Source organism: Mytilus galloprovincialis, chromosome 12 (genome assembly GCF_965363235.1).
Source record: "Mytilus galloprovincialis chromosome 12, xbMytGall1.hap1.1, whole genome shotgun sequence".
In the NCBI taxonomy this organism is placed as follows: domain Eukaryota; kingdom Metazoa; phylum Mollusca; class Bivalvia; order Mytilida; family Mytilidae; genus Mytilus; species Mytilus galloprovincialis.
Genome location: NC_134849.1, coordinates 18,515,954 through 18,588,042, shown reverse-complemented (window position 1 = coordinate 18,588,042; position 72,089 = coordinate 18,515,954). Strand labels below are relative to the sequence as shown.

The 72,089-nt window shown below is 32.3% G+C and overlaps 1 protein-coding gene across 2 annotated transcripts; it reads left to right on the top strand.

Annotated features, from left to right (window-relative positions):
* The first annotated feature begins 19,230 nt into the window (after window positions 1–19,230).
* Window positions 19,231–51,339, top strand: LOC143053824 (uncharacterized). 2 transcript variants are annotated; one of them, XM_076226621.1, is made up of 4 exons: window positions 19,231–19,362; window positions 23,057–23,556; window positions 24,106–24,258; window positions 50,812–51,339. In XM_076226621.1, exons 1-4 carry the CDS (start codon window positions 19,254–19,256, stop codon window positions 51,157–51,159), a joined length of 1,110 nt encoding a protein of 369 aa, XP_076082736.1. In that variant the 5' UTR covers window positions 19,231–19,253; the 3' UTR covers window positions 51,160–51,339. The 2 variants fall into 2 exon arrangements, with proteins under 2 accessions (XP_076082736.1, XP_076082735.1); XM_076226620.1 differs by lacking the exons at window positions 19,231–19,362; window positions 23,057–23,556; window positions 24,106–24,258 and adding exons at window positions 41,353–41,464; window positions 45,113–45,732; window positions 47,220–47,372.
* Window positions 51,340–72,089: the final 20,750 nt, after the last annotated feature.

Below are 72,089 nucleotides of genomic sequence, written 5' to 3'. Positions count from 1 at the left end.
TTGGCTTACGTATATCATTTTTGTATGGTACAAGTTTCTATCATATTAATCAAGATGTGCGCTTTGCCTGAAAATATCATCATAGAACAAAGGCGATGAGTAATGAATGTCAATGAGGCAACAAATAAAGTAAGGTGTGAGTATAAGCAATTTTATCCTTTCTAGACTATTTTGCGGCTATTTAATTTCGGAACTTTCTAATTTACTTGATCCTGTTTAATAAGGAAAGATTTATTCGCGTTAGTTTTCTACTCGCAAAATTCGCGAAAAACATTGCTCGGGAAATGAAGTTGGTTTACAGTACTCGTTTTTGGTAGACATACCATTCAATCAATAATAATTATATCAAGTTATTATTGGGTCAATTGAATCCTGTTCAGTTAAACATCAGTCAAAAATGGTATGGTACTTTAAGAATCGTGTCCACGGTAACTTGTAACACATTTATCTTACAATAACAGCCAGACATGGTACTTTTATGTAGGGATATCATAATAACGACCAAGATTGCGTGTTACCCTGATTGACCAGTTTGGAAAGGGAAAGGGGAAAGGGGGTGGGGCTAGTGCAAGCTCTATATATAAGCTAACAAACTGTATGTATATACCAAAAAACTTAGAAAATGTGATTTTCTATATAAAACAATATTTTGTTTCACTTATTGATTTCTTCTCTCGAAATATTTGCATCAAGATGATTATGGTTTAAGCTTATTAAATAAGTTATACATTCAATTTTGTATCTATAATTCATGACAAAATATTGCTTCAAGAATGGATTAATCCAATGTAAGCATGTAAGTAGGTGTCTAAAAAAGTTCTGATGGAATATTGCGTGATTTACACTTACATCAAATTGTGGCTATGTTCACTGAACTATCATGGGTAATATATTGTATTTTTGCATTCGTCACACAGTTGGAGATACGAACCATGAAATGGAACTATTCTAAATGGGATGTCCTCAGGGTTACTTTTGAGAATTATCAATGACACGACTGAATTATATGTCATACTTTTGACACCAAAGAGGGCGTAGGAGTCCATCAGTTTTATCATGTCTTTCAAAAGAGGGACGAAATATACCAGAGGGACAGTCAAACTCCTAAATCGTAAATAAACTGACAACGCCATGGCTGAAAAAGAAAAAAAAGACAAATAGACAAACAATATTACGCATTACACAACATAGAAAACTAAAGAATAACATACACGAACACCATTAAACATTAGGGGTGATCTCAAATGCTCCGGAAGGGTTAGCAGATCCTGCTCCACATATGGCACCCATCGTGTCAAAGTCATCGATAAGGCCAACATTCGGTAAGGTAGTCAAATTTGAAATGCTATCACTTAACATATTTTTGAAATAGAAATAGAAATTTAACACTATTTATTTCAGGTGTCGTATAATATTACGATAATGTCATGATAATTAGAATACTAGAACATGTAATTTCCTAAAATAAATTGATACACCTAGGTAAATTCAGTTCGCTACCTTATCGTATGCCTTTAAATACTTAATTCAAGGATATGTTCGAAATTCTAACATGACGTCCTTCAAACGCTTTGAGTACACACCCGTAGTAAAATATGATATATTGTATGAGCTGTTCCGATCGTACTCCCACGTCATATGCTTTTTTATGATTGAGCTTCCCGACGTCATAAAACGCTGATGTAAGAATATAATCATTTTACGGGGAAATACACGCGTGTGAGACCGTAAATCATCAAAACTAGGACACGTAAACAAACAATGCTAAAATGTGATATAAGCAATTTTTTAAAACATATAAGACATTAAAGTAAATTATCATTTAAAACTATCTTAATACGTTATTGTAAATAGTTTAAGTATGTCACTAATTCAGTTTGCTCCGTTCTTTTACGGCAATTTAATAGTGCGTTTAATTATGGGAACGGCAAATATTTGCCCCCACCTAGAGCGCTTCGATTCAAGATACTTGCCGTATTTGTCCTATTAGAATCGAAATAATTCATGGGGACTTGAATATATCGTGATGTTACAACGGGTTGTCCCTTTATGCCGATATTTTACCCCTTGATATCGCTCAGGGTAAAATATTTGTCATAAAGGGCCAACCCGTGGTAAAATCACGATATATTCAAGCCCCCCATGAGTTATTTCTTAAATAAAAAAAAGTCTAAATATACCAAAGAGTTTGTAAAACTCATAGGTGGAATAGAAGCTGACAATTAAATGATAAAAAAACCAATTATTTTCTATACGGTGAATTCACATTACTATAAGACGTGTCACGGTACTTTTCTATCCAAAATTCATGTATTTGGTTTTGATGTTATATTTGTTATTCTAATCGGATTTTGTCTAATGCTTAGTCCGTTGCTGTGTGTGTTACATTTTAATGTTGTGTCGTTGTTCTCCTCTTATATTTAATGCGTTTCCCTCGGTTTTAGTTTGTTACCCCGATTTTGTTTTTTGTCCTTAGATTTACGAGTTTTGAACAGCAGTATACTACTGTTGCCTTTATTTATATGGTACTAACATGAAACCTCCAACGAGGTTATATAACCGAAACAAAGCGACTGGAATTGACATTACACAAGATTAAGGGTAATCAGCACACACTGTAGGACCGATACAAAATTACTGTGTATCACGATAAACATATTTTCGCGGTTTTAAATGTTATAAAATGTCTCTAGTCTAATATTTAGACCAAAATATAAGAAACGAAAATTTGTTTTTTCAAACTTAAAAAAAACTTCTTTCCTTAGCGGATTTTAACCAATGCTTCTGTTATATCGTGACAATACTTATTCCACTAGGTAGTAGAGGTGCCATATACCTATCGTATCAATACTTTTAAGGTCATGTTTTTTTTTAGTTTCTTGTATATAATTCGGAGTTTAGTATGACGTCCATTGTCACTGAACTAGTATACATATTTGTTTAGGGGCCAGCTGAAAGACGCTTCCAGCTTCTGGAGTTTCTTGCTGCATTGAAGACCCATTGGTGGCCTTCGGCGGTTGTCTGATCTGTGGTCGGGTTGTTGTCTCGTTGATACATTCCCCATTTCCATTCTCAATTTGATTCTAAGTTAAAATATTGAAAATATTTTGGATAATATTTGTACTTGATGATTTTTCAAAAATGTGTGCCCCTGTATGACATGTTTTAAATTTAAAAATAATGTGTTTTGCTGTATTGAGAAATAAAATGTATGCATTAGAAGCAATTTGAAATGAGTTCTTCATTAATAAAGGCAACATCAGTACTATTGTTTATCGCTGTTCAGAAGTCATAAATCGATTAAGAGAAAACAAATCCAATTTACAAACTGAAACCGAGGGAAACGCATTAACCATAAGAAGAATACAACGGAACAAAAACGACAATTCAACACACAGAGAAATGACCTATAAGAAAACAAGTGCTATATTCCTAATTTGGTACAGGATATTTTAAAAAAAACATGGTGACTTGAACTTGGTTTTGTGGCAAGCCAAACCTCGTGCTTTATCATGTTTATGTCAATGTTTAATATACCCCTAAATGACAACATAACATGACAGGAATACAGTACAAATAAATGACAAGAACGCTCATGACAGAGAAATACATAAAAGAATAATATTATTGTACACTTTGACATGCTGGACACAGAATAACAACGAATAAATTAAATGATTAAGGACAGTATACAAAAACAGAATAACAGAATTACGAACTACGCGTCCTTGAAACCAATCATAAATATTGCAATAGTTTTTAATTTGTATTCATTTAAATGCAATAAAATAACACTAAAAGGTTTTGATACAGAAATGCAGCATAAATAATATTATCCATTGACTGCATATTGAAATATATGGGAAAAGCTTTAACGTCGGAAATTATCCTTGGAGACATATGGTGTAATTTCCTACATGCAACAGTAATTTCGACAGATTTACCTAACCTACATCTGTCGAGAAGGATCGAAGTTCAGACAAGGACAAGATAAAATTATAATTAATAACCAAGTACAAAAGCCTTAAGACTCTGAGGGTAGACAAAAATATAAAATTTTATCACAATTTTTCATTTTTTATGTTGTAATAGTTTCATGTAACGTCACTTGTAATTGAATTCGTTATCACGATTTTAAATCGTGCGTGTCTGGCGTATTAAATTATAATCCTGTTACCTTTGATAACTAGTATCATGCATTGTATAATTCGTTATAAGAGATTAAATTTGTGATAACAAATTGATGAAAGTCGTAATAACAGATTTTGTAATGCGTAATTACGAATTAAATTTGTCATCATATGCTTTGGCAAATTCTGATAAAGTTTTAAAATCGTGATAACGAATTGTATAATTTGTTAAAACGGATTATATTTGTGATAACAAATTTGTGGAATTATTTAACACAGTTTTTTTGTTATTTGTAATTTCGGATTAGAATTCATGATCACAGATTTATAGCTCACCTGACCCACAGGGTAAATTGAGCTTTTATCTTCACTATGCACTGTCGCTGTTTATGAAGAAAATCTTCTACACTTCTTCTTTGGCCGAAGTGAAACAATCATGACCACAAGTAATATAATTTTAACGAATTTTATTTGCAAAATTATCAAAGAGGTTGGACATTTTTAAGATAAGAGATATTATGTTTGTTTTTTGACCGAAGATGACATGAGATGCCATACCTGTCAACATCGTCTTTATTAACACGTGAAAATTAACAATCTAGCACAGCGTCTCGGTCTTGTAGAAAGCAGGATATATATTTATACCGTACAAACATGTTCTCTTCCTAAATATACATTTATTTTGCTACTTGAAATAGAACAGCCATTCATTACTTTGACTTATCCCGAGACAGTCAGTTATTGTTATTACTTCATTAAAAATCTATCTTAGAGGAGGAGTAGCAAATAGTTATTTTCAAAGTCTGTAAATTTCTTCCATTCGGGTACCGAACCAACTACCTACCACATTCGTGACAAACCTGGTACCACGAGACGGTAGAAGTAAATCACACATTTAAAGAAATGAATAAAACAACAAATACACAGTCTTCCAAGTCGTTATATTCCTTGTCGAGTTCTAAATCGCCCTTCGACAACTCAAGCTGTAGACAGTTAAAAAACAACAAGACTTCGCAATAAATATAAAATTATATGTTCATTTTTGTGTATATACATGGCATCTTTATTGAGTAATACCTTCTTTTTTGACGCCTTATGTGAATTAAATTCTGCAAATCTCAATGATAATCCTTGTTACATTAACGACATTCAGTATATGCTCCAGAGGGTCTCTTGTTTTTTATATACTATTTTACGATTCTTTGTGATGACTATTGTCCATTGACCAGATACAGATTGTTGTCATTATCATATGTCAACCGTCCACAGAGAGTACCAAAACAAATGAACTGGAATCATGGTTTTAATAACTTTCGCCATTCTGTGATTTAGTCCTGCTATAAACGACTATTTTATCTATTGCAAACATCGCAGTCTTACTATGTAGTCTGGGTGAACATGATTTATTTACTTATTGTGATTAGTTTTAAAGTAGTTTTTATAAACTAAGAGTACATTTTGACTCTGGTGGATCGTAGTATCACAAATGTATCATTGGCATTCATATTTATTTTCATATCGATCAATTCAACTTAAAAATTATATAAAAAATATTTTTTCTTGGTCACTGTTAACTTTTCAAATATAACTCTATAATCATGATAATATAATCTTTACTAGTACACACCCGCGTAGTTGCAGGCATTTATAGCAGGTATACTGATAAGATATCAAAAGCTCTCTCCCTTTTTCCAAAGTCTGTTATGTGTTTCTTTTCTGTTAGATTCCATTATTTTTGCGTTTCTGGCCTCAGACTGAAATTATTCTTCCCCTTAGCTACAATGCATATTTTGGTAAAAGTCAAATTAAATTCAAATACTGCACTGCTTCAAAAAGACATTTTCATACATTAATCTTAAAGACATCATTTAAATCAACCGGTATTCAAATGAAAATAGGATGCGAACGGACCCAACGGGCGAACGTGTAAGATTAGAATGTGTTTTTGGGAGAGAACGTACCAGCTACCGTCGACGTCGTACATGTAAGTATTTATTTATATTTTTTAATGTTATGCTTTACTCATGTATATTTCTGTCGTTTTAAACTTTTATGTGAAAAATAAAGAAAGCACACCGAATTTCTGACCTACTTATTTCCTGTTTTGTAGAAAGTTCTGCGTCACTTGTTTACATTGTGAAGGGTGCTCTCATACACGACCGCGTTCCAATGTCGTTTAAGCTATTTTTGAGAAGACTCCCAAAAGCGACCGTTTTCAAGGTATTCGTCGTAAGAAACATGCGTTAAGATATGCGCACTGCTAAATGGCGAAGCCACCTTAAATAGTAAACATTTAAAAGAAAACTAAGACAGAATACTTAGGAAGCATGACCCCATATAATGATTGGGAACTATATTCCAAGACCACGAACAAAGGAAATTAATTGTGGTCTAAAGCCTTCTGTACGATCATTGCTATAATTATATAAAGAGTCTCTACATATTATGATAGTGTATTCATAGTATACATGTAGATTAACGTGAAAATAATTGTCCTCTCTCCGAGTATTTATGAAAATCATGTGCAAGTTAAAACCGGAATGTATCTATATATCTATGACTAAAAGTCGGTCTGATGACGAAATAAAATCCAGACGCCCTTTTTTTCGTTTTTCATCCAAAATAACTCTGAATAATCATGAAAAGGGATGACAGTTTTCAAGATCACAATGTATCGTCATGTGTCTGTCCGTATATACACACGGTTTTAACATGTCATTTTTGTGGACTTTATAGCCTGATGTTCGGTGTGAGCCAAGGCTCTGTGTTGAAGACCATAAGTTGACATATAATGGTTTACTTTTAAAATTTGTTACTTTAATTAGAAAGTTGTCTCATTGGCATTCATACCACATCTTCTGATGTCCTTGTTTGGTCAACATTGTGATCTAAACCATAAACATAATTGTCACTTCCCATGATTCACTATCGAAGTTTTATTTTAAATATCTTATTAAGTAATGCGAGTTTTTTGCGTTACAATGATTATTATAACAAAATGTTAGATGTTTCTTTTTTTTATTTCGGTTTTTTTTTTCTATTTTACTTTTTAATTTAAAACTGCATGAGCATGATGAGTTCAGTTAGTAAATTGATATGATCATTTTTTTAAGACGCAATCTCTAATTAAAAAAGATGTTACCTACATGTAAATGTGAGATATGTTTGTTAATAATCGGATGAAATCTATTAAAATTCTTCCTGAATCAAAAGTGAACTGGTATTCAAAGGTCATGATTTGTATATGGTTATCATCCAGATTGTATTCATAATATAGGATTTATTATCAATTGATAATTTCATTAATTAGTTCCACGCTTTGCACTTTTATTATAAAAAGATAATTAGTTAGATTAAAACTAAAAAAGACTATCTAATTTTGCTGATGCTGTTGTTGTTTTTTTTGTCAATATAAATTATGAAAATGTTAACATCTAAAACATAATACAGATTGGAAATTCTTATTGGCTATATATTATGGTGTTCTGATCTGAACAAGTTAATACTTTAGGTAATTTAGTTTGGTTTCAGTACAACACTCGGTATAAAAAATCACGGAAGATACCAAAGAGCCAATTAAAAATCATAAGCGATCATAAGTCGAATACAAAAACATTATAATTGGTCATTTGTGATGGAAACTGTTTCAAACATACAATTAACCCTGTTTTGATAATTGAACTCTGCTTGATCAAAGTAACTCTAAGCCTATATAAAAGCAGTGGTCAATGAAATAGGTATAAAACATGGTAAAAATATAGGATCAAAGCGATAAGTTATCATTTTCTGCGTTTCATTTCATGTAAATAAAAAAAACTTTTCGAAAGAAATATAATGTCATTACCAATGAGACTGCTTTTAACTAGAGTTCAATCGACTTAATATGTTATTAACAAACGGTCACCGTACATCAATAATGAGAAATCTCGTGTTGCATAGTAAGTCAAAAATCCCTGACATGATGTGAAAAATTCAAAGGGGGAAATTAACATTTACGCCAAATTTGACATATGTACGATCAAGCTGCCATATACATGTACATATAAGCGTGGATACAACCTCATGGCGTTTTCATTTCAAATGCCTATTCAAATTTAGACATATACATTTCAGTTGTATTTGTTTTCGTTGAAATTGTATTTTCTAGCATCATCTGTTCAATACAATATAGTGTATATCTTTGTTCTGTGTTGAAAAATAGGCTGCATTTTGGATTTATTTTCCATTTAAAATAAAATTATGAAAAATGTATCGTGTTCAAAAAACGTGACATCGTCTTCTTAAAAATTGACATAGGTGTTATTAATGTCAATTTAATGCCTTACCTTATTTGTAAGTTAAATACAATAAAGATAAATTTGATATGACAACTTTGCAGTCTGACATATAATTTCTCAGGGGATCGTATGATATACATTTGTACATAAAGTTCAATAACCTGATTGTTTCTCTATGAATGAGAAAGAAAACCATATATCTAATCTTAAATGTATTACTTTTTGGCTTTCCAAACTTTTGATGTCGATCATGATTGTTTAAAAAAAAATACAATTTAAAAAAAAAACTCAAATCATACTGCAATTGCAATATTAAGTTAATATCAGCCACTTTAAACATTTTTGTAACAATTTTACCAGGAAAAAAATCTGTTTCCGTACAACTTAGATTTTTTAATTTATTTTTTATTTGTTGTGGTGAGATACAAAAATGAATGTCAAAATCTGTACAAATTGCGATTTGTTAGATGTCTTTATGCATTTACAAATTGAACATATTTGAATAAGCCAACATATAATAAAAAACAAAGATATAGGTCTGGTGTACTGTAAATTAAGAAAAGATAGAAAAACTTTTAAAAAAAATTGTCATGGTAAAATTGTTCTTTTATCTCTTTAAAAACACAAGTAAGTAAAGCTTATTATAGAACAAAATCGATACGATGACTCCAGTCTAATAAACCAAATACATTGACCCTACACCATTATTTGAAAAAAGTAAAATCACAAAAAATACTGAATTCCTAGGAAAATTCAAAACGGAAAGTCCGTTAATCAAATGACAAAATCAAAAGATCAAACAAATTAAACGAATAGATAAGAACAGTCATATTCCTGACTTGGTGCAGGCATTTTCTCATATATAAAATAGTTGATTTAACCTCGTTTTATAGCTAGCTAAACTATTAACTAAATGACAGTTGCATCAAATTGTAGCTTTTCCCATCAGTTTATTCATTACATGTATACGGCGCCAGCCATTCACCTTTAATGGGAAATTTTTGTTCTTCTTCATATGACAAAAATTTTAATTTTGACCTTTTTTTCAATATACAGGAACACTTTATTTAATTTGTTCGGTTACATTTTTCCTTTTGAAATTGTTACACTATGATGACTGTTTGACTCTTTTATTTATTATGTCTGTTTAGTTCACGTATTATTGAAAATATTACGAAATTTGATGAGACTGTCAACAAATTGAGAGGTTTAGCGCTATAAAACCAAGTTTAATCCACCATTTTCTAAATTTGAAAATGCCTGTACCAAGTCAGAAATATAACAGTTCTTGTCAATTCGTTTTTAATATGTGTTTTGTCGTTTGATTTTGCCATGTGATCATAGTCTTTCCGATTGGATTTTCCTCTTAGTACAGTATTTTTGTGATTTTACTTTTTGTTAAATATACAGCTAATTTTCAAAGGAAAAACAAACTATTTTTTCATTTCTCTTCTTTAACTATTGTTTACTCAATATATTTTGAATCAAACAATTAATTTAAACAAACATGCCCAACAAATTCACTGACACAGTTCATGACCAATAAAATCAAGTGTATTTTGTATTTCAAAAAGACATCAAAATAATTAGATTGCAAGTTATACATGAAGAATGTCAACATGAATGATTTTTTATAGGTTGATATCAACGATGACATATGAATAGTGAAACCAAATGCATAAAAACCATTAAAAATAATAAAGAATTCACATACTAACGATTTTTAAAACACACAGGAAACTGCATTTAAAGTAAATATCAAATGGAAAGAAAGAGAATGCAAGAATGTTTATGGAAAAACGACAAAGATATAGTAGAATTAAAGAATAAGGTGAATGTAATCGACTCTTCCGAATCACCCAAATCCCAATGCTCAGTCTTAAGGATGTACTTAGGTGAAATTTAAAAAATCAAGAAATCAAAATTGATACTACATTTTGAAAGAGTACCATTTAAGGAACAAAATAAGCTAAAAATATTGATAGGTCATGGACCTCCTTTTCGAGATATTTGAGTTTTTCAAAAAAGCGGGAAAAGGCTGACTCGGACTTTTACCTTACAATTGCATTGGTATTATTTGGGTCTCAAATCCAAAGAACAAAAATTAAGAAATTGCTCAAATTTTGGGCCTTTTATGAGCTATTGAAGTCTTTTATACAAAGAAAAAGGGGTGTTATGGGGCAAAATATTTTACCCTGTATTGATGGGAAAATACCAAGGAGTCCGAACATTTGACACTAATTTCCAAAACCTCACCTAAGTACATCCTTAAGTTTTCTATGTTGTATTTTGTATTCAGTTTTTTGTTTAACTGTACTTGGATTTTTTATTTTTTCCCACGGCGTTTTATAAGTTTCAATGTACCTGTAGTATCTCTCGTGTTTTTTTAAACAGCATACAATGTAAAAAGTAAATACTTTAGCCTGCTAAACAGTTCGAAGACAAGATTTAAACAAGGGTTGCAACATGAACATGATGAAGTTAAATTCAGTTGTGCTTTTCAAAAACATCACATAAATAAATAGTAAATAATAAATGTACATGCTCTTGGTCTTTATTTTCAGTTTTATGCTACATTTGCATCTGTGTTTACAAATGTACCTCTTTTATTTCTTTTTAAACTAAAATTTTTAAATCTACGCAGGATGGTTCCCTAAATTTTTATTTATTTTAATTCGGATCCAACCTTTCACATCGTTTAAATCCATATGTTCTTTGTGAACTTATTACTGTTTAAAAACGAATCGATTTTTCTGATACATAATTTGTAAATTAATTTAACAAATTGTACGACCTTTAGAAAAGTAAGCGATATTACTTTGTTTTATCAATGACATTTCCTCATGAAATGACACAATCCAAATGAATGAAATTTTTATAGCTGTGTGTCATGGCCTTATGATCGTTAGTCAAAATAATTATGACAAAGCCTTTTAAGAAGTCATAATTATTTGGATCATATGAACATGAACTTGCAGGTAAAATGAACAGAAGTATTTCAAGCCCACAAAAGCTTTCGAAAATATTGAACACGTTTGAATAAGTCGGTTGATCATGAGGAATCCTGAGTGCCAAAAATAAACCGCTGCCCATCAAAAAGCAAAAGCTGATATCGTCTTCTCAAATATTCTGTTTTTGTTAATTTGAATTTGAGAGAAGTTGCATATACTGCACTTCCTGACCCTAGTGTGTTGTCAATGGATATATTGGTATTTTGTTTGAGTGCGATATATCTCGGATCTAACAATATTCATTAATAACAACCAATATGATCTAAATTAAATATTGAGTATTGAAAAAATAACTGACATGTATACATTTTAATGTGTTGCCCGGATTTGTTTTCGCTTGATCAATGTTTTACTTTTGATCACCGGTATACTAGTGTTGCCTTTACATGTTTATAAATGAGTGATACCTATGCTTGAGTTTTACTACGGTCCTGGCTTTGATAGTATTTTTTCAACTTTTTGATTATCACTTGGTATCGTTTCATTTATTAAAAACTTAAGCGTCGAACACTGTACTTGATTACCTTCCACTTTTGTCAAAGGACATAAATGTATGTCTTAGGACGACACATCTTGAATGCAATACAATTTATTTATGTCAAAGAATACAAATCTAATAAAGTATTTGTCGAATAACTGACAAACATTCTGCGATGGATAATACCCATTGGGATCATCATAAATATTTTAGATGTGTAATATAATTGCACATTATTTCATTCAGATTACAATTTTATTTTTATTTGTTTAAAATGCTGTTGTGTGTCTCTAAGCTGTACCTTGATCGCGTACACCTGAATAGTGCATGCAACTTTTAAAAACATTATAAATCGTAATTAGGTATAACAATTCACATCTTTTTTTTCTAGATCTACATGTTTGAAGATTAAGATCTTCAGACGAAACTTCATTATATATTATATGTACATAAACCTGGCTGAAAAATGTTATGTTATTTTTTTATTTATACACGATTGATATTTCTGAAGACTGATGTAAAATCACTTATTAGAGAAATTTGTTGATAAAAGAGGGGCGAAAGATACCAGAAGGACATTCAAACTCGTAAATTAAAACTTTAACCTTACAATGCCTTGGCTAAAAAAGAAAATGAAAAACAGCAGAACAAAAGTACACAAAACATAACTTAGACTAAGCAACACGTACCCCACAAAACACCGGGGTGATCTCAGATAGATAAAATTAACTCCGGCTACACATGTTGCGATCCGTCGTGTTGTTCATGTTATCACAAACCCGGTAGATAGTCTACTTCGGTAAGTCGCAATATAAATTGTCTAATCTTACATGGGTTTTTTCACACTATAGCAAAAACTGTTAGTAAACAGTACGAATACATGTATGTTCGTCGTTTTATCAAATAGCAGTCTGACGTAATAATTCCTTTTTAATATTTGATTTATATAATTGGTTTATATTCATGACAAATATAAACTGGTCATTATCGACACCGATATCATCTTAAGGTGGTACCCAACAACTAAAATTAATTTGGTTCGTTTAATTTTCTTAAAATTTTGACTTTGACCCTTTGACAAAAATATAAAAATTTCAAAAAATTTGAACCAACCGTTTTATCAGAAAAATTACATTAGTTATATAGCAGTTTGACAAAAACTTATTTTGATCTTTGAAAAGCTTAATTTTCCCTTAACAACACAACATAATTGAAACGTTTAGCTGATTTTACAGAGTTATCTCCCTGTAGTGTTAGGTACCACATTACGTTAATTATTTTTATTATACACGTGTTCACACTTTAGAAAAAGCTGTTGTTAAATAGTATGTACATGTATGCTTGTCCTTTTATCATTTACCAGTCTGATAGAATGATGCCTTTTTAATGTTTGATTTATACAATTGTGTTATATATAAGATAATGGAATACAGTGATTTTCGGAATCAATAGAGCCTCTATGGATTAATAAGTTGACTTATAGATAAATAATACAGGTATTCAACACTAAATTGGTTATCTATATCGTTGAATAGTACGTACGTACATGTATATTCGTCCTTTTGTCATATATAAGTTTGACAGAACGATGCCTTTTAAATATCTGATTGATACAATTGGTTGATATATATGATAATGGAATACAATGATTTTCGAAATCGATAGAAGCTCTATGGTTAATAATTTGCCTTATATATGTAGTACTTGTTTTTCATACTTTCGCAAAAACTGTTGTTGATTGGTACGTCATGTATGTTCGTCCTTTTATCATATATCAGTCTAATAAATTAATGCAAATTGATTGACATTAAAAACAAATATAATACGATTATTATTAAACTCAGTTACCTCTATGGGTTTATAAATTGCATAATCATACAGCTACGTGTTTTTCACACTTTAGAAAATATTGTTGAATATTCCTTATATTGGTCTTTTTATCAATGATCAGCATCAATAGAAATTTTTGTTCTCTTTGTTGAATACTTAATGTCGTACTTGTTTGTGTATAATCCATTAGGGTTAGAACTCCCAACAATGAGTGCATAACAGAAACACGTCATTCAAGCATGATCATGGTAGATCGTCTTTTTAAGTTAAAAGCAAAGTTTCTACGTCACTCACGAACTGCTAAATTTTCTTTACACTTTGTTTCGTTTTTCCTTTGTATTATTTTTTATTTTTATTTGTGGAAAAATTATGAAACGAATTAATACGAATGATATGAAAGGATATAATATTTACCGAATCCCTTCAATCAAAATGAATACACGTTTGAATGCTATGTTTTCTTTTTCAGCAACATCGAACAAATTGATGTCCATTATTGTCTATCGATAATTTGACTGTTCATGTATGGCAGTAGTTTCCAGCGTAATCTTTTAAATAAACTGTTATCATAGAGATATTCTCGCCTTCTTGTAATTTTGATTATGCAAATGTTGACATCAAAATAGCAATACTTTTTAAAACATCTTACACAAGTTATGCAATTATTCAATGAACCATGTTACATGGTTAAACAATCTCCATGTAAATGGGATGTGCCAATGCTTATACAACTGCATACCAAATACCATTGACTTATTATAAGTCGTTCCCAAACCTAAATACAAACATTAACTTGTAAACTATGTAAATGAACCATGAAGAGGCGGTGGGGCTATACAATCTCCATGGAAACGATAAGTTTCAAAGTCATTAGACTGTGACTGAGGGGCGAGGCCAAATATTTTCCATGAATATGAGATGCGCCAATGCTTATACAACTGAATACTAATTAGCATTTGCCTACCACTTATGGTTCCCCTTCAACTGACCTAATCACAAACTAATACATGATAACTTAGAAAAATTTTCAAAGTCAATAGACCATGACTAAGGGGGCGGAGCCAAATTTTCATGGAAATGTGATATGCCAGTACTTATACAACTGCATACCAAATATCATTGACCTAACACGTGTGGTTCCCCATAAACTGACTTATTAACAAACTAATACATGTAAAATAAGAAAAGGTTTTCGAAGTCAATCGATCATGACCGAGGGGCAGGGCTACAAAATCTCCATGGAAATGAGATGTGCCAATGCTTATACAACTACATAACAACTATGATTGATCTACCACTTGTGGTTCACCATAAACTAGACCTAATCACAAACTAGTACATTGCTGACGCCATCGCCGCCGACGCCGGGAACAGCATACCTATGTCTCGCTTTTTGACTCCGTCCAGGCGAGACAAAAAGGTACTTGCATATATTAAAAATATGGGCAGCTGTGTCTGTACTGTAGCAAGAGATTAGAAATAGCATAGTTTATCTTCGAACGATATCGAAGTGTACCACAACACAATCTGAAGTTTTGACCAAGGAAACCCAAAAGATGATTTAAAATATAGATTTTAAATCATACAAAGAAAGCCTCAAACGTTATAAGTTGACAGCACACGTATCAGCTCTTCTGTGTTGACATGATATCATTGATATGGTCATATTTATAAATGAACTGCTTTTACAAAACGTTTAACAAAAACGCTGAATTTGTGAAATACCAACGCTTTTCTACCTAAGAAATTGATCACCTTAGCTGTATTTGGCAAACATTTTAGGAAATAGCTGGTCATCAGTGCTCTTCGACTTCGTACTTTATTTTGTCTTTTATTGTTGTTTTTTTTATTCGAACGTCATTAATGAGTCTGATGTAGACGAAACGTGCGTCTGACGCAAATAAAAAAAAATCGATCCGTGTTTCTATGATGAGTTTATATATGTACTACTATAGAGCTGGTTGATTCCAATACATCAGAGAATATATTTTAAAAACACCATAGAAGATAACTGTTTGAAAATTTAGCAATGTTGCAAAACATCTGTACATTATTTAAGGTTTTATTATGAAATACGAAGCATTATTTTGCACCTATTTATAATACTAACTTTACACCAGAAGTAATGAAAAGAATTGATTTCCTGAAAACACTTTGCATGACTGTTAAGAAATATTCATCGAAATTACATTTGTAAAAATTATACTAATCATTCACTATAGTTATTCAATTTTTCATATTTACTTATCTATACCAAAACATATAAAATGAATTGGGGTAACTCTTTTTCTTTAATCTGTTGAAGTTTATATAGCGTCGTATTCCATTTTATAAAATACAAAGGAAAGAGAAGGTTAAATCATTATATTTATTTTCTTATTAATGTATTTACATATCTACAGTGAAGTAACGCACAATGTAGTTATAAAGGAACTACTAACACTGAATTATCTACAGTTTCGAACTAATTATTTACTATTTTAGTGTAAAAGGTTAATTCCTGTAACAAAAAGCTAAGTTCTCCCAATCAATTAGTGTCAACCCAATTTTGAACTTGTCTTTGTTTTCGGAAACAAATATCAATTATCTAGTTAGATGGCGTCATGGTTATAATTACTAGAGTAAGACAGAAATGCAAATGAACTATCTTGAACGTGAAAACTGAAACTAATTCTTACAACATATTGTGTGTGTATCAATTTGTTAAAACCTTTGAAGCATTTTAAGAAAAATGTATATATAAAACTAATTTACTGTTAAGGAAATGTGATGTTTGCCATTAGTTTGTACTATACAGATGCTTTAGTCAGATATAAACCATTCCTTTGTGAGTGGGTAGTACGTTGTAGGTGGAAAATGGTGAAAATGTCGAGTAGCAATAGAAAACATATATAACAAATTAGAGCAAACATGAATAAACAATACAAAAACAACTGGGAATTTTTTTTAACAGTTATACACTTTAACCACGGGCCACTGATGGATACAGCGAAAACATATTTTGGTAAAAAATACACAACGTTTAAAAGAGCATACGACCGAGAGTAAATCAATTACATGTTCTCTGGAAGGTCAGGTTATAACCTGTGTTGCAACCGTATATATATGGATTTATCTTATAACCTTTGGGTCGTTTCATGGGGTAAAAGAGGGACGAAAGATACCAGACGGACAGTCAAACTCATAGATCGAAAATAAACTGACAACGCCATGGCTAAATATGAAAAAGACGAACAGACAAATAATAGTACACAAGACATAACATAGAAAACTAAAGACTAAGCATCACGAACCCCACCAAAACCAAAAACAGGGGTGATCTCAGGTGCTCCGGAAGGGTAAACAGATACTTCTCCACATATTGCACCCGTCAAAATATTTTGAAATTTTTTATCAAATGGTATATATGCACTAAATAATGTTATAAGTGACCGTTAACAATTCTGAGGTTGTGGTAAAATTTTAATCCAGCATCGTTTATTTAGCTACTTAAGGTCCAAACTTGAAGGCATTTGTCAAATGAAGGTTATAATGACGAATTAGTTTACATGATGGTGAAAAATCTTCGTTGTGAAAAATCGAAGGTACTTAATAACTTTAAGTAGGTGCGTCTTATCTAAATCTCAAAGTAAATTGAATCTCTGGTTGCCGATTGTCATAATTGCATACTTGTTTTATTTCAAACAATCTTGGTCGACTTGTTGTTTATACTGGTGCATGTTTGTTGAGTCTTTCATAGCTGACTATGCGGTATAGGCTTTGCTTATTGTTAAAGACCATACTGTAACCTGCAGTTGTTAAGTTTTATGCTATTTGGTCTCTATTGGAGAGTTGTTCCACATGCAATCATTCCTGATTTTTGTAGTTTATATTTATAATATACTAAATTGAAACTACTAGACCAATTATAACATTATGTCCACGTTCAATGACTAGATGAATAGCGATTGTTTATTCAATTCATGTCAAATGCTATTATCCATATGAGTTACATTATTAGGATTTCAATCAGTTCCAGGAAATGCAAAACACGATCTCTTTTGGAAATACACCATGGTATATATGATCATATTTGATAACCAATTGTAATAAACCGACAGGAAATGGTCAGATTATTACCAATATCAAACTATAAGAATCGATGATACGTTTAGAATTTAATTATTTTGAAAACAAGTAAATATTTATCAAAAGGCAGAAATCTGCGCAGTGTAAAAGTATTATGAATGTAACCTTGAAGTCTGGTGATTATTGCACATATATATATGTATGAATAATGACAAAACAATAATTTGTCCCAAGTACACGCTCCCAACTCGTCCTCTCATTTTCTATGTTCAGTGACCATAATTCAGGATCAAAACTCTAATTTGGAATAAAATCAGAGGGAACATTTGTACTAGGTTTCAAGTTAATTGAACTTCAACTTCATTAAAAACTACCTTGACCAAAAACTTTAACCTGAAGCGGGACAGACGGACGAACGAACGAACACGGACGAACGAACGAACGAACTGATCCACAGACCAGAAAACACAATTGCCCTCTACTATCGTAGGTGGGGCATAAAGATATCTCGTGTTTGCGTAGGAAGTTACTACTTGTTAAGGACAAATAAAGGAAATGTGGAACATATACATCTATGAAACAGTAACCAGAATACATATACCAATCCTGCGAGGTCAACAATGTCTGCAATAATATTTGCAGCATTACAATATCATTCTGTATTTTTTTTAACAAAATTTCGGCATTTTTTGTCAAGAAAATATACGTCTTTTAGTTTTTGAACAGAAAGTTTTATAAATGGTGAAAATATGATTAAAAATGTCAACGTTATGAAATTTTAAACCTGACAGCTTCATTGTCTGAGGGGCAGCCCAATATATGGCAACATTCGTGGTACTTTGCTAATTTACATAGCGGCTATTTTTCCTTATTATGAAAGCAGCTATTACAGTAGGATTATACATGCCCCTTAAATACAATTGCCATTATGCTAATTCCTATGTCGAATCAACGATTCTGCTGGTATACAAATAAACATTGTCTGTCTTGAAAACTTACGGCCTTTTTTAATTTGAAAACACGTTTATTTTTCAAATAAAGAGACACAACTACTTACAAAGATTCCTATGCATGACGGTTGGCGGGCGACTAGAAACAGCTAACGTGAGGGTACCTAAATTACACCTACCTGTTTTTGACAGTTGTTTCACCTACGTTTATTTATGATCCTAACAAAAGTTTCTATTCTGTTTTTATTTTTGTTTCCTTCCGAAGACCAAAGATAAAAAATTACAAAGTTATGACATGACATATCCTCTACCCAGGTTTACAGTATTTTCTGTACTTTGATTTTTTTAATTGATACACAATATGATGATATTTGGAAAAAATGATAATTCTAGTGTTATATAAATAAAAATAAATCATTTCGTATTTCCTTCCATTCATTTGGATAAGAATAGAACTATTTATAGATATAAGATAAAGTGCTTACGGTGAATATCAAAACGGAAACAACATGGAGGCAAAAAAGAAAACAAATACGACTTCTTCCTTGAGATACTTAATATTATGTTCTAGTACAGTTTTGGTGATTACAATATGTGTATATACGTGGTCATTATATGGTAAGCACAAAAGATCTTATGAAAAAATAATATTAATTTCAATAATTAGATGACAGTGATGTCATGTCAGTGATTTTGTTCCTGATCTTGACATAAGGGGATCGAGATTCTATTTTTTACGTCATGAATGTGGCATATATCTTCAAACAGTATTGGAGTTTTAAACAGTTGTCTTTCTAAGAGTTTCATAACGTAGGTATAGAAATTAAATTTGCTCTTATGACCATATCATATGCCTACTTTCATTTTCATTTTTAATTTCATTTTATAAATACACCTTATCCGTTTATCGCTATTTATAGTCTAGTCAATTTGTTCTAAATAAGGGTAAACCTCAAAACTAATTGAAACCATTAGATATCAATTTAATGGTAAAAACTAAAGTTTATGTAGATATACATAATATATAAAAAAATATACAATAATACTTTTTGCGAAAAGGGGTCCTTTTGTGGCGAAAATGAGATTTTCAATAGATTTGTCTATTTATTATCATGATTATAGAGGAAAACATCATTAAATTCTGATAAAATTGGGGTGGAAAATCTATTTTTGAAATGTTATTTATTTGTTTTTTTTGTTTTTTTTTGTTTTTATATGAAGGCTGAATATTAACGGTTGTCATATTGAAACATGATTTTACTTCTAAAACTGTATTTTTAACACATTATATCTTTCTTGTCAACAATCCAAGTCTGTGTGTTGTTCATTAAACAATTATAGTCTTTGTATGAGGACGATACAAGAATATATTGACCTGAAAGTAGTATATTGACTGAGGACGAAGTCCGAATTCGATATACTTTTTTGGGTCGATACATCCTGCATTAGCCTCTTATATTATTAATTTCCGACTGCATTTGTATCAAAATCGTCGTTGCATTATATTCTCTTTTTTGGATCATTTAATTTTGTTAGAATTCTATAGATATCATATGGTCATAATCGATCTGACATATACACAAAAGAGGGACTAAAGATACCAGAGGGACAGTCAAACTCATACAGAAAACTAAAGAATAAACAGCACGAACCCCACCAAAACTTAGGGGTGATCTCAGGTGATCCGGAAGGGTAAGCAGATCTTGCTCCACATGTGGCGCCGGTCGTGTTGCTTATGTGATTACAAATCTGGTTAATAGTCTAATTCGATAGGTCACATTCATGAAAGGGAAGGGGATTGTAGTCACGACGTAAGGAACATATTCGATATCATTTGTGAAACGGTTATTTCATAAAGGTCAACCAACTCGTGATGGCGTCCGTAAAAATTTTCTATCTACCTTAATTCAAAAAAGATGTTAATAAATTGAACATCCCTAAACGAATCAAATACAGTAGAAGATACGAATGAATTATATCAATGTTTATTGTTTTTATTTTTTAATCAATTTGGTTATCTAAAAATATAATCTTGAAAAAACTATCAATTTGATATTTTTTTAATTCTCTACTGAGAACAGTTTAGTGATTGTGTTATTATTAGTCAATGAATGATTAAATTTGAGCAATACCAAAATTACTCAGACTCATAGTGGTCCTGTGTCCTCATTTTCTTCGACCTCAGGGTAATTTAGTTCAAGTTTTTAGTTCGAACACTGAATCAAGATAGTCTATTCTAGCGACAGGTAAATTTACGATTGTCACAATCAGTCTTGCCGTTGCAGTTAGAGTAAATCATGTCCAGGAGGAATTCGGGTGCTGTCTGCTTTGTCATTTCAATCATGACAGGAGATTCTCACTTTTGATAGGCCAATCCACTTAATGGGGGTCCATTTCCTCGGTAGTTTTTCCGCTCCAGTAATGTCACTGAAGAAAAACTCACATAGAATGAAACTTCAAGTATGTGAAGTTGGTGGGAGAGTCTGAACTTGCAAGACAGAAGATCTATTTAATGTCATGAGTTTTGTTGTGAAACTGCTTCAACAAAGTATATCCAGTCCTTATCAGGGCATGCCACCAGACAAGTTAACGAGTGCTTCTTCGCCTTCCCTGCAAACGTCATATTTTCCATTGGATTTTCTAGAATAACTTCTCCTCAAGTCTGAAGATCATGGTCTGGCTTTCTTTTCTTTATTGTGGCAGATTTGCTTTTTGAATGCAGTCATCTTATCATGTTACAACCAGAAAAGTCACGAAACAACGCGAGTTGAAGGCACACATATTTACCAATAACTGGTTTATATCCAAAACCTTTATTTTTTTCTCAGAACTTTGCTTGTCAGTGGTAAAGAATAATTAACAATAAATCAGCAACAGCTGTCTTAACGATAGGTAAATCTACATCTTCCTTGACATGTATAGCCTCCATAATACCGTATAGCGGGTTATTTTCGCGGGTGTACAATTTCGCGATTTTCATTGATTCAGAATAAGATATACGTAATATTTTGCCGGTTATTATTTTGGCTGATCAAAACTTTTGTCAATACCTTTGCTTTTGAATTGACGGAATTTATTTTAGAGATTGGGACTATCTGCGAAAATAAGCGAAAATTTCAAAAATTGGAACAACAAAACAGCATGTTGCTTAGTGCAATTTTGTATCTAAGAACCTTCAAATACTGCCATACTTTCAGGAATGTGTTTTAATGTGATATCGTGGTTACGCGGATACAAATTATTGTCCATCAGTAAAAATCTAATTTCGGTTTAAATGCGTGCTGCTGCTGTTGTGAGAAAGAAAATCTTGTTGTCTTCGACTGATTTCTTTAGTTACTTAAGATTCTTTCCAGAAATTGTGTAAAATAGTACCCGCATTTTGTTGTTTTGTATTTACACTTTCTTTTCCATTGAGCTCTATAATTTAAATGAATATCTCATAATGTTCTTGTACCTTCCGTGTCATGAATGGTTCACTATACCATACTTATCTTTCATTCGATTCATTAGGTTAATTGTTCATCGTCATTTCCTTCTTAAAGATCAAACTACATAAGCAGGGGTTTTTGTTTTTATTTCTGTTGGTATAACCCCAATTAACTCATTTGTCAATCTTTATTTTGGCATGCATTGAGAGACCCTGCACATGAATCCAATCAACATGGTCTACAAGATGGGTTACTCTGTGTCACTTATATTCATTTGCCAGTCTTTGTAATATATGTATATATATAAAAAAGAAGATGTGGTATGATTGCCAGTGAGACAACTATCCACAAAAGACCAAAATGACACAGACATTAACAACTATAGGTCACCTTACGGCCTTCAACAATGACTAAAGCTCATACCGCATAGTCGGCTATAAAAGCATGTCTTATCCTGCTCATTTTTATCAAATGATGTGTACTAAACACTCAAGTAGTTTACTTAGCCATGAGTAAAACAGGTTACAAATTGTATTATATGCAGCCCCTACATTTATAACAGATGCTTCCTTTAAAACTTAGATAAGAAATGGTATGCATTATTTTGCATAGGAGGCGTTCTAACGAATATTTAAAAACAAATGTGCGACGCAAATTCGATTCTGCACAAGTGTACAATTAGTTCTATCTTATTTTAATGCGTTCTTTTGTGATGTTATCTGTTTTATTTTTCTATTTTTAGCTTTGAACAATTAAACATCATGCTGTGTATTTTATTTACGGATAGTTTTCTTAAACAAAGTATCAACTATCATAAGGATATAACAAAATACGCTTTGCTAAATAATCACTAACGGGATGCCTTCATTTTGATATCTTTTCAGATAGATTATCTAAAAGACAACAGACCAACACATCTTCAGTATGGATTTTGTCGAGCCTGCCATGGATGTCAAAAGATACAAACAATTTAAAAAGTGTACTTGAGTTAGTTAAAGAAGATCTACATACAATTTATTTCGTACTTCGTTCAGCTGTTTGTTTACTAATACCAAGAGAGACAACTTCAATCATATCAGCAGTTTTTTTGACATTAGCCATTGTGACATTCTTTTATACAAAACCAATAGCAAAAGAAGATATTGACATTGAAAACGATTTTATTATAATTAAGGAAGAAACCAATGTCCTTAAAAGTACCAGAACTGAAGTTACAAATGTGACAAGAATATCTAACAGATATCCTACAACATTATATAGCTTATTATCATTTAAGAAAATTTTCTTTTTGATAATATTTGTAATGTTTTTAATAAGTATTCCAATTGAATATGTTCGACTGTTCAAAATGGAAGCAGCTAAAAGAATGGCAGTAATGGGGAAGGTAGATAAGTTTAGATACTAGTACGTGTGCAAATAGTTATCAAAGACCTATAATGTGATAATTGTCCATTCTACAAAATATCATGATTAAGGAATTTAATGTGAATGTTTTTTTCCAATTTTAGATTTATCATAGCCAAATTGACAAATTCAAGAACTAATCTGAGAAAAACTTTTGATTTGAACCTTGCAATGAAGAAATATGTCTAAATTAGAAGTTATCTGCAATGTTGGATATCTCATATAAAAATGTTATAAAATCACAAAATTACTGAACTCCGTGGAAAATTCAAAAAGGAAATTCCCCAAACAAATGACAAAATCAAAATCTAAACATATAAAACGAATAGATATCAACTGTCATATTCTTGACTTGGTAAGACATTTTCTTATTTAGAAAATGGTGGTTTAAATCTGGTTTTATATATAGCTAGCTAAACCTCTCCCTTGTATAACAGTCGCATCAAGAAATTATTCATTCAAATGGTTTTTATGATAATAAGTCAAATAAATAGAATACCACATCAAATATGTTTTTAATTTACTGCAGGGCGTTCCCAGTGAGTGTTATCCAGAACAAATGACGATCACAGAAAGTGTTAGGTATTGGATGGTGTCACAGTTGTCATGGCAACATGATCCTTGTGAGAAATATCATACAGCTATATTAGTGGATCCATTATGGGAGATAACTCCGTTAATGGTAAGATATCCATATAAATGTTATATTTATAATGACTGCAATTCATTAAATATTTGGACGAATCTTTATTTTTAAAGATACATGCCTTTCATAAACCTTCAAATCTAAAGAGGTATTACAGTGACTTGACTGATAGTGTTGCTATCCAACAATTGCAATTCATTCAAAATTTTGACCAAATTGCAATTTGTTTTATTAAACCAAATTGTTCAACTGGTCAGAAATTTGAACAAATTGTTCAGTCAAAATGTGAAAGTGCAAGGTGATAAAATAAATCATACTTACAATCCTATAAGACTTTAACTCCACTGTGTTGATGTTATTTTTAAATTAGTTTATCAATCTGTATAGTTATATATAGCTATTACCATACTAAAGGTGAACTGTTTTATTTGTAATTGCTATAAAAATGTCCAAACTAAGCTTTTATATAGTTTTTCTTTCAAAATGTATTCTATATTCATAAGAATCACACAGTATATGAATAAAAACATCATATTCAGTAAAATAATTTGTAAAATTGCAATATATTTGTAGGAAGGGGAGATAATCTTTTTTGGTTTCAAAAAGTCTTTATTCAAAAGAATAGTATTTTAGGTTATTTCCCAAAGGAAACTTATCAATAGCATATTGTTATTTCACATATAGTTTACTGAATATATGATGTATTATTTTAAATGATATATGATTCTTATAAATATAAAATCCTTTTCGAAAGAAAAACTATATAAAAGCTTAGTTTGGACATTTTTATAGCAATTCAAAATAAAATAGTTGACCTTTAGTATGGTAATGGCTATAATATAACATATATGATATAATATAATTATACCAATTGCAACTCATTCAAAATTTTGACCAAATTGCAATTTGTTTTATTAATCCAAATTGTTCAGCTGGTCAAAAATTTGAACAAATTGTTCAGTCAAAATGTGAAAGTGCAAGGTGATAAAATAAAATATACTTACAATCCTATAAGCCTTTAACTCCACTGTATTGATATATTATATCATATATGTTATATTATAGCCATTACCATACTAAAGGTCAACTATTTTATTTTGAATTGCTATAAAAATGTCCAAACTAAGCTTTTATATAGTTTTTCTTTCGAAAAGGATTTTATATTTATAAGAATCATATATCATTTAAAATAATACATCATATATTCAGTAAACTATATGTGAAATAACAATATGCTATTGATAAGTTTCCTTGGGGAAATAACCTAAAATACTATTCTTTTGAATAAAGACTTTTTGAAACCAAAAAAGATTATCTCCCCTTCCTACAAATATATTGCAATTTTACAAATTATTTTACTGAATATGATGTTTTTATTCATATACTGTGTGATTCTTATGAATATAGAATACATTTTGAAAGAAAAACTATATAAAAGCTTAGTTTGGACATTTTTATAGCAATTACAAATAAAACAGTTCACCTTTAGTATGGTAATAGCTATATATACCTATACAGATTGATAAACTAATTTAAAAATAACATCAACACAGTGGAGTTAAAGTCTTATAGGATTGTAAGTATGATTTATTTTATCACCTTGCACTTTCACATTTTGACTGAACAATTTGTTCAAATTTCTGACCAGTTGAACAATTTGGTTTAATAAAACAAATTGCAATTTGGTCAAAATTTTGAATGAATTGCAATTGTTGGATAGCAACACTATCAGTCAAGTCACTGTAGTTTAATTGGTTGAAAGTTTAGGTATTAGAACAGAAACTAAAAAAGAAAGATTGTCAGAATCTTGTAAAAAATTAAATAAAAAAAATACCGAGCTCCGAGGAAAACGGAAAGTCCACAATCAAATGGTAAAATCAATTGCTCAAACACATCAAACGAATGGACAACAAATGTCATATGCCTGACTTGCATTGGTACAATTATTTTCTAATGTCACAAATGGTGGATCAAACCTGATTTTATGGCTAGCTAAACCTTGTACATGGCAGTCGCATCAAATTCCATTATATTGACAACGATGTGTGAACAAAACAAACAGACATGATAGTAGGTATAAATGTCAAAAATATGGGTAGAGCAGTCAACATTTAGTCATAATTTTAATCACTATAACAACATACAAATATGAAACAAAGAAGCACAGAAAGGCGTATGGACAAAGCACATTATCAAAAATATAAATGAAGCATAGACACATGATGTATATTTTTATGAAATTAAGACATAACATTTATATTCTTTTACTTTCAGGTTCTTTCGTCGGTTATAACAAGATCTCTCCTGCATCCACTACAACTTTTCTTTGAAGGGATTGGTAAAAGTTTAAGACTTTTCTTCAACGAAATACCAGCCCAGTGGCAGCCCGTAATGCTAATTTTTATTGTTTTAGTGTCTTTATTGACAATAGTGATGAAGTGTGGGTACAAAATAATACTACCTTTTATATTACATATAGAACCAAATACTCCGTGCAAGACAAAAAGTAAAAACGGTCATGATTCTATAGATGGCCATTCAAAGACAAAATAATACTAACAGAATAGATAAAAAAAAAGAGAATACTAGTATCCAAAGTTATAAAAATACAGAACATTGCTTTCGACCAGATTACCGACGGAAAAATATTGGTTTTTTTTGGGGTTTTTTTTGTGATGTAAGACAAGCGGTTGGGCAGCTGCAAAATAATGTCCGTGCAATAATTTTAAAATGTTTTGACGACATCTTTTTAAATATAGATATGAATCATGCTGTTTCCTATGACGTAATGGAGGTCAAGTTCGGTAATAACGATTTTAGCTTTTATTGTTGCTAATTTTAAGACTTTAAGTGACAAGAAATGATACTTAGATTGATGATGACATTAATAGATTTACATGTTATAAATTTCAATATTAAAATTTTATTTATAGTTGTCTTTATATATTGCTGTATAGTCATGATAGTGGAAGTAAATACTAGTAATAAAAAAATGTATGTGTCTGATGACCCTGACTGTTAACGGACACAGCCGAAATTATTAATAGATTTACATATCATTTATTCCCAATACTCCAATTCTATTTCATATTTGTGTGTATATATTGCTGTACCAAGTCAGGAATATGACAGTTGTTTTCCATTCGTTTGATGTGTTTTGGTATATGATTTTGCTATTTGATTACGGAAAGTCCGTATGGAATTTTCCTCTGAGTTCGGTATTTTTGTTATTTCACTCTTTTTTGGAAGTAAATAATTAAAAAGGTATGTGTCTGCATGGTGACCATCAGAACTGACTGTTAACAAACACGGACGAAATAACGAAAATTAAAAACATGACATATAAATGAAATCATAGTATACTGCAGTTCACTAGTCATAAACCGATTTTGCAAAAACTAATCCGGGTCACAAACCAAGCACAAAGGAAACAAATCAACTTTAAGGGGAAAAGAACGGAATAACAGAAACTAAAACCTGGTATGGTGTCCATAAAATTTTCGGAGTGTCATTTTTAATCATTCCTCTTCATAACTCTGTTCGAGAAGTTTTTGTGTTTTTTAAATGAGTGTCGTAACATCATCAACAACTCATTCCGCACTTGCTGCTAGACATGGATAAAACGAGAAAAAGCTGACAAAAATCCTAAGATTCTTTTTCTTAATTCAGTACTGAACATAGTTCATATTCGTATTAAACATTTAAATAGATATAAAAAGATGTGGTATCAGTGCCAATGAAAATACTCTCCACCAAAGTCACAATTTGTAAAATAAAAACCATTTTAGGTCAAAGTACGGTCTTCAACGTGGATATTTGACTTACATCGAACAGCAAGCTATAAAGGGTCCCAGACATGACTAATGTAAAACCTTTCAAACGGGAAAACCGACGGTCTAATTAATATAAAAAACGAGAAACGAGAAACACTTATGAACCACTTAACTACAATACCCTTCTCTTTTCACGTATGTGACCTACCGAATTAGACTATTTACCTGAGTGGAATTAACATAACAACACGCCGGGTGCCACATGTGCATGATCTGCTTACAATTCCGGAGCACCTGAGATCCCAAGTTTTTGGTGGGATTCGTGTTGTCTAGTCTTTAATTTTCTATGTTGTGTCTTCTGTACTGTTATTTGTCTGTTTGTCTTTTTATTTTTAGCCATGATGTCAGTTTATTTTTAATCTATGAGTTTGACTGTCCCTCTGGGATCTTTCGTCCCTCTTTTTTAAACACTTAAAGAATATTTTACTCCTACCAACAATCATAAAAGCCCTATTTTTCGTATTAAACATAGGCCAAAAAAACTAGATAAGGAAATTGTTCCGTCACAGCTGACAAAGCCGCCAATTATATCATTATTGTTGATGTAAATTTTATATTGAGGTTCTGTATAGCACGGCCGACACTCGGCTAACCGAGAGATTGGTCTGTTAATCTATATTGAGTATGCGGCTATATCGGCGGTTGGTCTGTTAATCGGGTTGGCTAAAGTCTGTTAATCAGGTGTTATCGAGAAAATCATTGAAAGTTCAGCATGTTTCATTGTATAACTTTCTAAATATATTTTCATCATAAAAAGTATTCATGTCTAACAAAACAATTCAATGTACTGAATTCAGTGGTGTAATTATTATTTTTCTAGCTTCGATGTACGATCTATAAAATGAAAAGGCGGGTTACTCATCAATAAATTTATACACATTTTACACACATAAAATGTACACAAAATGATGACACATTGGTTAAATTTACTTGCATTCAATATTTTGAACATCGAAAAAAGAAAGGCATTATGTTTGTTAACCATATTGATATCATTGTGTGAAAAATCTACACGAAAATCTGTATTTTGGTGACATAAATCAATCTTTATTTAAAACCTGGTCTGTTAATGGGTCGGATGTATAAAACCCGGTCAGTTAATTGGTCTGTTCAGAGTTATGAATGGCAATACAATTATAATAATTTTATTGTTATATGGGGTGTTATCGGATGAAATGAGTAGGCTCAAGACGAGCGGCTAAAATATACGAAAACAACACATGAGCAATGAAACATAACATGTACGGAAACAACACATGAAATTGAAAATTGATGAAAATGGTTTCAAAAAGTGTAATATTAAACTAATATTAATTTCATCCAAGAATGATCGTATACATCATGTTGAATCTGTTTAATTGTCATGAATGACACAAATTTGTCATCTACATTTGTAACCAGTATATAAATAAAAGATTAGATAAACGTCGTAATGTAACTAAAAATCAGTAAGTAAAATATATTAGGATGACAAAATATGAAAAATAAAGAAAGAATAATGAGTAAGATAAATAAAATGTAGAAAAAAATGACATAACAATTTAAAGAATACAGAAATAAACAATACCCCCAATCCGGACTCTCATGGTATACACGAGAATCTGGATGGAAACGCAGAATATAGAATAATATATAAGGACAGTAGAGAGTGATACATTGCTAAAAACAAGAGAAAAATAATACTTGTTTAAGAATATACACATGAAACACCGATGGCTGTTGAAACAGTAACGGATTGCGATGTACTTATATTGGTGACAAATTCTAGAAGTTTACATGCGGACTGCAACTATGGTGGCAGGTTAATACCATTTTGCGTTTTAGCTCTTTATCGTTTGCGCCTTACATATTCTATATGGCGAAAACGCGAAAACGCGAAACCGATTTCTCGTTTTCGACTTCGCGATTTCGCCTTTTCGCGATTTCGTGTTTTCGCCCTATAGAAATTGAAAGTCGAAAGTCGAAATCGCGAAAACGCGAAATGGACTTCACCAGCCAACATAGACAACTGTATTCTCCTCTGCACTTATGTAGAAAGGAACTAAACGGAATAAAATGATTTGAAACTTAAAATAACCAAATGTAGCTGCATTCGCTCCTTTCCGTTTACTTCTTTAGAGTGATTTGTAAACAATATATAATTAAGTAATAGAAGAAAAGAACCAATTGGATGATGCTGACGAATTAGGGTTTAACGTCCAGTGACAAATATCATGTTCATATGTGAACGAGAACACGTTATACATGTTATATGTACCCTGTGTTGTATTAAAAAGACATTTTCAGTCGGAATTGAGAACGTGCTACTTCGAACAGACACAAAAATTAAGGCTGATTGAAAACGTCAATAAAAAAATTCATGCATATTCCATATCAAGCTATATTGAAGTGACACACCCTTCAATAAAATGCTGAGAAAGTCAAAATAAAAATGCTCTTTCTAGGATACTGTTGCACCGTATTGTCATTTTTGTTTACTCAGGAACATCTCATTCTTAAATTTTTCAAGGGTAAAATATAAAGGTAGCAAAATTATTGTCGTGGCTAAATAACTCTAAACTGACACAATTTCAATTGTCCAACCCATTAACAGACTCTTTCCCCATAATTTTCACTAAAACATGGTATTATTCACGTTATTTTACAATTATGAAATATTTACTAATGTCGATTTATTTTTTAGAACCACAGTACTATTTTTGGTCCTTTAAATGATATCTAAATTTGTTTGTTTCGCCTTTTATTAAAAAATTGCTATGCGTATAAGCATAAATACTACTTACTTGCGCGACGCCTTTTAGTTTTACTGAAAACTGCGCAAACTAAAAAATGTTTTTACAAGTGCAAATTGTTTTATGAAAGATATCATTTTGTCAGACGCTTTTCTTTTTTTGATTTGGTGCTTATAACATGCCAAAAATCTGTATATTTAATAGAGTTTAACATTAAATTAAGCGTTTTACTCTTAACAGACGTATAACCAACCCGATTAACAGACCAATCGCCCATATAGCCGCATACTCAATATAGATTAACCGACCAATCTCTCAGTTAGCCGAGTGTCGGCCGTGTATAGGGAAATAACGAATTCACCAACATTCCAACTGAGTCTTTTTTTTCGGATAATGACTCCTGTCACACATAAATAAAGGCAACAGTAGTATACCGCTGTTCAAAACTCATAAATCCATGGACAAAAAACAAAATCGGGATAACAAACTAAAACCGAGGGAAACGCATTAAATATAAGAGGAGAACAACGACATAACACTAAAATGTAACACACATAGACAAAATCCCACGAGAATAACAAATATAACATATATATATAACATCAAAACCAAATACATGAATTTGGGATAGACAAGTACCGTGACACGTCTTATCGCAATGTGAATTTACACTCAAAAATAAGAGAAAACAAACGACACAACGTTATAATGTAATACACACAGAAACGAACTATAATATAACAATGACCATATTCCTGACTTGGTACAGGGCATTTTTAAAGGAAAAAATGGTGGGTTGAACCTGGTTTTGTGGCATGCCAAACCTCGCACTTTTATGGCCATATGAAATATAACATCAAAATGACAACACAGGACTACAATATAAATAAATTGGAGAACACAATTGACAAAGAATCACACGAACAACAGCCAACAAAAGGCAACAAGTTCAAAATTTTTATACGCCAGAAGTGTATTTTGTCCACACAAGACCTATGTGTGACGCACAGATACAAAAGTTTGAAAGCCGAAACGAGTACAAAGTTGAACAGCATCGAGGACCAAAAGATCAAAAAGGTGTGCCAAAAACGGCAAGGGTTTTCTGTTAAGTTACCAGAAAATCCCTATAATTTAGAGTAATTTATACTTTTGCAAACAGTAAATTTAATAAAATGAATATACAAAAGATGTACATGATAAAGCTGAAGTATTAACTTATTACAGGAAACAACTGAAATACATTTACATAACCAGACATTTGAAACACAAAAGTAGACACATCCGAATACGTTTCAACCTCTACGCCAAGTGACGTCCTATTTGAAACTGAAAAATGACGAAAAAATGACGTCATTTGAATTAGTAAAACAGAGCATCAAAAAATTAAAAATGACGTCACATAAGAATGAATAAGATAGAATTAGGATTAATTTAAGATTATATATTTGAACTAAATACTGATATTGCATTTAATAACAAAGCACATTTTAATTCTTATTAATATAAAACTGAGGTAGCAATTAACTATATTATAAAACTATGTCAGGTATGTTATGAATCTAACTTCAAACGTAAAATATCGTACTGATTACTTTGAACGAAATCAAATCTGATAAATGAAGGCGGTGATTAATTTTCTTTACCATAACACATAAATATAATAGAAAAGACGTCAACACATTTGACAAAATCCGATGAGAATTACAAATATAACATTAAACATTTAAACTAAATACATGAATTTGGGATGGATAAGTACCGTACCACGTCTTATAGTAATGCGAGTTCACACTCGGCAAAACAGTCACAATCGGGAATAAGTCACGTTTGGTAATTAAAAGATTAGACGACATTATGACAAAACACAATCTACCATGTGGTAAAAATGTCCTTAGCTAGTTTGGTCAACGAAACATCGTATGGATCCACCAAATCGTGATGGTGTCCATAAAATTTACGGAGTGTCAATTTTAATCTGTCCTCCTCATAACTTTGTTGGAGCAGTTTCTGCGTAAGGAGCACACTCCTGTATATGAAGTCCGTATAGTGTGAACAAGCACGAGAATAACGTATCAATTGTGATATGTAAACACCATACGAAGGGGCAGAGGGTATGTTACTGCTGAGAAATGGGAAATTGATAATTGGGAAGTTGAAATCGTCCCGTTTATCATAGATTTTCGTGTGAAGTCGTCCATCTACGTCAATATTGAGGAAAAGATCAAGGTATGAAGCAGTCCTTCTAGTATCAGTGGTATCCTTAATTTCAAGTTCACTTGGATATATGAGATGTAAGTATTGGCTGAAATATGGGTTATTCAATGACAGAACATCATCAATATATCGGAAAGTAAAATTAAAGAATTTCGCAAGGTGCTTTTTCTTTTTGTCTTTTAGAAGGTTCTGAATGAATTCTGCTTCATACGAGTACAAAAACAAATCAGCCAGCAGGGGTGCACAATTAGTACCCATTGGAATACCGACTGTCTGTTGAAATATAAATCCTCCAAACTCAACAAATATATTGTCGATCAAAAAGTCCAGCATTTTGATAATATCATCTTCTGTATATTTTCTGGGAGATTCAGTGTGATTTTTCACAAAATATGAATTATTGTAACCCAAAACAAGAAATTTGTATCTACGATTTCCATTTTTATAGAAAAAGCTCTGTTTTATGAGATGGTGTAGTCGATCTTTCAACTGAGCATGGGGAATAGTAGTATATAGCGTAGAAAAATCAAAAGTTTTTATGTTGCTGCAAAATTGCAAAGATTGTGATTGAAGGTTAAGCAGTAGATCTTTCGAATTTTTGAGAATCCACATCTGGTTAACACCACTGGTAGAATATATCTCCTCACAATATTTTTGAAGCCCATCTTTAACTGTCGAAAGAATAGTAGTCAGTACTTTAGAAAGATGTTTGGTTGAACATTTTGAAGACCCAGCTATGTATCGTTCTTTATATGGAGTTTTGTGTAATTTGGGTATCCAGTATAATGAAGGCAAGTTTTCTTCGTTTTCTTTGATGTTGATACCAAAAGAAAGAAGGACAGATTTATGATTTTGTAAAATTTCGTCCTTGGTAAACATAAACTTTTAGTAACGCTTTTCAAGCAGAACCGAATAATTGTAATATGAATGTTCCAATTACGTACTGGCTTCCGAGGCTGCACAAAACACCTTCAAAGTATAGAATTATTTCGTTTCCAAGCAATTGCTCCATTACTGCACTGCAATCAAAAACCTGGTAAAAAATGTGCAAAAAAATGCCTTTAAAAATATAGTTGAATAGTTACTTTTGGAGGGTCAAAAATTCGTTGGAAGTACTTTATAAATCGCATGCTCAAATTGGTGATTTCGATCGAATCAGTTCACAGTACTGGTGTTTCTATCCTATGCTTCCTCATAATCTTATGAAGCAAATTCACTAACCTAATTAAATGGGCATTTAAAAAATCAGAAAGCGAATATGTATGTTCAAAATCTGTTAGGTAATTTGCTAGTAACAACAAACAAAAGTACTATTTAGATTGGATCTGCTTTGGTACGATAACTGCACTTGATTTAATTTTTTTTATACTAGATAACATTTCTGTTCGCTATGGAGATTCCGTATATCGTCCACAGGGACTCGGTTAGCAGATTAAAATTTTGTAAATCAATGTTTTTAATTTATTTTTTATTATTTCCTGTCTATTTGCATTACTTTATTAACGTATTTAACGTTGTCATAACTATTTCTTAGTTTTCTGGCAATGTGCAGTTTACTATCCATATCCGTATACTGAAAAATCCTAGATTTACAAAATTTTAATCTGCTAACCGAGTCCCTGTGATATCGTCAAGTTATTTAAATGTCACTGGGGATTAGCAGTGTACAACGTATTGTGGACCTGTTACTGTATTGTTACGAGTTACACTTTATAATAGAATCAGCAAAGACCCATCAAAACAAAATATGATACTTTCAGATATTTGGAGGATATATTGGCTCTCAATAATGACGACTTCAGTAAGTACACAAAAGCGATTTATCCTGCTGAACTGACCTTTTCAAATCCAATCTTTAATGGTAACATTCTATACAAAGCACAAAAATGTCGTCATTCACCTTATACACTTTCCAAACCTTTAAACAGACTTATTCAAATGGGGTATAGTTACGAATTTACGATACGGCTGTCATGCCACTAAAGATGATATTTTAAAAATTAAAATTGATTTAATCCTAGGGTTTTTACATCGGAATTAAATATAATTGTTTTAAAACCAGTTGTAAGCATGATGCATCAACTACTAAATTGTCTATTCTTCTTACCAGCACACTTGGTACAATTAAAAACCTGATAATAAATTGTTCAAATAAGGCCTTCGAAAATAGTGGAATAAATTACTTTTGGAGTGTAAAGAACTCGTTGGAAGTACTTGATAAATTGCATGCTTATATTGGTGATTTTGAATCTGTTCAAAGTTTTGATTTTTCTACCCTGTATACCACATTGCCTCACATTCTCATTAAGAAAAAATTCACACACCTAATTAAATGGGCATTCAAAAAATCAGAATGTGAATATATATGTTCAAACTCTTTTACGTCATTTTTTAGTAGCAATAAACAAAAAAAACTATGTTAATTGGACATGCTTTGATACTATATGGGTCATTTTCAAAAAATGTCGAATTTTCAGTACACCCATGCTAAAAATTTTATTTCTAATGGAAATTTCAGTTGTAATGGTTTAAATGAAAGCTTGTCGGATTTGTGATTCAGAACATTAATAATAAACCCACCTAACATCTATTTTGATAAGATTAAACTGCATTTAAGGCCGATTTTGGGGGTATTTGTGTGCGTACATTGTCAGAAAAACACATTTCAAATGATTTTTTTCCGATTTTCTGATCGCCTTGATATCTGCTAAAGGGACTTTCTAAGAACGTTAATTATAATTCTAACGAAAAATTGTAGCTTCTTTATCATTGTATGTAACAGATTATCTACAAACTAAATTCAATCAGCGTACAGGAGGTTCATGTCTATCCTGTTACCGCTACTTAAATCAGTCGTTAAATTATTCTCCCTATGAATATTGAATCAGTCAGTGTTGATTTCAAAAATGCAAAGTAATCTTTACATTTAAAACGCCTTGTTTCTTGAACGACAGTGTAGAGAAAAAAAATTTCAAGACATTTAGTGAAAAAAAATAGAGCGTACTTTTTTTCATGTCTATGCTGTTACCAACCATTTTGATTAATTACACTAACAGAATGGTTGTAAAAAGTGCAATAATGTGTTGGAAACCAAAGTCACAATAGAAAACCATAATCACTTCACCAAAGGGAGTAGTTATTTCACAACAGCAATCAAAAACGAAGAAATTTGTCTATCCTGTTATGTCTATCCTGTTACTATGGTTGCTATGGTTACAGTAACAGGATAGACAATTATAGACAAAAACGTCGTTATTTTTTTTATCTTAACATCTAGGTGGAAAACGAATGAAATATTTCATTGTTTGAACTCATCTTAAGGTTATAACGTCTTAATCTTCCCAATTAAGCATTTGCAGGAGCAATACTGATATCGGTAACAGGATAGACAAAAAGGTAACAGGATAGACTTTTATATAGTGATATATCAGAAACGTACGTTCCTGTTACCAACGAAATAAAGAGAAAAGTAAATTAACTTATAAGAGATTTACTTGATGTTGGGTTTATTTGAAAGGGTGGAAAAGGCCGAACAATATAAATTGCTATCTTAGACTTGCATTACTGGTGGTAATTTTTACAACCTTTGAAAACCAATTTTTAGATCCATTTTTCAGTACAACCTAGAAAATTGGCAAATAATCTATTATTTTACAGAATGAATATATATAGAAGTTTATTCTCTTGAAAACCATCTAATTGGTAACGTAAAACAAGCTTAACATTTTATCTAAACCTTTTCTTAATAACCCAAAATTTCTTTTGAAAATGGTAACAGGATAGACAAAATATTGTACCACCGATCAAAAAATGTTTCAAGATATTCTTGTATGACATCATTAAGATTGCATCTTTTAAGATGTTGTTCTTAAAGTACTGTTTGTTTTGATTTGCTTATGTAGAGGAATGTTTGAATAAGTAACTTTTAATAAATTTTTCAATTTCAAAATTCGACATTTTTTGAAAATGACCCATATATGCCCTTGAATTTTTACTAGATAACATTTTTGTTCGCTTTGGGGATTCCGTATATCGTCAGATTATCGGAATTCCAATGGGGACTAACTGTGCACCACTTATTGCGGACCTGTTTTTGTATTGTTATAAGTTACAATTTATGACAAAAATAAGCAAAGACCCATCGAAACAACATCTGATAAACAAATTTAATAATACTTTTAGATATTTGGATGATATTTTGGCTCTCAATAATGACGACTTCAGTATGTATATTAATGAAATTTATCCTGTTGAACTTACTTTAAATAAAGCTAATACTAACAATGACCACTGCCCTTTTCTCGATCTTGATATCTATATCACTAATGGAAAGCTGAATACTAAAACTTATGATAAAAGGGATGATTTTTTATTTCCTATCGTTAATTATCCGTTTTTAGATGGTGACGTTCCCTTGTCACCATCTTACGGTGTTTATATATCTCAACTTGTACGATTCGCTCGTGCATGTAACAATGTTTTAGATTTTAACGAGAGAAATTTATGTATTACTGAAAAATTATTACACCAGGGTTTTCGATATCACAAACTAGTCAAAACATTTACTAAATTTTATCATCGGTATAAAGACATCATTCGTAAATATAGCTCAACATGCAGACTTCTAATACGTTCAGGTATTTCACATCCAATTTTTTATGGTAAAATTCTTTATAAAGCACAAAGGTGTCAGTATTCACCTCAGAAACTTACAAAACCTTTGAATAGACTTATTAAGAAGGGATATAATTACGATACTGTTGTCAAGTCATTAAAGATTGCATATTTTGGCGTTAATATTGAGTCACTGGTAAGGTCTTTGCATCGGAACTAAACACATTTATTCTAAAAACAGTTGTTGGCATGACACGGGTTATGTTCTTCTCATATATGTTATGATGGTATGATACTAAACCCCTAACGGGAAGGATTGTGCCTGATGTTCATATGATGAAATCATAATCTTTCAGTCAGTTTAATTGAAGTCTGGAGCTGGCATGTCAGTTAACTGCTAGTAGTCTGTTGTTATTTATGTATTATTGTCATTTTGTTTTTTTTTCTTTGGTTACTTCTTCTGACATCAGACTCGGATTTCTCTTGAACTGAATTTTAATGTGCGTATTGTTATGCGTTTACTTTACTACATTGGTTAGAGGTATAGGGGGAGGGTTGAGATCTCACAAACATGTTTAACCCCGCCGCATTTTTGCGCCTGTCCCAAGTCAGGAGCCTCTGGCCTTTGTTAGTCTTGTATTATTTTAATTTTAGTTTCTTGTGTACAATTTGGAAATTAGTATGGCGTTCATTATCACTGGACTAGTATATATTTGTTTAGGGGCCAGCTGAAGGACGCCTCCGGGTGCGGGAATTTCTCGCTACATTGAAGACCTGTTGGTGACCCTCTGCTGTTGTTTTTTATTTGGTCGGGTTGTTGTCTCTTTGACACATTCCCCATTTCCATTCTCAATTTTATTTGTATGATGCATGTTATATTCTCCTCTTATTTTTAGGATGGTCGATACTAAACCCCTCACTTGATTTGTGCTTGATTTTCATATGATGAAGATATAATCTTTCAATCAGTTTAATTGAGGTCTGGAGCTGGCATGTTAGTAACTGCTACAAGAGTCCTTTGTTTATTTATGTATCATAGTCATTTTCTTCACCTTAGTTTCTTCTGTATCATATTCTAACATCAGACTCGGACTTGTTTTAACTGAGTTTTATTGTATGTATTGCTGTGTGTGTGTTTTTTTTTTCTATATTGGCCTTATGTATTAAGGGGGGTTAGATCTCATTTTTGCGCCTGTCCTAAGTGATCAGCCTCTAAATTTCTCACTGAACAAGTACACATTTTTTTAAGGGCCAGGTGAAGTACGCCTTCGGGTGCTGGATATTTTTCGCAGTGTTGAAGACCCATTGGTGACCATTGGTTGTGTTTTGCTTTTTGGTCGGGTAGTTGTCTCTTTGACACATTTCCCATTTCCATACTCAATTTTATCTATTTGAGCTTTAATATGTATGTTCATGATTAAAGTCTGGTTTGTTCTGTATATAATAGATTTATTCTTTTTAATCTATTTTTATTGATGGGTCTGTCTTCCCATTTTGTCAATTTCATGTTCTCCTTTCTTGTTAGTGTTTTACAAACACATAGGCATGTCTTATATATATATGTTCATAAGATTATTAATTACATAAGTATGCTTGTTTTAGTTTATACACATGATCAAAATAAAGTGTCAATCTTTTGTCTGTCCTCTCGGGTTGTTCCTGTCAAGGTTTTTTGGTATGGAGCTTATTAAAGGCGATTGTCTTTATAACAATAATACAATACAGTGTTGTTTAACATGTTAAAGGAATTTTTATTTTTTATTCTGAACATAAACAACACTGTGTCGGAATATCATTTTACTGAACAAAAATTGTTATTTTAGAATTTGGCCGAGGAATACAGTTACCTTTCAAATAATATTACATTAAAGTAATTATTGTCCCATACCAAGAAAAAAATTAATGCCATATCAAGTACGAAGTTGCAGAGCATTGTCAAATCCCACAATGTCCGAAAAAGTTTTGCCAAATACCGGTATAATTTATGTATCATAACAAAAAATACAAGATTTCTTTACATTTAAAAGAGGGGCGAAATTAAGATACGAGAGGGACATCAGTCAAACTCGTATATCGGCAATAAACAATCTAATTAAAATATTGATCTCTGATTTCGTATATGTAGTATAACGAAATCAGAGATCAATATTTTAATTAGATTGGGCAATAAACTGACAACGCCATGGCATAAAAAGAAAAAGACAAACAGACAGATAATAGTACACAAGAAACACTAAAGAAAACTAAGGACTTATTAACATGAACCGGCCAAACCCCACCAAAAACGAGGGGTGATCGTATGTGCTCCGGAAGGGTAGGCAGATCCTGCTCAAAATGTGGCACTCATCGTGTTGCTCATGTTATTACAATCCCGGTAAATGGTATAATTCGGAAAGTCACATTAAACATTGCAAACATTATTAAATTTAAAAATGTATTCTCATCTGAAAATGTTGTAGAACTAGAAAAATTGTGTAGATTTATACGATATATATCATTGAAAGTCTGTCCTCCTGGTTAGAGAACTGTAATATATTATTATAATGTTATTTATTTTCACACATGCGAAACAAAGATATGTATTATATATGAACTGTTATTATCTCTGTAGCTATGTACTAGTTTATGAGAATAAAATCATTCATTCATTCATTCATTCATTCATTCATTCATTCATTCATTCATTCATTCATTCATTCATTCATTCATTCATTCATTCATTCATTCATTCATTCATTCATTCATTCATTCATTCATTCATTCATTCATTCATTCATTCATTCATTCAATCATTCATTCATTCATTCATTCATTCGTGTAAAGGGAACGTGATTGTTATTATTACATTAGTAATTCTGTGCATGGTAAATAAATTATCGCTTGCCACACACGTCTGTGATAATAGAGTTATCGTGTTAATCAATTGTCATTGCAATAAATATGTACACCTCTGACACTCATGCCTGAGGAGCCAAAAAAATTCTAGAATTAAACTTTTTTTTTAACCCGATTTTTTTTGGTTTATATGACTGCGAAAATAATTGGTAAAGAACAAATCATATTTTGGAACGCTTCTTTTTTAAAGTGCCCAATTTTGATGATTGTCCCATTTTTCACCAATTTTTACCCTTTTTGAGAAGAAGAGGAAGAAGAAAAAAACATTTCCACAACTAGACTTTTTTCATACTTTCACTAAGATGAAGTGGACCAATCTGAATAAATTTAACTAAAAAAACTATAGGTATAGGTGTAAATAAAAGAAAGTTTAATAACAAAAAAAGACACTTACTTGATTGGTTAGCCTATAAAATTTGAAATTTTTAATTTATTACTCAAATCTACTTATTTTAAATACACACAATTTTTTCAGAGTTAAGTTTGATTATAATATCTTTAAAACTTTTCACTTGTATCAAATGTTTTGGAAATAATAAATTATTCCAGAATGAGATTGTATTGAGACTGAAACGTCTTTCTTTCATGTAATCTAAAACGTACTCGCGTATTGTGATGTCTCGAATAAAAGCACATCCGTACAGTATGTTCAGTACTTTGATATATGATTGATATACATTACGACAATATTTGAAAAAAAATACAATAACAATTATACCATAAAAATAACTTGCATAGTTTTATATTGTGATATTTTTTGATTTTTAGTGTAGAATAAAATAGATTTTATTTTATTTGTAATTTTTAAAATAAAATATTTACGCTAAATATCAAAACAAGACATCATGGCGGCAGAAAAGAAAACAAACAAATCCTCTTCCTTGAAATACTTTATTTTTAGTATTAGTGTCATCCTGATGGTGACAATGAGTATATACGCATGGTTTTTATATGGTAAACACTATATATTTCATAAAGAAATGATGACACATTGACAGTTAATCTTGCGACACTCATATACAGTGTATGCATCTGTGTGATGTTGTTCCCTAAGGCTAATCTCTACATTATGAGTACACTATATCAGCTGATGTTGAGATGGGACGCAAGACAACTAGCCTCACTGTCAAATCGCCCCACTATTCACCAATTCGACCCCCTTTATGAAAAATCGCACTTCTTCTGTTAACCAGCTCTCCCCACTTTCCAAAAATGATTATAGTCGCCGTCAGCTAAAATTCGTAGCGGTTATCAGTAAAAATAATCTAAACTATCAATAGCGTTCACTCGAGATATGGTTTTTCACATTCCATTCATAAATCGCAAAAAGAAAAACCACTACTGACCTACCTTTTAAGTGATCGCACTGTATACGTAATAATCCTGACCTTCACTTTTTCATAGACGATTTTGAATGGTGGAATCAGCCATTGTTTTGACCGGAAGTGTTTCCGTGGAGTTCAATTTCATAAAATTTGCATAAAGCGCGGGAAACCTTATCACATCAATGAAAGGAACATTTCAGGAAACTGCGTACAGTGACGAATGTCATATGTAAACAAATGATCCTCATAGAAACGAAGATGGCGGAATTACAATGGAAAATATTCTGGAAAATGTGAAGGTCAGGATTATTACAGTGCGATCACTTAAAAGGTAGGTCAGTAGTGGTTTTTCTTTTTGCGATTTATGAATGGAATGTGAAAAACTATATCTCGAGTGAACGCGATTGATAGTTTAGATTATTTTTACCGATAACCGCTACGAATTTCAGCTGACGGCGACTATAAATCTCATTTAATTTCTTCCTGCCAACTAGGCCCACTTATGAAAATGAGTAAAAACATGATAAATATCTGCCAACCTGCCTCACTTATGAAAACTTATCTACAGTTGAGTCCCTGGTTGTCTGTGCTGCTGTTGATATCGTGTTTCTACTTCTACTTCTACCGGATAGGCCTAAAAAAATAATGTTGTGTTTCCGATCACCCCCTAAAAATTTTGAACTCAATTTCCAGTTACCAGACAAAAGTTTGGGATTTAATAGAAAGAGATTGATTACCCACTTTAAAAATCTCCCTGAGATAACTTTTAGTTTACCCCTTTTAAAATCCCCCTGAAATAACTTTTATTTTACCCCCTTTTAAAATACCCCTGAAAAAAAAAACTAAAAAATAATTTGGGCAGCACTTCCCCTAGGAAATTAGCTTTTTAAACCCAATTCCCCTATTTCAGGGCCAAAAGTTTGGGATTGTCAGAGAAAGAAATTGAGAAGATGTGCATGGGGCAGATTCATTTATAGGACATGTAGGAACATGAACCAAACATCATCCCAAACCTACAGATAGACAAATATATTTGTACCTGGCAGGACACTTTCTTTTGGCAAAGCATCTGCTGCTTTTCATCAGAATGTCTAAAGCGTTGATTGGCTGACCAGTTTCAGATGGATTAATATCAGGTTCATTTTGAAGAAGGGTCTGGCATGAAAATTTAATAAATTTAATTCCAAAAGATTCCATGTTTCCAACAGTTGTGTTATTGTCATCAATCTCGGTCTAGTCATTTTTGCAGGTGGCCGAGCACAAAATTTGTGTTGTGTATTTTTTTTCATCGATGTTAGACATTGGATGAATTTCATTGCTAATGTCAAAAAAGGTGTTACTTTCTGTAAAATTTAGAAATATTTTTTTCTACGCGAAATGGTCACACTTTCGGCGTTGAACATTGAATAGGACGCGTTGTGTTGCCATGTTCAAACACTGACAAACAAAAATAACTACTGTGCATGCTCCCGCATATATAATTAGCCAAGAAGATTCCACTTTCCAGTACATTCTAAAAATAAGCCTCGAGTTTAAAATTAGCGTTGTTTTCTTTTGGGGCGATAAAAAGATTGAGGGACTTAGAATTTTTTATTTTCTTTCAGAAAAAACAGTCGTTAGGTATACAAATTATTTTTTTTCCCACATCAGCTTTAAAAACTTTTGAGTCGGGGGTCTGAAGGACGGTCGGTTGGGTGACCGGAAACACAACATTTTTTTTTTAGGCCTTAGTGACCACCGTCATCATGTTGACTATTCTGTCACTTTTGGGTGTGCGCAAAAATAATTTGATTAAGATATCAAACAAAAACAAAAAGGTGCTATACAAATATTTAACAGTGGGGATTACATTTGTAAAAACAAGTGCATTAGCTGATTTCGTCATATCAACACAGAAGCATAAATATAATCGTTTCTTGTTATTGTTTTACCATTAAAGGGTTAAAAAAAAAATTTTAAAATTGATAAGTTCATGAGTTAATTGATAACTGTAATCCTGTGATTTTCAATATTTAGACAATTTCCATTAAAAAAATTACATCATCAGATAAAATTTCAAAGTTCGCGAAAAAGTTGATGTCCTAAGGATTTGACCACCAAAATTTTGCAAAGGACCGACAAAATTTTAGGATTTGGCAAAAGAAATAATAGTATTAAAGGACCAGCATATTTTCTTCAAGGACCACGAGTGAAAAAAAGATTTCACAAACTCTGAAATTTGTTTTATTTAAGTCATTTAAGTCAAATTTATATCAGATTAAAATAATTTTTGCTAGATGCATCCTTGGCAGTACATGTGTTTGGTTCAAATTCAGCTATATTTCGTAGTATAAAGCCTTTCCTTTAATCAAAATAAGCTATTTTTGGAAGGCATGCGCGAAATCACCGGACATTGGAGGAACTCTCAGAACAGGGGGTTCCCTATAGCTAATTTGGATACATACATGTATTACACAAAATCTTGAGGGTGAAACCATACAAACAGAAGATTTTATGAAATAAAAGTATGTTATGAATGTGTTCACACAATAGTATCCAATTATTGGTTTTGTCAGTTGAACGAAGTGAAGGCATAAGTCTTAGGTGCGCTGATACACCAGACTGCACCGTATATATATTTGTGCGTTTATCTTGTTTCTAGTGTTAACATTTCACCTAGTACAATGTAGTACTTCATTTTGTGTAACCATGCCAGTAATTGCCATAATCATGATAATTGACTTATTGAGCAAACATATTGTATGAGAATAAAATTATGTAAACATTCATATGATTCTTGACTGAGTGATCTTTTTAGTTGACAATATAGGTAGAAAATGTTTTAGTTGACAATATAGGTAAAAAAACTAAAGTCAATTTCTTTTACGTTCAGACAAACCCTAAAACAGTTTGGCAAAGATTTTTGGCCGATTTATTTCTGATAGACAGTGCTGCTGCATACTTAAAATATTTTATAGTATTCAAATTTGTTATAGAAAATTTGTCAATGGAATAACACATAACAAATACAATATAAGCTAAATATTCAGAGTTGGAATGGTATGCAAAACACACAAGACATTTATTCAAGAACACAAATACTAATAATTTTATTCCCTTATCACAGTGCCCATATTCATGATATTAGGGCAGAATAATTACAGTTTAATTATGACTATATGTACAAGACAAAACATACAATACTTAAAACATGATTTGAATGATTTAGTTGATTAAAACATTGAGCAAATATTATACATTTATTTACAGTAAATATATGTTCTCTTTATCTTTTCAGAAAGATTCAATAAAAGACAGCATACCAATCAATCTTCAGAATGGAGCTGGTCAAGCCTATCCTGGACATCTAAAGATACAGACAATCTCAACATTTTACTTCAAATAGTCAAAGAAGATCTACAGAAAATTTATATTGTACTTCTTCCAGCAGTTTGTTTTCTAGTTCCAAGAGAGACAACTTCGATTATATCTGCAATTTTTCTAACATTTGCAGGAATTGTGACATTTTGTTATTCAAAACATATTTATAGTCAAAGGAAAAAAAGACAGAAAACTACAATAAAAGCGGAAAGTGATAATCAAGATGAAGACTGTTTTATCATAAAGGAAGAAACAGATGGATTAAAGAAATCCAAATCATCAAAACAATCTGTTATTATAAACTGGTTGATGTTTTTGCGCAGGGGACAAAATCCAGCAGTAAAGGCAGAGAACAAAACACAAAATGGACACGCAAATGTGACTACTTACTTATATCCCACTAAATTGTATAGCATATTATCATTTAAGAAGTTTTTAATTTTATTTATATTTTTAATATTTTTAGTGAGTATTCCCTGGGAATATGTTCGACTGTTTCAAATTGAAGTAGCTAAAAGAATGGCAGTAATGGGGAAGGTATGTAAGATTACTTAAAAAATGTGCCAATGTACTTGTCCATGCTATAGCAAACTTCAGATAAAATTGTAAAATCAGTCTTGATCAAAATATATTGATGATTCACCATGGGATTGATTGTGAGAATATTTCTATGAAATACGAAGAGTTATTTTAATACTTAGTTTAAACATATTTATTTATAGTGGATTGAGAAACAAGCTTTGCAACTTATATTAATCCCTCTCCACTTTGCAGGTGCGAGTGCTGCCTTGTAGCAGCATTAGCCTGCTCTTTTTCGAAATCTACAAGGGTGTCTTTAAAGTGCAAGAGAAGTAGCTCTCTTTTAACACGGGTCTGCCATTTATGGTCCTCTTCCAACGGACTACAGTCGACTCTCGTTATGTCGAAGTCAGCCGGGCCAGAGAAATATTTCGAGATACACGTAGTTCGACTCAAACGAACACCGGAAGTTCGACAATCTAAGGGACACAACTCTTGCTTAACTTGGTAAAGCTAAAATAAATCCGGGTGAAAATGGCAAGGGGATCGATATTCTAGTATCAGATCGATGTATTTGTATGTCACAGTCTTTTATTATTATAATGACATTATTTTTACTTATTCAATTGTTTCAATTAAAAAAAAGTCCTATGGCTTTTCCAAGAGTGTAAATTCCAATCGATAGTTTCGTTATTCAGGTCGGTTATAGCTGACAAAATTGTTCATTCTCGGATACAAAAGATTTAAGAAAATTTTGATTTCTATTCATTTTGTTTTATCTCACTCTTTCTTTTCAAAAGAAAATATAACAAGATCAAAGACGCCGTTTGAGTAGTTTTTAGGTGATCATCAACGGAAGCCATAATCCTCACTTTATACACACCCAAGCTCATTAGTGTAAATCACAAATTAATTGTTTTGTAAACATTTTAAATACTTTTTCATGAACATTAACAATGTATCACTAATTATTTATCAAAATTCTATAAAATATAATCTTAGGTAAACACTCATGGAAATGGCATGTCATAAATCAATACAGTGGTCAATGACTGGAAATTTAATTACACGTGTATTGTCAGATTAACTCTTCCATCCATTTAAATCCCGGAGGTCATGTTTTGACATATGTGTATTAGTTTGAGATAAAAAATGAATTTTGAATGCTTTTGTTAACCTTGGGACCGTAGATTTAGGTCGACTCAACCGAAATTTCGACTCATCCAATTTCGACTCATCAGGAGTCAATTACATACTTTTTGAGTCAACCGAGTTCGAGACAACGAGAGTTAACTGTATCATCATTTCCTCAAGACCATACTCGCAAATGGTGTCAAGGGAGATATAATATAATGAAATTTGGTCTTTTCAGCTGCACGTATCCCATACCGGTATTTAATGATGGGATAAATCTTTCAAATGAAACTTTATTTCCACCACTCAAAACATATGTTTTGGCCAATCTACAATAATCCTTAAATCATTTTTTAAATTTTTTTTTACAGGGAGTTCCCAGTGAATGTTATCCAGAGAGAATGACTATCACAGAAAGTGTACGGTATTGGATGGTGTCACAGTTGTCATGGCAACATGATCCTTGTGAGAAATATCATACAGCTTTATTAGTAGATCCGTTATGGGAGATAACTCCGCTAATGGTAAGATATCCAGATACAAAAATAAGAAAATGTGGAATGTTTGCCAATATGACAACTCTCCACCAGAAAACAAAACCTATATTGCATAGTAAGCTGTAAAAGACACTTGATTGACTATAAATGCAAAACAATTAAAAATAAAAAAATCATTAATGTACAAAACAGTAAATGAAAGAACAAATATGATAAACACGACAACCACTGAAATACATGATCCTGACTTAAAACCGGCACACACAGAACGTATGTGTTTAACTGAATATGATAAACACGACAACCACTGAAATACATGATCCTGACTTAAGACCGGCACACACAGAACGTATGTGTTTAACTGAATATGATAAACACGACAACCACTGAAATACATGATCCTGACCTAAGACCGGCACACACAGAACGTATGTGTTTAACTGAATATGATAAACACGACAATCACTGAAATACATGATCCTGACCTAAGACAGGCACACACAGAACGTATGTGTTTAACTGATTTAGTAATTTTTTGCTGTGCTGGTTGGTCTGTAGATGATATGTAAGCCTAACCAGCAACAGTCCTAGTAGAAAATATCCTCCATTGCCTTTAAAAAATTGATACCCCCCCTTTCAACAAAACAACCCCTTTATCATTACAATTGTCTTTATAGTATTTTTGGTGTTTGCTTTTCAATGTCGTGTTTTTTGCATATAGTAAAACGACATTCTAGTATATGAAGATTGATCTTTAACTAATTAGATATATGTGATAGTCTAATTAAAAGATTAAAATTCTTATATCTTAATACAGAATTTTAATTGGAAATGGACACCCCTCATAATCTCCCCTACATTGTGGAACTAGAAAAAGGGAGATCTCCAAATATTTTGTCCCAAACAGTTTTTTATGTAGAGCCAATAAGTTTTTTTCCCTTGCCTTGCTAAATAGAAAAGCATGAAATATATCTTAAAAACTTGAGATTAACCTGGGCCTTTACCTGGCCTTATCCTGTTGCTTGACCTATTCTTGAATATGTGAAAAAATATTTTTGTTTTGTTCTTTGTTGAAGTGTCTATCTAAACATTCTAAAGAATGAAAAAAAAATCAGAAATATTAAATTTTTAAAAAGCTGGAGTATATAATAATTTGATGTTAAAACTATTTAATAGAAAAACCAACACATGAAACAAAATTAGGTCATGTATATCACAGCAAAAAAAACCCACAAAAACAAATGGAACATGGCATTTATTGCTGTTCTTCAGCTTAAAGTCACAGTGAGTCCTTCAACACTGGGCCAAAATAACTCAACCTCATGACTGCAAGTTTAAGATGGCATCTAGCACCGGTTGTTGCAAAATAATTTCCTTCAAGGAGTGATTTTTATATATACCGCTTTTGGACAAAGCTTGTAGTGAAAAGAATTAGCAAACTTTCACAGCTTGTGGGATAGTATATAGATTAAGTGATCAATTGCACCCTTTAGTCATATGACTTTTAGAAACCTCTTTTTTTTTTAAAACTTGAAAAGTTAGACAAAAGAGATGTCAGATAAACTAGATTTATATTTGTTAAAAAAAAATTAAGAAAGAAAACCCAATCAGATTGAAACACAGCATTGTACATCAGATTAGATTTAGATTAGAACATCAGATCTGTGTTCATTTATCTTTGTGTCAATGCTAGATGCACACATATCTGATGTTCTATTCTGGTGATTATTATATCAGCTACATTTTAATACAGTTTCTGCCTTCAAATTTATGAACTTGTACATTGTTTGGATTTAACCTTTAAAACAGAAAGTAGAATGGAATTGTTAGATCCTAGTAAGCATATCATATACAAATGATCCATATTTTAATCAGATGAAAAAAAAAAACATAATTATTTGTTCAGTTAGAATGACTTGTCATTCTGAAACCTGAAATCTAGTTGATGTACCCATTCTACTTCACCTTACATGATCTTGATAATTTCAGAATAATTTTCTGATTAATCATTGCCTTTGTAAATAAGAGTTGTCTGCTTCCTATGATACACTGTATTTATTGCACAAATGGTTTTAGGTAACAAGGATTTTCATAATTTTTAAAAAAAAATACATGTAGACATATTTTTGTAAAAACCTGAAATCTATTTGTCATGTATGATATTTAATTAAGTATTGAATGAATTAAAACTGCTATGAATTATAATGTTTACAGGAGTTTTAAGATGGTACTATAAAGTTATGAATAAGTTACAGGGGTGTGGAAATATTTGCCTTGGGCACTTGTCCCTGGGCAGATAAAACTGTACAGTTCACTTGTCCGGAAAAAAAGTTACTAGCCCTGATGGTCCCAATAAATATTGAAGTATTTCATTGTAGTTAAGATATGATTCTTAGCACTGTTTTGCATCCCCAACAAATGAAATCCATTTTTTTATTATGTGTAAAAATTTAGGAAAGTAGGTTAACATCTATTGGACAGAAACCTTACAGCAAACCAACGAATGAAATGACATGAAAAGGTAATTTTTGCAGCAGTTTTTGAATAAAAATTGTAGCCAGTAGGTACATATAATGATATACTAATTTAGAGGACAGTGAGTGAAGAAATGGAAATTAAATAATGGATAAACTATTGACTTTTTTGCTGTTTCTCTTAACTGATTCACTTGTTTTTTTTTGTTTTTTTTATAATTGTCTTGATGGGCAATTAAACCGTCCCTTCTATTTACCACTCTGACAACAAATAATGTTGACCTTTGATCTATACATAAAGACAAAAGAATTATTTATTTTCCGAATTTCCATCCAAGATAGCCAGGTGCAATCTGATATTCACGATGTCTGAAATTCTTGCTTCCATATTTTTTTTTAATACTCCTTATCCTCCATTTGCGTTTTAGGTTTTTTACTCGACTCATTATTCTTTTGTCTTGCTTGCTCGGTGTTTTATAAAGTATTTATCAATCTGAATCTCGATAAAAAAAATCATATAAAAATGACACTTCATGGATGAAACCTAATCGACGGTCCCGTGTCAATGGACAAAACCAATGCAATGTTACGCAACTCGGGTTTGCATACTTATTTTTATTTATTTTGCTAATCGATCTACATGTATTTCCGGTATTATGTAATATTTATCGTCATGAACATTTGTGTTTTTACTCGCTGACCATTGGTTTCTTTTACATAAATGTAACATCTTTATACATTTTGAACATGTTGAAACTAATTCTATATTTCTGTTGCATTTGAAATTTGTCTTTTATATTTTTTTACTTGTCCACGGGCAACCCAGACAAAAATAATCACTTGTCCGGTTGTTCACATGTACGAGTCGGGCGAGTCGGGCATAGCATTTCCACACCCCTGAGTTATGTAATCAACATTTAAGATTTAGATCTGCATTTCAACAAAATTGAATCAATATTTATATATTTAATTATTATATTTTTTATTTCCAGGTTCTTTCATCAGTTATAACAAGATCTCTGCTTCATCCAATAGAACTTTTCTTTGGTGGGATTGGTAAAAGTTTTAGACTTTTCTTCAATGAAATACCAGCACAATGGCAGCCTATTATGCTAATTGTTATTGTTGTAGTATTTTTATTGACAATTGTGATGCTTTGTGGATATAGGATATCACTACCATTGATTCTAAAAATAGAACCAAAAACTCCACAGTCTTGCAAGACAAAAAGACATACAGGACGTGATTCCATAGATGGCTATATAAAAACAAATAACTTTGATATAAAAGATAGAAAACAGATAGAATATTCTCAGGAAAGTCATGATAAATATGAATAAATTTTTAATGCAGCATATGATATTCTGAGGCTAATATATGGTCAGATTTTGTATAGATTATGTATGGAAAATCTAATTTTGTGGGATTAAAAGAAAACTGCACCATACAATTTCACCATAAAATGTGAGAAGATAGCACTTATAACATGCTTTTAGATAAGAAAACGAAAAAAATCTTGTCATCTGACTTGTCACCTTGCAATAATATGTTAAAAAGGTTAATTCACAATACTTTCCATTTTATTTTTTTTTTATCTGAGTTACCTCCCTTACTATCCGAATTATCTCCCCTTATGTGAAAAAAATGAATCAGATGAAAATATGATTAAACACATCATTTTCTATATTTAAATTAAACATTGGCTAAAAGAGGAAAGTCCACAAAATAATACACCCAGAGAAAATTGAACGCTACCAAAAAGCCAGCTAAAGATGATAAGGCAAAAACAAAAATATGTCTGTTTACGGTTACCTGACCGATCCTTATTTGAGTGCCAGCCCTAAGCCATTTTATTTCCATTGTAAAATGAAAAATTAATAGAACTTGTATCAAAAGTGAAGTAAGGGTTGCCAATAAATTTAATCAATTGCCTGATACATCCCAATGTTCACAGTCGTGAATATGACAGCTGTTTTAAGGAAACTCGCAACTTGTGTAATGAAATAAAAACTTTGCTGCCATTTTTTTCCAACCAATAACCAAGGGAAATAATCCAATCATCAGAAATACGGGTAAACCTGGACCATGGACAACTTGGACCATTGCAAGACAGACCACACAATTCAAAATCATGGCGCCAAAAATAAAATGTAAATACCGACCTACCTACTCTTATTTATTTTGATGATGTAACCTTAAACAGACAGATATTTTTTTTTGCCTTATTACTAAAAATAATACAGGAAGATAAACTGTTCCCAGGGATGAACTTGAGGGCTCGTAATATGGGTATGTTAAACATACAGCAAGTGATAAATTAACAAAAGAATATCTTCAACTTTGCACACAATTATCAGAAACATTCAGCAATTTCAATTATGCTGAGCAAGCGGTAATTTCATATCAGATAGAAACTATTCCAATGAAATGCTTGTACTTTGAACAATCCAACAGTGGCTGAACTATTTGTATATATCTTTATATCTCAGAGGATAGAAGACATTGAAAATTCAGACCATTTAAAAAAGGTGTTGTATGATTGCCAATGAGACAACTGTCCACAAGAGACCAAAATGACACAGAAATTAACAACTATAGGTCACCGTACGACCTTCAACAATGAGCAAAGGTCATATCACATAGTCAGTTATAAAAAGCCCTGAAATGACAATGTAAAACAATTCAAACCAGAAAAATAAGGGCCTTATTTATGTATGAAAAATTAACGAAAAATAATATGTAACACATAAACAAACGACAACCACTGAATTGCAGGCTCCTGATTTGAGACAGACACATACATAATGTATGCTTTATGTGTCAAAGTATCCTTCTGTCATGTCCATTGTCCTTGACCTCATTTCATTGCTTAGCGACAGCTTAAAAAAATGTCTGTTTTGTCATGTGAAAGTCTTACTTAATATGAGTAATAGAATAAATATATTTGGTATATAGGTTTGAAGGAAGGTCTGTATGTCAGAGTTCAACTGACATTGACCTCATTACATAGATTATAGTGATCAAGGTTAAATTTGCTTTATTAGGCCAGTTCCTCATATATAGGTCAACTATATATGCGATATATGAAGGATTGTAAGGTGCACAAATGAGTATGGCAGCATTCTTTTACCTTGACCTCATTTTTAACCGGATTTTTGTGACAAAAATGTCGGTTATTGATTTGGGGATGTACGGCGGGCGGTCGGGCGGCCGGGCGGGCGGGGTGGCGGCAATCAAATGTTGTCCGTGCAACCAAAGCTTTTAAAATTTTAATATGTTATTCCTGACAACTATACGAAGGTCAAGTTCAATAATGGCGATTTTGACTTTTACCGTTCAGGAGTTATGGTTCTTGAAAGATTGAAAAATGGAGTTGTCCGTGCATTTACGCATGAACTGTTCTACCAAAGCTTCCCAAATGTTAATATGTTGTTACTAATGAAAGAATGGAGGTCAAGTTCAATAATGACGAATTTGACTTTTACCGTTCAGGAGTTATGGTTCTTGAAAGATTGAAAAATGGAGTTTCCAGTCGTGTCCGTGCATTTATGCATGAACTGTTCTACCAAAGCTTCTGAAATTTTAATATGCTGTTACTGATGACAAAATGGAGGTCAAGTTCAATAATGACGATTTTGACTTTTACCGTTCAGGAGTTGTGGTTCTTGAAAGATTGAAAAATGGTTTTTCCCGTCGTGTCCGTGCATTTTCTCATGAACCATTCAACCAAAGCTTTTGAAATTTTAATATGTTGTTACTGACAAAATAGAGGTCAAGTTCAATAATGACGATTTTGACTTTTACCGTTCAGGAGTTATGGTTCTTGAAAGATCGTAAAATGGCGTTTCCATTCAGGTTGTTGCATTTATTCATGAAGCATTCAATCTAAACTTTTCAAATTTTAATATGTTGATACTGATGACAAAATGGAGGTCAAATTTGATATTGACGATTTTCACTTTCACCTTTCATCAGTAATGGTTCTTGTGATATTGCCAGGACACAAATAAATGTTAATAAATCCGGTTTGCTGTCGTTGTGACAGCCTCTTGTTATAGTTCTTTGGCTAATGTTAAGTTTGAGTGGTTAGAGTTAGGGATTACTCTTCTTAGATACTACAAGCAAAATGTCAACTGTATTTGGTGCATGAAATCCTAAAGTAATCGTAATGTGACTATCTGGACCTTGTTTTCAAGGTTCAATGGTCAATGAGAAGTTTTCCTTGTTTGAGTACTTTTGTTGGATACTTTAATAGGTCAAGTATTCTTGAGGTATGGGATAAATATAATAAAGGAGTACATGTCTGGCTGGCTTGTTTTATATTAGAGTTAAACTTTATTCCAGCTAGTGAACTTTTGTTTTAAGCGGGTAATTGATAATTATGTATAAGAATTCGAGACTTTGATTGTTGGTTGCTTAATGTCCAGTGGCAAATATTTCATGCATGTTCAGGACGAGAACAAGTTTACAATAATTATATATGTAGATACTGTCATAATAGAGGCCATTGGGGATGAGGGTCTGGGAAATTTGGACTGCCACTGGAAAATAAGAGTATTTTGGATAGGGACACAAATTTTGCCTTGCAACAGGCCACCTACGGACCTGCGACACTTTGAGATTATATACGGAGGCAACGTATTCTTTTTACATGACCTATTTATATTTTAGACGGTCTAAATGCTTCATACCTTGTATGAAGTTAAATTCTGTTACGAAGCTTCTCAATCTGTGCAATACGTCCACTGTTCTTGGCTTCATTTTCATGTTTTACTGTGAACGACTGCTTTAAACAAATTAATATTGTTTTGTGATATGAATTTGTCATTTATGATAAATGTATGTGTCTACATGTCGGTTAAACAGACAGTTCACCCTACATCGACCTCATGTACAAGTAACATATCTACTCAAAGGTCGTCACACTGGTAGATACTGTAAGTATTATGTATGCCTGAAATATTTCCCACTGAACGTTAAGAAGCATCATTCGATTTATCAATGGTTGGTATTCAGAAGACAATCTTCTTTTTTGTCGAGCCTGCAACTGTTGTTGCAGAAAGCTCGACATAGGGATAGTGATCCGACGGCGGCGGCGTTAGCTAACTTCTTAAAAACTGTATATTTTAGAAGGTGGAAGTCCTGGATGCTTCATACTTTGTACATGTAAATAGATGTGTCATGTTACGAAGTTTCTGTCAGTCACATGTCCAATGTCCTTGACCTCATTTTCATGGTTCAGTGACTACTTGAAAAAAAAATTTTGTAATGTTAAATTCTCTCTTATTAAAGTAATAGGATAACTATATTTGGTATGTGCGTACCTTGCAAGGTCCTCTTTCCCGTCAGACAGTTTTCACTTGACCATGACCTCATTTCATGGATCAGTGAACAAGGTTAAGTTTTGGTGGTCAAGTCCATATCTCAGATACTATAAGCTATAGGTCTTGTATATTCGGTGTATGGAAGGACTGTAAGGTGTACATGTCCAACCGGCAGGTGTCATCTGACCTTGACCTCATTTTCATGGTTCAGTGGTTATAGTTAAGTTTTTGTGTTTTGGTCTGTTTTTCTTATACTTTATGCAATAGGTCTTCTATATTTGGTGTATGGAAGGATTGTAAGGTGTACATGTCTAGTTGGCAGGTGTCATCTGACCTTGACCTCATTTTCATGGTTCAGTGGTCAAAGTTAAATTTTTGAGTTTTGGTCTTTTTTTCTAATACTATAAGCAGTAGGTCAACTATATTTGTTGTGTGAAAGAATGGTTAGCTGTACATGTCTTTCTGAAATGATTCATCTGACCTTGACCTTAATTTCATGGTTCATTGGTCAATGTTTAGCTTTCTTGGTTAATCATAATGTGAAGTTTATGTGACAGTTGTAATAAAGCTTTATATTTAGGACTATCAACATTACTATCAATGATCAGTAAAGAAGGCGAGACATTTCATTGTGTGCACTCTTGTTTCATGAACACAACGACATTAAATAGCATGAGATCCAAGATGTAATTAATTCTGATGTAATTTTCAGTATATCAAAGTGGATAATTTCTTATTAATGAAATTGTATGTTACACCTGTCCAAGCCTGTATATCATCAGAACGAGGCCATTATGTACCAGCAGGACTCTTGATTTTACGTCGCTTCGGTTAACAACTTGTCATATGCTATTTATATTTAAATTCATAGGCTATTCGTGAGAGTCTGAATGAGGTTTATAGAATTAAGAATAATAGACAAAATGTGCAGAATTAACCGGCGTCGAAAAATTAAAGGATAGAGATAAATAGCAAAACAAATGATTGAGAGTAGAGAAACATGGGGTGTTAAATTATACAGAATTGGGGATAGCGAACAAAAAGAGAAGACAAAAATGGTTTTGAAAATTAGAATAAAGAAATGAAGGATCTCCGATCTAGACCCCCATCCATATTTAATCAATGTCCATAAAAATGCAATATTTCTTTTCCCCTTCATATTTTGAAAGAGCATCAGCGATGTCGTAACCAATTTAAGTCCATGCTTGTCACAGTTTAAGCCAAACAACCGTGAAAATATTGCAAAGGAAAAAGAAAACAGTAAGCCAAGGCTTTGTAACATTTTTTTTCTGCAATAAAATTATTGTTGTACGGATACGTTTCTCAAGCTCTGAATCTTCAATTTCAATTTTGCAGATCTGATCATATTTTGAATATAAATTTTAATGATATTAAAACACTGGCTTTCATTAAGACGAAAAAGGGATATACCTTTATCAGGACCTGAAAGTTAAAAATTGGATGGCAAACAGCCCCATCATGGTCCAGTGAAAGATGTAGGGTTTGGAGGTCCGGGTGGTTGGAACCCCCTTTTGTTTTACGATTTATGCATTTGAATGGGGACATATAATAGTTGGACCCCTCCATTTATCCTAGGTTTGGACCCCTTTTTAAATGACTGGATCCATCCCTCCTTTGTCAGAGATTGTGAATAGCAAAGGAGTAGGTTCACGTAAGACCCCTTTTTGGCCCCAAAATATAACTGTTTCAGAAAATTGTGAAAATGTAATCTTTAAGCTATATTTTGGAAAGCAAAATGCTTCTGCTACATAAATATGAGCTGTTTTTGACAATACAATGCACAAATATCGCGTTCTAGCATCATTAATTCATGCTAAATTACTGAAATCTTCAAAATTTTAGCATTTTGGTTAATTTTTAGACGGTTACCGTCTACAATGAAAGTGGCCGCATTCGTGTTCATTCATAATATTGAAATTTTATAAGTTGTATTTGATGATAATACAAAACATATATAAAGGTACTGGTAAATTGTACATACATATACATGTTTATTACGATAACAAATTAACAATTAATGCCATAGAAATATCCTTTAGTAGGCGTCGACAATTATGAAGGGAGAAAAATCTGTAACATTTTGTATAGATTTCAGATTTACCAACAATTTCGGGTGCTATTAGACAGAGCACCTGCCTTTCCTGAAATTGTGTTAATGAAGATTAGTCTCCAGGGTTGCGTTCAATATCGTAGCGGCTACGTAGTGCTACGTAGATTTTGACTATTGAACGTGTAGCTATAGACTAGTTGTTACATAGATATTGATAGCAGCTTCGTAGCCGCTACATAGCGGCTACGATATTGAACTCAGCCCTGGAGTCGGTTTCACAAAAATACCTACGACTAGGATTGATCGTTAGGGAGCTACCATTTGATTTTTATGGGGGGGGGGGGGGAGGGGGGGGGGGCTAGGATGAAATTTGAAAAAAATAGACAGGACAGGAGTTTTGAGTAAAAAAAAAAGGCAGGATGAGACACTTGCAAAAAAAAAAAGTCAGGACGACAATTTAGGTAAAATAAAAGTTAGGATAAACTAAAAAAAAAAAGGCAGGACCGAACAGAGTGAAAAATAAAAAGGCAGGACAGAGATTACAGCTAAAAAAAAAAATGCAGGACAAAATTTTTCATCCTAGCCCCCCCATAAAAATCAAATGGTAGCTCCCTAAGTCATGAACAATTTGATCAGTATACTTACGATTAATCTTAGTCCTAATTTGTTTTGTGAAACCGACTCCTCTTTCGTTTCGTTTCGTGTACAATTACAATTTATAGTTCCCACTATATTCATTTGTATATGTATTGTTCTTATCCTTCAATTTACAATCGGTACTTGAAGTTGTATGATCGTCTTGAACATACTTGACAAGTTTGCCACTGGACGTTAAGCAACCAACTATTAATCAATCAACCAATGAAGTTTTATGAAATTAAGGACATGTGGAATGAATGCCAACGAGACAAGTATGCACCCAAGTTCAAATGAAGTGGGTATAAGCAATAATAAGCAACCATACGACCTTCAACAATGGAAAAACACATACCGTATCATCGACCATACAAGGCCATATAAAACAATACAATTGTGAAAACTTATTGCTTAATTTAAAACAAAACAATGTACCAAAAACAGTTGTTTAAATCCAAATAGTTGCCTTTGATTTTTTAAAGAAATGGACACAGTTTAAACACAGACCGCGAAGAGAACCCCAACATTTCCACAATTCCTGACCTTCGACCCTGACAGCTCTATTACAGGACATACCTGTTGTATGTACTAGTATTGTTATTTTTGTTTCGTCCTAAACATGCACAAAATATTTTCTACAGCATGTTGAGTAACCAAAAACCAATCAAGCAACCAAAAACTCATGTTATCATTAGACAACCCCTAAAAAAAACCAAACAAACAAAAACACACAATTGTTTATCATGATTTGTAATCGTATAATTTCGACCAAATTAAAAATTATTGTTTTTATTTGACATCAATACAACACCCTAATCTATAGGTTTAACATGAATTTGATTCTATGTTGTTGAACATAATAATCACCCGTTTGAATATTTCATGTATATTTCTTTAAAAATAATTACATACCCTCCCTCCCCCCCCCAAAATAAAACAACAAACTATTGAAATCAAAATGAATAAATAATAACAACAAAAAACAACAAACATTGAATTAAAACGTGGTTGTCCTATATGCTAGTGACACCGCTCCAAAATGAATCCGTTATGCAACCGTGTATCAGAGTAAGAACTATTGCGTCAATATATTAATTATTAACTGACTCCCTGCCAAAAATAAATTGTTTGTACGTATTACAACGTCTATAATTCTATGACGGAACTGTTATAAACGTTACTGCATAGATTTCAGATATACTAACAGTTTTATATTCGGGTTGCTATTAGACTAAGAGCACCTGCCTTTCTCAGAATTATGTTAATTGAACAATGAATTACGACTCTTAGAAGATTAGTTTCCTATATCCAAAATCACAAAAATCCGTTAGTTTGTATCAATCATTGATTGCACTTTTACGTCAATTTGATTTACACTAGTTCATTTAAATAAGCATCGTAGGTTACGTGTTTGGTCACATTGTATCTCGTTGTTTGTAGATCACATCATTTTTGTATTAGTATCTTGTTTGTTGTACCATCCAAATTGAGAGAAGCTAGGAAACATCATATTAGTATCTTGTTTGTTGTATCATCCAAATTGAAGAAGGAATTATACTTCCTAAATGAAAATACAGTGTGATTGAAAATTCATTAGAAGTTATTTGGTGAGTTTGTAAGTGTTATGTTCTAAGGAAATTCCCAAGGATTTTTTGTGATGAGATGTAAGATTTTTAAATACTAGTATTTTATTTTTTTTTAGAAAAAAATATTATTGGTTTCAGAAGGAAAGTGAAATATATAATTATTTAGTTCTGTTGATAAATTGGTGGAAAATTAATTAACTGAGTAAAAAAAATAAATGAAAAAAATTAAAAAAAAAAAAATTATAAAAAATTATAAAAAATAAAAAAAACTTCAGATCAATTATTATTGTTGCTGAATGTTATTGAAAATAAAGTTTTTTTTCTTCTTTATTTGCAAAATCGAAAAAAAAGTTTGTCCAAAGAAAAACTTTACCAATGGCCCAACACAAGATGTATGGTCGATACTTTATTGTGTTTTGGCAATTAACTAAATTTAATTAATTAAAGTTTAATTTATCGAATTTATGAATCCAATGGAATATAATGTTATTATTTCAAAAACATTTATCTTTTTGGTTATGATACATGTATAATCTATATTGATAGTCAATTTTTGATGAATCCATGCAGGATCTATATGCATCACTCCATATTTTAAGATGGTGTAGAAACTATAGTTATGTGTTTAATGACTTGTAGAACGTATATATATATATATATATATATATATATATATATATATATATATATATATATATATATATATATAGGATACATCTGTTGTAGGTTTGTCACTGACTCAGACGTACTTATAAATATAATTATTTTCTGTGACTGTATCTTACATTTATTTGTAGGATCCTTTACTATAGATAATTTAGCTGATCTGTAACAATAACATCTTCATGCCTTAGTTATCATGTACTGCAGTACGCCGCTAGATTAAAACTGACGTGGAAAGGTAACACACGGCCAGCGAAAGCTCTTTTATGAGAGCCCAGGTGGTCGTGTGGTCTAGCGGGACGACTGCAGTGCAGGCGATTTGGTGTCTCGATATCACAGTAGCTTGGGTTCGAATCCCGGCGAGGGAAGAACCAAAAATTTGCGAAAGCATTGTTAGATCTGTAAATGTGCTTTAACATTGTTGGGTTGATGTTTAGACGAGTTGTATATACATTATGTACACAGCCATGTATCACCATCATTGATGGCGATCCGATGGATACATCTGTTGTAGGGTTGTCACTGACTCAGACGTACTTATATATATATATATATATATATATATATATCCCATTTTTATCATCTTTTACTAACTTCCGGCATTTACAAAAGGTCGAATAGCTACTAAATATTATATTTTTTATATCAAATGTACTTGGCTCCACCTTTTTCAAACATTCTTAGTGTTACTAAGGATTTGTATAGTAAGACCAACTATATAAATCTTTGGTTTTACACACAATATTTTATCTTAGTCTCATTTTACCAACGCATACAGAACCCATTGATTTAATATATAAAAACCATCCATAAAGAACATTAACAAATCATTGCTTTCTAATCTTTTTGCTTATCTAAAAGACTATGTACCATTATTTCAACATCTAGACGCATTTGATAAACATAAACTAAAGCACATTCTATACCCCATCCCTCAACTTGTTTGTCATATAAGAGTCATTATTAAACAGTCTTTAAAACTGAGGAGGTCAGACCCATGCCAGACAAGCTTATGATTGTATTTTTTACATAAATTTATAATATTGAACTCTTAAAATATGTTCTATTATTCTATATATTGTATTGTATTGTATTGCATTGTATTGTATATAATTGTTTGATTGTATTGCTTGACCCTTATGGGTGTAATTTTGCAATTATATCATGACTTATAGTAGTCTCAGTATAGACTTATCCTTTTGAAATGCTATTATTTCATTAAATCAAGTAATCTGAATACTGAAATGATACCTGTATGATTGACAACTGTCATGATTTACAAACGATAGCACTATAAGGTGCGAATATCAACTAGAACAACCAACATTGTAATTTGCAAACAGTTAAAATCGGGTTTATCACATTATCGACACTTTAATTCACAGCTTCATATCAGAGCTTAATATATATAAACCACAATTATTGACCTCAATAAAAATTCCGTCAACCCCTAATTTCACCATGATACTAAATATATTTCGTATAATAACATTTTAACTATCTTTTTTTTTATACAGGGATAGAAACATTTTTAAACCTCCCACTTCACAATTTTTCCAAACCGATCCTTTTGCAAATACTTTTTTTGCAGATTTATATCTTATGATTTTATCATTCTGCAATTTTTTGGGGCAAAATTTTATTATTCTATGCAACTTTTGAAATTTCTATTTGTTTTTAGAATATCTGCTGAGTATTTTTGTACAGAAAAAATTGAAAATTGTTATGGGACTCATGCCAATTTTTTTTTTTTTTTTTGTCATATTTAATCTTACTTTTTATTCAAATTTCAGAATGATTTTGAATCTAGCAATTTGAAAATAATTCTATTGTCAGGTGTAAATAGTTCAGATGGGGTAGGTTCTATTTACACCCGGATTATATCGGATATTATTTCACTCTCAGGAGGGACTACTTCAGTCCCTTTTACCAAGGCCTTGCTTTTACGTAGGAATTCTGTGTCCCACCCTTTTTCAAATACATGTACTTATGATATAACAAGCAATTCTATCATATTTAATTTAAACTATAAATTTCACAGCCTTATTGTATAACTTTGTAAGGTGATGCTTGAAATGACATATTCCAGCGACTCTTACACTATAGTAAATGCTTTTTCATACATTGCTTGATATTTCATATGGAATTATTTTATTAGCTGTTTTTATATATGAAATAAAAAGATAGTAAGATTAGTAGTAGTACCTACAGTTACACTGTTTTATACAACAATTTGTAATAAGAGAACACATACGTGCTATGGTCAAACATGTAAATTGATAAGTTTATCATTACCAACTGATTTCATAACAATTGTATCGCTTTATAATTTTCAACTTCAATACGTAATCCCAAACTGGCATATACATATGGTATGGTGATGTTGGGTTGATAGTCCAGGGAAAATTATGTGCTACCCTTTTAGCTTTAAAAATATGGTGGTTACTGTAATAGGAAAAACACATCTTTTTTTTGTATTTGGCATACAGTCGTTAAATGATCTTTAAAAGAGGGACGAAAGATACCAAAGGGACAGTCAAACTCATAAATCTAAAACAAACTGACAACGCCATGGCTAAAAATGAAAAAGACAAACAAACAACAGCACACACGACACAACATAGAAAACTAAAGAATAAACAACACGAACCCCACCAACAAACTGGTGGTTATCTTTAAATGATGGCATGTTTATACATGTACACACCATTTATACAGTTCGGCAAGTTTGAGTGTTGTCCCAAATATGTGTTTGAATGACATCCTTTAACCGAAACTAAAATTTTGTTGCAAGTAAAGCTATATACTGTCTTCTGGCTCAGAAAGACAATAGATTTTGGTTAGCGACATCTTTTGACGTAGAACTTTACAGCCACATGTAAAAATTTCTTTTCGAAAACAAATTTTGATTTCTTTTTCTCAATATTTTCAATGGAATTAAGCAAGTTTTACTTCCTTTCTAAAATATTGGGGTTCAAGTAGTTGATGATATTATCACGACAAAACAAATCTAAAAAATTGTAACTTCAATGAAGTATGTTTATGTTATTTTTCCGAAAAGTTTTCAGTTTATTTTTTTTTATCATATTTTAATAATAAAAATAATTTGTTTTCGCTATTTTTAAAATGAACTTAAACCATATTTTTTTTATCTTGTATAGGTGACAATTTTGTAAATTATTCGTATTCGATATTCGATTCTTGCAGACAATACTTAAGTTAATTACAGAATTTCTTGACTGTTGCCATCCCTATTAATAAATAAAAGCAGAATGCATATTGCTTGTTTTGTAGAGAACAAAAACATCGGAATGTCTTTTTCAATGCACTTCATAAATATGCTAGCGTTCAGTAATCTCGAGTTGAAGATCCTCAAAGATCATCTAATTTGCATTGATTGTATTAATAGGATTAGTTTGTACAATATAAATGATCTAAGACTTGAAACCTAGTATAAACGAGAAAGTTGAACAATAAAGTGAATTGCCCAATACCTACAGACTTGCAGTTCTCAATATGGATGTGTAACAATGCACGAAGCAAACTTCCAATTTCGGTACTTGCATATCATAAGTAAACGTGAAATTAATAACAAAGTTCATAATTATATTAAATGGAGCTCCAGTTGGGTAACTTCTTTTTTCTAATTTAATGCGACTGACATAAAGGTGAGAGTTTTAGCTAGCTATAAACCAGTTTTAATCCACCGTTTTCTATAGAAGAAAATTTCCTGTACCAAGTCAGGAATATGAATGTTATTATCCATTCGTTTGATATGTTTGAGCAGCTCTTGATATTGCCATTTGATTAGAGACTTTTTTTTTGAATTTTACTTCATTTTTTTTGTGATTTAACTTTTGTTCTGTCATAAGCTCACGTTTAAAATTTCATCAGGTCACCAGATTGTTTTTTCGCAAATTTAAGATAGTCGGTTGTACACATTTTATAGGTCACAAGTCACAGGTAAATTAAAATGAGACGTCAGGTCGCAATATAACCAACATAACGGCCAAACTTCGCGATATTCTCTACTGCTAACGTCCAATGGTCGCAATATGATCTATACCTAACGCTAAAATGTCGCAATATTGTCTATACATAACACACAAAGGTCGCAATATTGCCTATACCTAACGTCTGAATGCCAGTCGCAATATTGTCTATACCTAACGCATAATTGTTGCAACATTGTCTATACCTAACGCCCAAAGGTCGCAATATTATCTATACCTAACGCCCAAAGGTCGCAAAATTGTCTATACCTAACGCCCAAATGTCGCAATATTGTCTATACCTAACGCCCAAATGTCCCAATATTGTCCATACCTAACGCCCAAATGTCGCAATATTGTCTAAACCTAACGCCCAAATGTCGCAATATTGTCTATACTTAACGCAAAAATGTCGCAATATTGTCTATACCTAACGCCCAAAGGTCGCAATATTGTCTATACCTAACGCCCAAATGTCGCAATATTGTCTGTACCTAACGCAAAAATGTCGCAACATTGTCTATACCTAACGCCCAAAGGTTGCAATATTATCTATACCTAACGCCCAAAGGTCGCAATATTGTCTATACCTAACGCCCAAATGTCGCAATATTGTCTATACCTAACGCCCAAATGTCGCAATATTGTCTAAACCTAACGCCCAAATGTCGCAATATTGTCTATACTTAACGCAAAAATGTCGCAATATTGTCTATACCTAACGCCCAAATGTCGCAATATTGTCTGTACCTAACGCAAAAATGTCGCAACATTGTCTATACCTAACGCCCAAAGGTTGCAATATTGCTATACCTAACGCCCAAATGTCGCAACATTGTCTATACCTAACGCTCAAAGGTCGTAATATTGTCTATACCTAACGCCCAAATGTTGCAATATTGTCTTTACCTAACGCCCAAAGGTCGTAACATTGTCTATACATAACGCCCAAATGTCGCAATAGTGTCTGTACCTAACGCCCAAATGTCACAATATTGTCTATACCTAACCCCAAATGTCGCAATATTGTCTATACCTAACGCCCAAATGTCGCAATATTGTCTATACCTAACGCCCACATGTCGCAATATTGTCTATACTTAACGCAAAAATGTCGCAATATTGTCTATACCTAACGCCCAAATGTCGCAATATTGTCTGTACCTAACGCAAAAATGTCGCAACATTGTCTATACCTAACGCCCAAAGGTTGCAATATTGCTATACCTAACGCCCAAATGTCGCAACATTGTCTATACCTAACGCTCAAAGGTCGTAATATTGTCTATACCTAACGCCCAAATGTTGCAATATTGTCTTTACCTAACGCCCAAAGGTCGTAACATTGTCTATACATAACGCCCAAATGTCGCAATAGTGTCTGTACCTAACGCCCAAATGTCACAATATTGTCTATACCTAACCCCAAATGTCGCAATATTGTCTATACCTAACGCCCAAATGTCGCAATATTGTCTATACCTAACGCCCAAATGTCGCAATATTGTCTATACCTAACGCCCAAATGTCGCAATATTGTCTATACCTAACGCCCAAATGTCGCAATATTGTCGACCTAACGCATCATACACTGTAGTTGTAGGTAGGATTTGACCATGTCGGAACAACACTGATGCGGAACAGGTGCGGATGCAAGGGGCCGGGTGCAAACCGTATGTCCCGATTCAAAAACATTAATCGTCAAAAAAGGGGGTTTCAAACCCCTGCACTCCCGCCCACTGGATCCCGGAAATGTACAAAACGGATTGTAGTGTATGTCTAACTAGTCTAACTAGTCTTGTCCCTTCTTCTTCATCATAATTTTTTTTTCTTCATCATTATTTTTGAGGAATAATCATTAAAGTAGATTTCATTTGGCTTCATATTTTCACGCTTGAATGATTTCTGAAATTTAATGATTAGCCGGTACAAAGAAATATCAATATCAGTGGGAGTTGTAATTGTTAACGTTAATCAAATCAAAAGTCTCGTTGCAGCGTTCACATCTCGAGTGCATGCGAAAAGTCATAAGTACTCAACAAGACCGACAATTTCTAATAAAATGTCATTTTCTGATTCTCTGCGTAGAAGTCATAATACAGATATTCTGCTCGGAGCCTCCTGAAAGTGTCCGCGTCGGATGAAATGTCTTTATGTGGAATGTGACTTGAGGAAGCATGCTTATAACTTTGCTGTTTTCATGTTTCAATAATATGGCACTTCCCCTATAAATGAATAGATGTATTTGATTCTTTGATTCTCTGATAACTGAGAACATGCAGTACACTAGTAAATGAATAGTGAATTTGTGCGCATTAAGACATATGTTAATACTTTTTTCAGTGGCAATTCCAGGGGGTCTGGGATTGGAACCCCTCTTTAAAGAAGGTCAGTGCTTTTGAATGAGGACATATGGTTGGGACACCTCCCTTATCATAGGCGAGAACCCTTTTAAAATGGCTGAATACGACCCTGTTCTTCATAAATTACAACAATGACGTGTCTATTTGGGTTAAATAAAGTTCAGTAAGAATATTTAAAAAGCTCACAAAGCACATTTTGTTTTTCGTGTTATTTTCTGAATTTTTAATTGGAAAACTTATCTTCAGTGTGAATGTTTGTTGCGTAACTAAGTATCCTTTTCCTAGATTAAAAATGCATTATTCTGTGTGATCAATTAAACGTAAAAAACATAGACTTCAACGCTCTTTGTCGTGCATACATTATATTTTTATGGTCCGTATGATTTAAGAGAAACATTTATATTTCATTTTGCAACTCCAAGCATTAACGAACTTAAATAGAAGTGTCAGCTACCCACGTACACGGTTTCCATACCTCAATGTAATTACAGGGGGCTCAGTAGCCGAGTGGAACTGTTGTACCAAAGACATCTGATTGTACTTATAGAGATATATTTTAAATATATACTTGTACGTATTTTATTAAATAATCTCATTGTTTAGCAGTGTTTTCTGTCACTGTTTCGCATCTGTAAATTCATTTCTGAGGTATAAATAAATAAACTGAAGAGTAAAAACGACCATCGTTTAATATCACAACAGTATGATTGAAAGGAACATATTGTTTGAAAACTTCTAATAAATATTTTAAAATCAACATAACGACATGAACATATAAATGACAAACATAAGCAAATACAAGTAAAATACGCCACGGTATCGTCATATAGCAGTTAGTGTCTTCGGTACTGACATGTTCTATAACATACTATCAATTACCTTTCTTAAATTCGCCGTTGATGAAGTTAAGATTTTAACGAAACTAAAGGCGTTAAATCTTTCAGACACAGATGATCTTATATTGTTGGCTGTCAAAGTTTTAGCTTTGTCGGACTAAACCTGATAAAGGTATACAAAGAAAAGTGATCTAGACTGATTAAATAAAGTGGTATGTCAATAACTAAAACGTACCAGTCACGTCTCAGTCATTACAGCTGAACGGACGTGCTGGGCCAGCTCTCCTTTACCCGCTATCTTCGATGAGGGTTTACAGTTACTAATGATCAACGACTAATTACTACTTAAGATGACAGAAACCAATCCAAGCCGTACAGATAGACGTAGTAGTTGGCGTACCCGCGTTAACATGCACTCCCAAACCATTGTATCATGGGGAGTGTTATGCCGATTAACGTCCGAGGGCTGTATCCTAGGTATTGGATGATACGACCTCATTTCACTGCCTCACGGCTTTGGTCCTGATAACGCGTCCTGTCATCTTTGGAACTACGTCCACGACTCATCTACCAGTACTCCATCATCGAGGCTAGCGGGCTGCCAAGCTGACCAAACTGGCCCTGAAAGCAGTCGTTAGTGAAGAAATAACAACAAAATAGTAAACAAAGAAAAATCAACTCACCAAAACCAAGATGGCGGCCTCCATTTGGCGTCCTCTACTACCTGTTCCTGACCCACGGCAGAAAATATTGAAACGCTCATCAATCGCCTTCGGGCACCGAGCCGACCGTGCGAGGGCTGTATAGCCAGTCAAGGTCGTTAAACACGTCTATTTGTTGTCTAAAACGTACCATTAAACATTTGTTATTTCATGTGGTGATGCTTTTTGCCACTCGATCGTCTGACCGGTAATTTACTGACATATTCAATCTAGCGACAAGATTTTTATAAATGTATCATCGACCAAAAAAAATATATAAAAAAATAAAAAATAAATAAAAAAAAAAACGATATTCAATCATATATTGTAGCTAAGACAGTGCAGGTTTCTCATGTTTTTGTGTAACATAAAAATAAAAAATGAAAGAAAATATTTTCATCAAAATGCATCGAATAATTGCCACTGGGCGTTATTTAGACATGATTGAAAAATTCACAAAAGTTGAACGGTGTTAGCAATTACACATTTTAATATAAACAAATAATATATGCATATATATCCCGATTTCTTACGATTAGTTTATTTGATTAGTTGCTGTCTCTTATACCCCACATCTCCTTTTATTCGTGTGATTATTGCATATTATTCTAAATAACTGCCTCGATCGATTGGCATCAACTATTCTTTGAATTAGTTAGACTTAGTCTAAGACTAGATCTTCCATGAAAATATAGGAACTATTATGACCAAAAAAGGATCTAACATTAAAGAATTATGCGCTAATCCTTCTAAGGTCAACCTATGGCGGTTAAAAGTTTAGCGTCTAAATATTTTCTAGATTTTTGAAGGAACGATTAACAATAAAATTATAGCAAACCCGAATAATTTTAAACAGTAAAAGATGTTAAAACGAGTTACTAGTAACACATAACTCAGGTTGTTTGTAGAAAGGATATCTTATTTCTGTTTAGAATATATCTCAGTTCTAGATAGAGAAAATAATCCTGATGTAATGGAGTTTTAGGAAGACAATGATATATAACAAACCACTTTAGAAATTATTAGTTTGTTCAACATAAACAGATAAATAAGAATATCACGTAAGTGATTAGCTCATCTATCACTGATTGTAAATTTCCTTCGTTAATACTCATGTGTCTGTTTGTATTTACTACATACAGTATATCGAACAAATAGGTCATTTTTTTCCCTTTGCAAAATTGCTATTTTGATTGAATATAATATGCATCGTTTAAAAATACCATTCGAAGCTCCTTATTTGGCTATGAATAAGTGTATGCGTGCCGTCTTTAGCAGACTTTGCGGACTTTTTGTGTTCCGACTTATATACATATAATATAGGTCTTGAATTTTACATAATTAAGAATATTGAAATCAGGAAACCGACGAGACAGGATGTATAGGCCTACACATTAATTTTTTATGATGTTCAGTGGCGAATGAGGGGGGGGGGGGGGGGGGGGGTCCGGGGGTTGGAACCCCCTTTTTTTGGACGATCAATGCATTTGAATGGGGACATGTGGTTGGAACCCCCCTTTTTTGTTCTGGGTTTGGAAGTTTCTCCACAAACATCAAACAATTAGTATATATAAAAGTACATAATTTCTTGGAATATTGTCTCTGACATGTATAAATATTTAATCGTGCCACTCCAGCACACAACGTCAGTACAGTACAAGTTCAAAGTGACTGCGTGACTTTTGACGTAAATTTATAAATAATGAATTAGGAAAGTTTTAAAACCACTCGTTCATCTCAAATATATTCAATTTGTTTTATTTTATCAAACTTGAACTAAATTAAAACTGCAATACACGAAACACCCGAGACGAGATAGTATTCTTCCAATATGAGACAAGTTTTTTTTTAGCCGATCATATGGTGTAAGTTTTTCTCATTGTTGAAGGCCGTACGGTTGCCTTTATAATTGCTTACATTTCATAAGAACTTTTGTGAATAGTTGTCATATTGGCAATCATACCACATCTCCTTATTTTTATAATTATAAGTGAACGTCTGTAAATGTTTAGTAGGCCTATACTCGAATATTTTTTTTTTCATTTTGGTATTATACTCGTGTCATCATTATGCATTTTCAATTAACTTAAATATACTTAAGGTGCATTTCTTTCTAACACAAACGGTACATACGGCTAAGTGCGCACATGTTTTGATCAGTTGTTTCTAAAGCCTCGGTCACATCTTACCGGATAGCACGAACGGACGCCTAGCGAATGAAAACAAAAGTTGTCCATTGACAAAATTGTTATCCATTGGGAGTAGTTTGATGTACTGACCAAATAAAACGGACGTGAAACGAAAGCATAACGGACACACACCGGATATGCAACCTACGAGGAACGAGAAACGGAAACGTACCGGACAGAACGGATGTTACACGTACTCCCAACGGACGATTACCGCATAAAACGGAACCTAACGGAAGCGTATCGGATAAAACGGATGGACAAGATATTCGGAAAAATTAAAGGCGACAATATTAACGCATGTAAATCGTTTCTGTGTAACTGGTTTTCGGTTTGATCTTCAAAATGCTGCCAAAGGGTAGTGACTGGCCTGAATAAGAGCTGCTTGATAGTGCAGACGTGCTTTTATTCTAAGATCGATTATGAATAATAAGAAATCATGACACTAAAGAAATCTGACATAACAATAAGTGGGATTTCGGAGACGAAATTTTCATTTGGCATTTATCTGTTTCAGATCTGTTCATCATCCATTTTATCTGCTAAACGTCCAGTAGAAGTCCGTTGGTGAATTTGTCTACCTGACCTCTAACGGATCCCCGGATATATATCGGACAAGTTACGGATACAAAACGGAAACGAAACGGACGAGTACCGTACAAAACGGACGCCTACCGGTCGTTCAACGGACACTTCATCCGTTGAACGTCGGTTCAAAGTTTTGAACATGCTCAAAATTTTCCACCGGACAGAACGGACGTCGACGGATAAAACGTACGCTTTAACAGACATGAAACGGATATGGACGGACGTCTTACAGATAAGAACGGACGTCTTACGGACATGAACGGATTGAAAAAAAAGTGATCCGTTAGGCATCTGTTCGAGCTATCCGTTAAGGTGTGACCGAGGCTATGAGGTGTGACCGAGGCTTAACATACGTTTGCAAAGTTTACATAGACAATAATAGTGCATTGACTTGACATATCAAAAATATAAGGATTCGGGCCGAAACGGGGAAGTAGCTCGGCTATGACTTGACATATCAACGATATAAGGATGAGGCTTAGAAACGGGGAAATGCGAGGCTATGCCGAGCTATTTCCCCGTTTCGGGCCGAATCCTTATATCGTTGATATGTCAAGTCAATGCACAATTATTGTCTTTATACTGAATCTGAAAAAAAAAAGTTTTCCATTGTTGTTTGATGTGCAAATGATATTTATTTGATTTAAATATTGTGAAAAAAATCTCCGTTAATAAGGCCTCATATCATGCAGGAGGAGAAATATACAACACGATGAAATATACATTTCCTGTTGAAACTCGCGATCGACGTTCTCTATCGTTTGCCGTATTTATCGCCAAAGAAATCCAAAAGTAGATACAGCACAGCTAATACTGGATACTTTAATTAGTACCAAGCTATTTTTACAGTTTATATATTTTGTTGTTTATTCTTATAACATTGAACCTTTTAACAGTTTGGTTCAGTGAATGAAAATTGGATTAACTAATTAATTTAATTTAGTTCCGTACATTAATTTACGAATCAAAGACGGTGAAGATTCGTATCCATTGTTACGTTGTATTGGAAAAAGAAGTTTAATGCATTTGAATTACTTTTGATCAGTTACTTAAGATCTTGCAATTAATTACAAAAAGAGACACATAGTACATGGGCTCCGGGGAAATTATGGCGTCAAAGACTAAGACGAATAAAGAGTAAAGGCTTGAAATGTAATTAACGATTGTCTACCTTGGATTCCATGTCTAACGTTCTTATTATCCCAATGACAGATTTTTTTATACTAATGTTTGATGATTTGTTAGTAACATATGCATTTATTAATAAGTAGCATGACATTGTCAATCAAACATTCTTTCTTATAAGTGGGTATCACACAGA

Bases quoted from the DNA above. Each gene is read 5' to 3' on its own strand.
- LOC143053824 (XM_076226620.1), top strand. From the start codon at position 41,356: ATGGCGGCAGAAAAGAAAACAAACAAATCCTCTTCCTTGAAATACTTT. The intron at 41,465-45,112 runs GTAAACACTATA...TTATCTTTTCAG, and splicing joins ATACGCATGGTTTTTATATG to AAAGATTCAATAAAAGACAG. The intron at 47,373-50,811 runs GTAAGATATCCA...TTTTATTTCCAG, and splicing joins GGGAGATAACTCCGCTAATG to GTTCTTTCATCAGTTATAAC.